General features: G+C 38.2%; 2 protein-coding genes and 1 long non-coding RNA gene across 3 annotated transcripts; all 3 read left to right on the top strand.

Moving 5' to 3' along the window:
• The first annotated feature begins 21,155 nt into the window (after positions 1-21,155).
• On the top strand, positions 21,156-28,154 carry LOC126811882 (uncharacterized). The gene is made up of 5 exons (XR_007675770.2): positions 21,156-21,231; positions 21,947-22,306; positions 23,403-23,510; positions 23,699-23,836; positions 28,033-28,154. It is a non-coding gene; the product is annotated as an uncharacterized LOC126811882 (long non-coding RNA).
• Positions 28,155-28,934: 780 nt separating this feature from the next.
• On the top strand, positions 28,935-35,092 carry LOC126812509 (very low-density lipoprotein receptor). The gene is made up of 7 exons (XM_050538932.2): positions 28,935-29,044; positions 29,514-29,624; positions 30,847-30,963; positions 31,170-31,280; positions 31,855-31,968; positions 33,227-33,465; positions 34,637-35,092. Exons 2-7 carry the CDS (start codon positions 29,603-29,605, stop codon positions 34,700-34,702), a joined length of 669 nt encoding a protein of 222 aa, XP_050394889.2. The 5' UTR covers positions 28,935-29,044; positions 29,514-29,602; the 3' UTR covers positions 34,703-35,092.
• Positions 35,093-41,059: 5,967 nt separating this feature from the next.
• LOC126811871 (deleted in malignant brain tumors 1 protein) lies at positions 41,060-59,317 on the top strand. The gene is made up of 15 exons (XM_050537893.2): positions 41,060-41,182; positions 42,151-42,513; positions 44,438-44,779; positions 46,243-46,305; positions 49,115-49,259; positions 50,025-50,182; positions 51,055-51,199; positions 51,596-51,765; positions 53,276-53,420; positions 54,632-54,789; positions 55,509-55,653; positions 56,377-56,546; positions 56,998-57,306; positions 58,070-58,374; positions 59,211-59,317. Exons 1-15 carry the CDS (start codon positions 41,131-41,133, stop codon positions 59,223-59,225), a joined length of 2,685 nt encoding a protein of 894 aa, XP_050393850.2. The 5' UTR covers positions 41,060-41,130; the 3' UTR covers positions 59,226-59,317.
• The last annotated feature ends 12,772 nt before the right edge of the window (positions 59,318-72,089 follow it).

A 72,089-nucleotide genomic window follows, 5' to 3' on the forward strand; every position in this document is an offset into this window, starting at 1 on the left:
AACTGTCATAAAGTGAATGCTTTCTTAAACCAAAAGGTTTTAAGTCAGGATCTAAACGCAGCAATATCTGGGGAGTTCTTTATTTCCAATGGCAGACCATTCCACACTGTTGGGGCTGAGAAGGAAAAAGTCCTTTCTTATCTTCATGTTATAAAATCATAAATATTTATCATCATCATTACTGGACCAGGAACTTGTCGCTAACCGCTATTCTTCTTGTTCTTGTAGCTAGCTGTGTCCCTCTTCGAAAAAGCCTAAGGCTCCGTCAATTAGAATCTGATCCACTTGAAAATTGGCATGATTTGGTGAATTACATTTTTTGAATTTTATCCACCTACATGGTCAGTTCCTGGTCCATAGTACGATCGTACTTGCTATTGCCAGAGGGTTTAATATACTGAGCGCCATGGAAAACGCATCACTTAGTTTTTCGTATAACAAAATGATCCTGTAAACATATCTTATTTATTTTGTTTCTTATTGTGAACAATATTCAAAAGGGAACACATCAATAACAACACATTTGTACACTTATGGATGTTTAATCTGTAATCAACGGTACAAAGTTTGAGGGGTCAAAACCAAAAGTACGACACAGATGTCAGTAGCGCGTGTGTCCTCCACGGGCTCTTACGCACGCTGTGCAGCGACGTCGCATGGAATTAACCAATGTTTGAAAGAAGGCATGGGGCAAATTGGTCCATTCTTGGACAAGAGCAGCTTCTAAAGCAGCAATGGTGTGCATCTGCGGTCTCCGATACAGACGGCGTCCAATCTCATCCCAGACATGTTCTATCGGTGCCATGTCCGGATAAAGATGAAAGCGACTCTCATCACTGAAGAGCACACTTTGCCAGTCTACTCTTCTCCATGTCTGGTGTCTTTGAGCCCATATCAAACGCCGATGATCCTGAGGATAGGTCCAACATAAGGTCGTCGTGCACGGAGTCCTACTTCTCTTAGACGACGTCTTACGGTGTTAGCACTTACTGGTCCTTGTCTTCCGACGACTGCTGCACCTGTTCGAGTCGCTGGGCCGAATCTGGCACGCAGATGACTTACCCGGATGTAGCGGTCTTGAGCCTGGGTTGTAACGCGTTGTGGACCAGGACGTTCACGGGTTGATCCAGTAACTCGAACAGGTTCCACCAACCTTACAATAGTGGACTGATGACAATTGAAGTTGAAGTGTCTGGTAATAGCACGTGTAGACATGCCAGCCCTGGACATTCCCATGGCTTCATTCCCTTGATTTTCAGTAAGTCTCGGCATCTCTAACTCGATTCCTTCACACGTCCAACAACAAATTACGACAGATTGACGTTTCACAGTTCATGTACTGCACATTAAGTTGAAAACATGCTTTTAAAGGGCTCACATGGCGCTCAGTATATAATCTACCAATACATGCCCCAGTAATATTCTTGAAGAACGTATTTGGTAAATATGTACCATCATGCCAAAAGAAATGTTGCGGAAAACTATTCCTGATTTTATTTATTTAGTTAATTCGTGTATCGTACAGGCATGAGAAAGAGGGTGTTGTTTAGTTGCGATATAAAAACAAGTCGCCCTCGTGTCTACATTACTTTCCGTACCATTACGCACATGACCACATAGTAAACCGAAAGAAGACAGATTAATTGGAAGGAAGGTGGGAGTATTGAGAAATGGGATATACAGGTAGTCCAGGCAAGAGCTGGGGTAAGGCCGTATCTAACTTATGTGACACGTTGGCTCATTTTACATATTTCAAACACACTCGGAATGAAGACGCATAAGAATCTCTATATGATCTCTGACACTGTACACAAATATGGCGCCATTTTGTCCAGACTCCCGTTTGGTGTAGTTGAAGAAGAGACAATCTGGGGAGGAGTGATGACTATTTCTTTTCTAGTTTCGGTCCACCAATTCATGAAAATGGTCGTTTGGGCTTGCTACGTTTGTCTATTATTTAATTTGTCTCCAGCAAGAACAACTATAGACGTTTCTATTCATTGTAGATGTTTCTATGTTATAATTCATATACTTACATGTATGTATATTATAATGTAACCATTACAGGGTAGCTGTTTCTATATTATAATTTATAAACGAGAATACTATATAAAAGAGGCTATTCATTGCATTAATTAACATAAGTGATGTGCACATAAAATACCCAGCTAACACAATTTAGTTTTCCGAACGTTTTCAAAACGTTAGTATTTCGTTATTTAACGGTCGTTGAGAATGTTTGTGTCACGTAACCCAGGAAAGTTTTTTTTGTCGTAAGGCACATTGTTGTAAGAAATGAAATGTAATGGGGTTAACGTCCTACTGTTCTGCTCCTAACCTGAGCTGATGAAGACGGGCATACGCCATACAGTGTGCTATGAGGGAAATTTTCCCCGGGCAGCGGCGCTACGGCCTACTCTTATATCGATGTCCAACTGCCAAGGGGTCTTTTATGTGCACGCCAATGTGTACACGGGACCTCGGTTTTCCGTCCCATCCGAACGACTAAACAGCTGTCCTTGTAAGGCCCTCATCCTGCATCACTGACAAGGGAAAACCACGCCGGAAAATCTGAGTGAACTTTCTCGGCCAATGCAGGGATCGAACACCCGACCTCCACATTGTCATAAGATGTAAGATTTAGATAAAGGGCTAACCAAGGAAACACCTGAAATAGACAGATTTAGCTCTTGCATGATGTATGTTTAAATTAAATGTTCTCAGTTACGATATAGAGTAATATTTAAACAAATCATTACTATTATTTTTATTAAACTCACACAGAAACTAGGGCGAAGGTGATTATCCAGTTACTAATTTCGCTAGCCAGAATAAGGCAAGACTTTAGAATCTGCCAAGCAGTTAGTCTAAACGTACAAAACATACCGGAGTTACCTCATATGAGGTATATGTAATTACCTCGAAAAACATTTATTCATGTTTCTTTTGTATCTTGAACCCAGATCCTTTGGCTTGAACAGTTTATTATCTGCCCTGTCCCACCCCGTATGTTAGTCCAGCAATGACCTAGTTTGTGTTGAATGAACGTTAAATCCTATTTCTCTCTCTCTTATTACCTGCCAGGGTTAGATGTTAGTGGGTTATTTATCAGTGGTACTTTATTCGCTGAAACATACCGTTATTTTTGCAGAGGTGGGAACTCGAGTTGTTCCGCTACTCGGACTCGTGTCCGACTTAAAGGAGCTAAGTCTATAACTCAATATCATCCCAAATCTTCAACATTGAAAACACGATTTATTTGACAAATTAAATCAACATTCATGTTGTGATCTTACCGGAAAAAGATGGGCTTTTGATATCCAATATTTAAGACAAAATAAACATTTTACCATTGGTACACGAATCGTGTACCATAATGCGCTTCAGCCCCAGTTGTATCAAGAGACTCGAGGGACGAGGCTAGACACATTGCACCAAATCAAACGGCGTATGTAGACTGGAATAACCAGACGCTAGAAATTTGCACTCGCTTGAGACTGCTGGCTTATTTCGCCGAACATAACTGATTTGAAATTGGAGTAAAAACGGAAACCATTGAATGTAAATCAGGTTATATACATTAATATTACAGTATTATATGCGTTGCGACCCACTTTTGTCAATTTCTAGGTCTCAAATGTTAGCGATTTAGCTCCTTTAAAGGACAATATTGGTGTCAGTCATTATAAAATATGTGATAGAGCTCGTTAAATACATCCCAAATATAATTTTAACACAGAGATCATTGCTACGGGAGATGTGTAACAAGCACGTGAAGAAACGAGAAGTGACGTCAAACATGACAAACGCGAGTTGTCCTTCTATATAACAGACTGAAGTAACGAGCGGTAACAGACAAACGATCGAATTTCATTTCACTGATAATTCAGTTGAAGATGAAAAGTTTTTATATGATACGATGAGAGGATATTTGACAATTCAAAAAAAGACCCGACTTGCGACTCGACGTGAAATATGTATTACGACTTGAGACTCGACTCAGACGTCATGTAAAATCGCGATTTGAAAGAGCCCAGGACTGAGTCTGGGTGAGGGGGGCATAGCCTCGCTGACTCATTTGATGAACTGGCGACATGAACGTGACTCGACTCAGTATTAAAGTCGGCGACTTGGGACTCGACTCGGACTCGAGGTGGGTCAACTCGATTCGGACTCGGGGCCTCGCGACGTTTTCCCACCTGGGTTATTTTGACAGAATTTATATTTGTAATTTGAGTTAACCATAACCACGTTTAGTAACATTAAACAACGCCATGTACCAATGTCAGATATTTAAAGAGAATATTGTCAGATTACAACATCATCATATTTTTTTTTGTATTAACGTTTGAATAAAGAACACTTATATTCATCTTTACATCTTTATTTAACTGATTTTCAGCGCCTCTGTCGTGCATCGTCTCCAGTGACAGTTTACAACCTACAAATACATCTGCAGAAATGACAATAACATGGAATTATTGATCCGACCATTCCCTTTAGTATCCATACAACCAAATCTGCTAATTATATATGGTAACATCAATGTTTTTTCACTATTGATTGACAAAAATCACACTATCTTTTTAAACAGTTAAAAATATTGATTGCAATGTCTTAAATCAACCAGATCATTTTCTACAGCAGAATCGATTCTTAAGAATAATTTTCTAATGTTTTGATTTCGGTCATTGATCGCGCTATTCGGGAGCATATCTCAGAAACAGCTCAAGAAATGTATGTAAAACTTTATAAACGCACCCACCACCTATTGAACCTCATAGAAAACTATATGGTGTATGATAGTCTAGAGGCGTTTTTGTGAACCGATTAGATTAGACCGATTAGCTATTATACGCATTTGTGAACCAAGTTGATTATGCTAATCGTTACATTTGTGAGACGATTTAACTCAACTGATTAGGCAAATCGACCTAATCGTCCCAGGAGGTGTTTAGGCGATTAGATTTGACTTTTTCAAAATGGCGGAATGTTCGACGTCGTAAGTAATTTTTAATGCTTATTGTTGTTTTTCTCCATAAAAAATGTTTTTTTAAAACGCATTTGACGTGTTTAATGTTAACTTTATAGTCCACAAGAATGTTAGATCACCTCTAAGCAATTTTGTTCATTTCCAGTTTTTTCAATATATTCCTCGATCCTAGGTTTTCTCAGTAAACTTTTAACATGTTTTGTCACTTCAGTTTTCAAAAAAAATACTTGAACTTGTTGGACATAGGAGATTGTTTCTAACGGCAACCATTTTTCCTTTTTTGCGTAGATAACCTTCATTTGTCTTTAACAAGTCATCAATAAATAGCAGAGACAATTTTTTTTTCTGATCGGTGTCCGTACCAAATCGTAATTATCAAATTTCACATTTGTGAACCATAGCTAATCAAATCGAAATCATACCAAATCGTACTAGTAAATCAAAACCTAATCTAATCGACTCACAAAAACGCCATTAATAAGCCAATCTGAGCGGAACAGTAAAATGTTAAAACCTCATTTCGTTTCCTAATATAAACTCTTGATTTCTCATATCACACTTCACATACAAAACCAAATTCTTCTATGGTCTGGTTCCAAGAGAGAGAGAGAGGGGGGGGGGGTAACCTCCAATCGCCACAAACTAGGTCATTTCGGGACTAGGTCATTTCAGGTCTTTAGCAGATTGAGAAAACCCACGAGGTTGGATAGGCGACCCTACTCCTTGTCACGTACAACCGGGAAATCGAAACCACACCAGTTGACTAATAACAGGCCTTATGATACAGCGCGCTCGTGCTAACCATTCGGCCATCCACCCCCGCCCGGGATCGAAGAGGCTGCACAATAATTCCAAAGGCTAACACGAAACTTGAGCACGGGCAATATCATCTTGAAAGATGAAACGTCGACCTGCACGTTGAGCAAAGGGCAGAACTATCGGTGCCACTATGTGGTCACGGTAGTACACACCAGTAAACCAGTCATGGTGATTCCTCCCACACCATAACAGACCCACGCCCGAATATTTCATGCTGGCTGACGTTAACATGACGCTCATTTGCATGCGTCCAAACGCGAACACGCCTATCGGTGAAATCCAGGGTAAATCTGGACTCATCTGAGAACATTACAAGCTCATGCAAATGGGCTGCATGTAGCCGATTTCTAATTTATAGAAAGCCGTTTGTCCTCGATTTCGCAGGACCTGTGTACGAATGTATCGATCCTGGGCTTGTGTCATAGCTCTATATGGACGACCTTGACGAGGTCTATCATCAATATTGTGTGTTTGTTGGTACTGGTTTCAAAGACTGTGACACATTAAGCATGTTGGCTACTGCTCGATGTATAGAACCCATTTCAAGCATGCCAATAGCACGTAGACGTTCATCATGTTGAAGACGTCTCATTGCAAATTAAACGTAACACACTAAGGCAAAAATACGCGAACCAGTAAATCTTACGCAAGAACCGATTGGAAAGCAAACATGGATAGGATAAACCAGCACACGTTTTGAAGTGTCAAATTTGACAATGAACCCCTCCCACGTGTATGATGCTATAGCGTGTCGCACGTGCAGCTCAGTGGTTCTGTTGTGGCGATAAGTTCTTCATCTGCGTACATACTCTCAAAGCATGTCAAGTGTCTATGATTATTTATCATACCACAATATTCGCATTTCAATATCCACTACTTTTTTTGAAGCGTATATTATACTATTCAAAAAAAGTAGGGGATATTTGTTTTGGGGGCATAATACTAAAATATGCAAATGACTACGAAAAAAGTCACTATAGAACCTAATAGAAGAAACATTTCCAGTTACATGTGACGCCCAAACGCACCAATAGCTACCGTATGGAATGCAACCTAGATATACCATATTTTTACGCTATTTGAGAACGAAGGGCGGCCATTTTGTCTCAGTTTTGGGTCGATTTTCACGAACGGTGATATAATACGTTTTTTTTAAATCGGATAAAAATTATGACCTCTATAGGGTCCACAAGCTAAAAACGCGATTTTTCGTACAATCAGGGGCCATGATTCAGGAAGTTACGTTCCCATACGCGCGAATAGTGAAAGGACATGAGATCGTTCGGTTATAAACTTACATATCAAGTTTCATCAAAATAGGATTAAAATTGTGACCTTCACAACCTTGATATACTATATATTTTTACGCTAGTTGAGAACGAAGTGCGGTCATTTTGTCTGTCAGTTTTGGGCCGATTTTCACGAAATTCGAACTCAGCCTTCCTTAGGGTTTAACGGTGATATAATATACTATTCAAAAAAAGTAGGGGATATTTGATTTTGGGGGCATAATACTAAAATATGCAAATGACTACGAAAAAAGTCACTATAGAACCTAACAGAAGAAACATTTCCAGTTACATGTGACGCCCAAACGCACCAATAGCTACCGCATGGAATGCAGGTGATGCTTGGGATCATCATGGGGGTCCAACCCAAGATTTGCACGACTCTGACTTTGAATGTTACAGTCATTGTGGCATTGAATTCCAGGGTGGAAACATCAGTTTAATTGTTTTAGTGACCAGAAAACAAATTTTGATATGCGTCGGCTTACCCAAAATGAAAGGTTACGTGCCCTTGGCATGCTACAGATCGGGGAGGCATCACTGTTGCTGGAAGAACGGCTTTACATGTTGTTGCAGGGCGTGTTACAGGCCAGTACTACCGGGACAACATCTTGGCAGTCCATGTTGTGCCGTTCGCACGACGTCATGGCCGCCGTTTCATCTTCCAGGATGACAACGCAAGATGTCACAGGGCCAGGATCGTTACAGGTTACCTCCAACAACAGAACATCACCTTGGCCAGCACTGAGTCCCGACCTCTCCCCCATCGAGCATGTCTGGGACATGCTTGGACAGAGGTTACGTCAACGTCAACAACGTCCTGCCAATGTCCAAGAACTTGCTGCTGCGTTGCAACAGGAATGGGACAATCTGGACCAAAATGACCTTAGACGTCTCATTAGGAGTATGCCACGTCGGATCAATGCTTGTTTGGCAAACAGAGGAGGATTTACCCGTTACTGACTTGGTTGTGATGCTGTGGTAACTTTGCTGTTTGACCCTGGGTATCATTTTACCCTTATAATGGTCAGTCTGTGCCTTACTTAGTCTAACGATCATTTGGAATAAATCGATGAATGTGAACTTCATTTCATTTTGTCATTTGTTTCTTCGTCAGTTTCATTAGGTGACTTTAATAACACTTAAAAATCAAATATCCCCTACTTTTTTTGACCCCCATGATAATCCCAAGCATCACCTGCATTCCATGCGGTAGCTATTGGTGCGTTTGGGCGTCACATGTAACTGGAAATGTTTCTTCTGTTAGGTTCTATAGTGACTTTTTTCGTAGTCATTTGCATATTTTAGTATTATGCCCCCAAAATCAAATATCCCCTACTTTTTTTGAATAGTATATATATATATATATATAAATATTGTGGTGTAATTGTCGAGATATTTGGAGATATTTATTTGTGGTGGGGCACCCTATAGATGGATTAGTCTTGTATTTTGGTTATTCTTTATAGATTCTGATCAGCCTTGGGGTATGTTTGTCCAGTGTTCTAGGCTGATATTTTGTTGGCAGGCCTTTTTAGGTCTAACCCTATTCCTTTCTGGGGTTATTTAAAACTGGGAGGTGTGTTGTGTTCTGTGATATTGTTTGGATAATAACAAACCTAATTTATATATATTCAGTCACAGTAACACTTTTCTACTATTAGAGTTGGTTTGGCTCACCCAAAATCAACTGTATTCAGAGAACGCCTAAACTTATCAACACTTATAGGTAGCCCAAATGCAGACTCGATTTGGTTTGCACGTGCATGGGGTGTAAATAAGATCATAGACGTCTTTATCGCGTTCGATTACTTGCTCCGGGCTTACTCCACCAGGATCCTCGAATACTTTTCGACATGTGCAGTGGCGGCGCGGCGCTTTCGTTAGGTATCAAAATGGAAGTAAAACGCCGCCAAACAATTATGTTCGATGTTCTGATAAATAACGACGAGCAGACAACAATCCACCAATAAACCAATAAACTTTAATTGATACAGACGTTTTCATTGGCATCTTCTTATTGGAAGGATTAAATCCGAAGAAGCGAAATAAAGCCCCAGGGATAGAATATTATGCAGAACATAATAGAAGACTTTAAATCACACTTCCGTTTAACCAATGCAATGTAGCGTTTGATAACTTAATTAACGAGCTCCATGACTTACAAGAATTGCAGTGAGGAGGGCAAGGTTATGGTCGCACACCAGATACAATTCCAAAACAAGCAGTGGTGTTTATGTGGCATATTGCTACCCTACACCCATTTCGCTCACTATCCGATAGATTTGGAATGTCTTTAACGCACTGTATGTGTTTCTAATGGAAACAACTATTCAATGTCCATTACCCCACAAACGTCGATAAATTTATAACTGTTTTGCTGAATATTGTAAATTTGATGGAACAGTCGGAGCTATCATATCCCAATTATGGCGCCCAAGATGAAGGACAATCGAATATCATACATCAATCGCAAAATATTTCACTATTTGTTCACTAGAACATAACACTAACTTAAGAACGCGAAATCCCCTTCTATCTCGGATAAGAACGAGAAAACGGGGGGGGGGGGCAAGGGAGAGATGGCCAAAACTGACGATTTAAGTCAACTTCAGCCTACAAATATCATCCTTCCAATTGTGTAAACTTACATCAGATTGCATTAAAAACTCTGCTTTAGTAGATACCCGATCCATTCTTCACCGCTATAAGAACGCCTCCTTTACCCTATCAGAGATAAGTTAACTTAAGTTCCCTGTACAACATTAATTTTTGGTGTTATCCATCTTTCTGAACCAGAAAATAGGTTGAAAAGGAGCGGTTAGAGTGCATTCTTCTGTTGACATCATGTAAATTTCGGAATCAGCGGGGATAAAGGACTTCCCATCGGTAAATCATGGATCTGTCCATAATAGTTTTTCCCCATGTGAAATATGTGGATTCCAGACATTGCTTGATCAAGGAATAATGTTATGAACTTGTAGTGATGTATCCAGTGGTGTAGAAAGTTGTCGAATACGGGTTTCAAGAACTCTGAAACCAAGGCTTCTTAAATTGGGTTTGGTCGATTCACAGATGAATACTGATTTTGAATTAGATGAAGATGAATTCGCATTTAATGAATATGTCAAATATGCCTAATTTAAAGGTAGAAATTGACAACATACCTCATAAAGTTGACAAAGTTGATTTAAAAATCAAATATATATATATAATATTCAAAAAAAGTAGGGGATATCCCCTACTTTTTTTGAATAGTATATATATATATAGTATATATATACTATACAAAAAAAGTAGGGGATATTTGATTTTTAAGTGTTATTAAAGTCACCTAATGAAACTGACGAAGAAACAAATGACAAAATGAAATGAAGTTCACATACATCGATTTATTCCAAATGATCGTTAGACTAAGTAAGGCACAGACTGACCATTATAAGGGTAAAATGATACCCGGGGTCAAACAGCAAAGTTACCACAGCATCACAACCAAGTCAGTAACGGGTAAATCCTCCTCTGTTTGCCAAACAAGCATTGGTCCGACGTGGCATACTCCTAATGAGACGTCTAAGGTCATTTTGGTCCAGATTGTCCCATTCCTGTTGCAACGCAGCAGCAAGTTCTTGGACATTGGCAGGACGTTGACGTAACCTCTGTCCAAGCATGTCCCAGACATGCTCGATGGGGGAGAGGTCGGGACTCAGTGCTGGCCAAGGTAATGTGGTGATGTTCTGTTGTTGGAGGTAACGATCCTGGCCCTGTGACATCTTGCGTTGTCATCCTGGAAGATGAAACGGCGGCCATGACGTCGTGCGAACGGCACAACATGGACTGCCAAGATGTTGTCCCGGTAGTACTGGCCTGTAACACGCCCTGCAACAACATGTAAAGCCGTTCTTCCAGCAACAGTGATGCCTCCCCACACCATAACAGAACCACCCCCAAATCGATCATGTCTGATGACGTTAACGTCTTGGAAGCGCTCGTTTCGACGACGCCACACCCTCCTACGTCTGTCCAAAAAATCAACAGTGAACCTTGACTCATCTGAAAACATCACATTGCTCCAGCGTCGATTATCCCAGTGTTGACGATCCCTACACCAACGACGTCTTGCCTGAATGTGATGATCTCTCAAACAAGGGATCACGCGAGGACGTCGGGCGCGAAGGTGACCTCTATGCAGTCGATTCCGAATCGTCTGGCCACTCACTCTCACACCAGTGTCTGTTTGAAGACGAGCGCTGATCTGATTTGCTGTGATGACACGATTTCTCAAGGCCAAGGTACGGATAAATCGATCCTAGGCTTGAGTTGTCGCCCTTGGTCGACCTGAGCGTGGTCTGTCCTGTACAGATTGTGTATCACGGTATCTGGACCATAGCCTGCTTATGACAGACTGAGAAACATTCATCGTCCGCGCCACAACCGCCTGTGTTGTGCCGATCTGTAGCATGCCAAGGGCACGTAACCTTTAATTTTGGGTAAGCCGACGCATATCAAAATTTGTTTTCTGGTCACTAAAACAATTAAACTGATGTTTCCACCCTGGAATTCAATGCCACAATGACTGTAACGTTCAAAGTCAGAGTCGTGCAAATCTTGGGTTGGACCCCCATGATGATCCCAAGCATCACCTGCATTCCATGCGGTAGCTATTGGTGCGTTTGGGCGTCACATGTAACTGGAAATGTTTCTTCTGTTAGGTTCTATAGTGACTTTTTTCGTAGTCATTTGCATATTTTAGTATTATGCCCCCAAAATCAAATATCCCCTACTTTTTTTGAATAGTATATTATATCACCGTTAAACCCTAAGGAAGGCTGAGTTCGAATTTCGTGAAAATCGGCCCAAAACTGACAGACAAAATGACCGCACTTCGTTCTCAACTAGCGTAAAAATATATAGTATATCAAGGTTGTGAAGGTCACAATTTTAATCCTATTTTGATGAAACTTGATATGTAAGTTTATAACCGAACGATCTCATGTCCTTTCACTATTCGCGCGTATGGGAACGTAACTTCCTGAATCATGGCCCCTGATTGTACGAAAAATCGCGTTTTTAGCTTGTGGACCCTATAGAGGTCATAATTTTTATCCGATTTAAAAAAAACGTATTATATCACCGTTCGTGAAAATCGACCCAAAACTGAGACAAAATGGCCGCCCTTCGTTCTCAAATAGCGTAAAAATATGGTATATCTAGGTTGTGGACCCTATTTTTATCCGATTTTGTTGAAACTTGAAATGTAAGTTTATAACCCAAAGATCTCAGTTCCATTCCATATTCGCGCATATCGAATTGTAATTTCCCGAATTTTGGCCCTTGATTGTAGGAAAAATCACTTTCCTTTTAGCTTGTTCTCTATCCATCTCTCTCGAAAATGTGGGCGTATCATGCCTGGCAGCCGCTGGTTTACGAAACACAACAGAAAGCTGGAACAATAAATTGAATTTAGAAACACGCACGTTGGGCAACTCAACAATTGTTTTAAGAACCCTGTAAAAGTAAAATGAAACTACCGCTAGTATCATGTTCTTGCCTAATGCAAGTATTTCAGAGATATTATTTGTACTAAACCAAAAGATACAGCTCCTAATGGTACAATTAATGATAAAGCAATTTAAAAAATAAAACGAACGTAATTTCTAAAGCTTCTGTAATAACTAATAAGCTAAATATTACTGCTATTCAGAATCGTCAACAATAGATTTTTTTACGGCTGTAATAGTTGATAGATGTGTAGAGAATTGCACGTGCGATGGCTATTTATAGTATCATAGACTGTAGCTCTGACTGTTATAGTGCGTAGTGTATGCGAGAAATCACTTCAAGATAAGCCACTGAAGCTTGTACATTCGCCGTGTCGAGACCAACTTTCTGCACGGTGCACCCTACCATCTATGTAACTCAATAAGAATACTGGGTGAGATCCGAAACCTGGCCATAGAGATCTGTCAGGACTTAGATATTTTTAAACCATTTACGATCTTCGGGTAATAATATATTGATGGCTATCACCAAGATCAACCAATGAAGAAAACCAGCAAAACTATTTAAGGGACATAATGTAAAGCGAAATGGGATTGGACAACGAAACAATCTACATGCTCGCTCCATCTCATGAATAGCCCCCGGAGCAAGATAACTATATTCAGTGATAACCCTTGACCATAGATTAGTTAATGATCCTACGGTCTCGGTCCCCATGCTTGCCAAAATCTTTACCTATTCTAATTTCCCACACAACTCTTCATCTGTGGTACAACCCAAACCGAAAATGGCTGGCAAATGAATGCATATTGTTGAGTGATTTAGTATAACTACTAATTTGATACAGACGTTATGACGTAATGTTGAAAGAGACTATAGTGAGTCTGCACGTGTGGTGGTCAGTTAGGGACAGTAGAGTTCTGGGTCTCATGAGAGTAGGTCGTCTGTCATTATGCTACGTTGATATGCTTACCTAGTTTTGTATATTTGGTTATTTCCTATAATACAAGTAGTATTATCCTGATCCTGACTTTGTTATATATATATTGGGTCTATAATTATGAAGTATGAAATGGGGCCAGTCTGTCATGCCAAGCAACCAGCAGCACGCATTATATATGAATGCAACATGGTGTCAGAAGTAAACAGGTTTACCTTAAAGTTGTGTTAGGACATTAAATTCGTTCACCAACTGAGAAGAGGATCGTAGCACAGTTGTGTTGGGACATTAAATTCGTTCATCAACTCTGTTCATAAAGCTGACAAAATACAATGGCGAAATTGAGACAACCAGAAAAGTTCCAGTTTGACAAGCCCAATGAATGGCCAGTTTGGAAGCAGTCATTTTGTCGTTATCGCAAAGGATGCAAATTACACGAAGAAGACGGAGATATTCAGGTCTGTGCTCTTATCTTCTGTATGGGTGAAACTGCTGAGAAAATTTTTAATATGTTCACATTCGACGAGGATGAAGACAAGGAAAATTATGATAAAGTGTTAAAGAAATTTGACAATTATTTTGTGCCGAAGAGAAACGTCATATTTGACAGAAGTGTTTTTAATACAATGACCCAAAAAGACGATGAAAGCGTAGAATTATTTATCAGGAGATTATATGAAGCCAGTGAACATTGTGATTTTGATGACGTTGACAGGAGAATTTTGGATAGACTTGTCGTTGGATTAAAGGATAAATCAGTGTCATTAAAACTACAAATTGAATCAAATACTTTAACTTTGGATAGAGCTATAGAAATCGCGCGAAATACAGAACTGGTGAAAACGCAAAATAAATTTGAAACGGAAGATTCTAGACTAGACATTAATTCGATGAGTAGACAAGGTCACAGAAATCGAGACAGTTTCAAACGCTATAGCCCTCAGAACGCGTCGTCACCATGGGTACCGCGTAAATACTTGTCTCCGCAAAAGACATCAAATCCACAACATCTCTTTAATAAAGGATACAATAATAAACAATGTTTATATAAATTTAACAGTAATCGTGTACAATATGAACATCAAAGGAATCGGTATAGACATAACAACTGTTCATCGTGTAATCGACGTCATAGTTATAATAATTGCCCAGCTTCACGTGAACATTGTAGAAAGTGTGGAAACTTAGGACATTTTGCTGTCAGATGTCATTCAAAAAGAATAAGTGAAGTTAATAGTTCTCATAATAAGCGGTATTATAATCAAGATAGAGAATTCGGACAAATGTGTCAAGAATTTGAAAATGCCTCAATTCAGAATGTATCTTTAGAACAGAAAGTAGTGCCTTCGAATAATTCGTGTCAAAATTCGTCCTCATTTCTTGGAAGTTTTTATAGTGACGTAAACAAATGTAATGATAAATCAGAACCACCGTGGCATGTGAGTTTGCCAATTTTTGGAAAGCTTATTGACCTTAAAATTGATTCAGGTGCGGATACCACAGTATTTTGTGAAGAAACATATAGTCAATTAAATCCGAAACCGAAATTAAAACCGTGTGATATTGTTTTAAGTAGTCCAGGAGGAAAATTAATGTGTTTAGGATGCTTTAGCGTAGAAACTTTGTATAAAAATCAGTGGTATAGTTTTGATGTTTACGTAATTAAATGACAAAGTTCTCATAATTTATTAGGTCGTGCAACTGCTGTTAAAATGGGATTAATAAAACGAATCGAAACGGTGAATGATGAAGTTTTTGGACCAGTAGGATTATTAAATTGTCAACCCGTTCATATTACGTTAAAGGACGATGCTGTTCCTTATGCTGTTTACACGGCAAGACGAGTCGCGATACCGTTACAAGAGAAAACAAACGACGAAATCAAGAGATTAGTTGAGAATGACATTATCGAATCTGTAACAGAACCATCAGATTGGTGTGCGCCCATAACACCTATTTTGAAACCTTCGGGTCAAGTGCGACTGTGCGTCGATTTAAGACAGTTAAATAAAGCTGTTAAACTTGAAAGATACGTCTTACCAACGTTTGAAGACATTTTACATAAGTTAGCAAATGCGCGTTACATAAGTCGGTTAGACGCTTCAGGTGGATTTAACCAGGTACCTCTCGACGAGGAGAGTCGGAAATTGACAACGTTTATAACATCATCGGGACGATATAGGTTTAAGAGACTACCGTTTGGTATTTCAAGCGCTCCCGAAATTTTTATGCGTATAATGCATCAGATTTTAGTGAATTTACAAGGAACCGCCACTTACATGGATGATATTTATATTTTTGGATCAAACCTCGAGGAACATGACAGAAATCTTCAAGCTGTGTTAATAAGGTTAAACGAAAGTGGTTTAAAACTCAATAGAGAAAAGTGTATATTTCGGAAAACGGAGATTGATTTTCTGGGACATAAAATTACGCCGAATGGGGTAATTCCCCATCCTAATAAAGTATCTGCTATCAATAACATTGAAGTGCCGAAAAACGTTCCAGAATTGCGCCGTATTATCGGTATGATCAACTATTTAGGATGTTATATACCAAACCTTTCGAGTGTTATGCAACCGTTAAACGAGTTATTACACAAAGATGTTGCTTGGAGATGGGATAAAGCCCAAGACTTAGCTTTCAATAAAATTAAGGATATTTTAACTTCGAAACCTGTGCTAGCTGTATTTGACATTCATAAACCAACAATGGTTAGTGGGGACGCAAGTTCCTATGGATTAGGAGGCTGTATCATGCAAGAGCATGATGGTATTTGGAAACCCGTAGCATTTTGCTCACGAACTTTGACTGACGCAGAAAAACGTTACGCCCAAATCGAAAAGGAGTGCTTATCGCTAGTGTGGGCATGTGAAAAATTTGACAAATACCTTTGGGGATTAAATTCTTATCGACTAGTTACGGATCATAAACCTTTAATTCCTCTAATAAATAGGAAAGATATTGACCAAATTCCTATTCGCTGTCAAAGAATGATAATGCGCCTTATGCGTTACAATCCAATCGCCGAATACTCACCGGGAAAAACAATGCTTATCAGCGATACATTGTCAAGAAGTCCACAACGGGAAAATTTCATAAATGAACTTGAAAGTGAAGTAAATATGTACATGAGCCCAATTGTGAGTTCATGGCCAGCTTCTGATAAACAGTTAAATAATATTCGTCAAGCTACTTTAAACGATGAAACGTCACAAGATGTTTTACGTTTTGTACGCGATGGTTGGCCACAATATAAACGCGATGTTAATCCGAGATTATATGATTATTATTCTGTTCGCGAGAGACTTACAGAAGTTAACGGATTATTAGTATACTGTAGTAGAATTGTCATTCCTGTGTCTATGCGTGAAGAGATTATAGAGCGAATTCATGCAGGACATCTAGGCATCAACAAGTGTCGAGAACGAGTAAATATGAGCATTTGGTGGCCTAGAATTGTTAAAGATATTGATCATCGTGTTCAATCGTGTGAATTTTGTCAAAGTCAAAGACCGAATCAACATAAAGAACCTTTATTACCAACACCACTACCAGATCGTCCTTGGAAACATTTAGGTGCAGATTTATTGACTTTCAAGGGCAAGGAATATATGGTAATTGTGGATTATTTTTCGCGATACATTGAAATTGTTTATTTAAGTACTACCACAAGCCGAAATGTTATTCATAAATTTAAAGATAGTTTCGCGAGATTCGGAATACCAGAGTTACTAACTACTGACAACGGACCTCAGTTTGCGTCTAGGGAATTTTCTAATTTTTGTTGTGACTTTGGAATTAATCATGTCACAACAAGCCCTTACTTTGCGTCCGCGAATGGTGAAGCAGAGAGAGCTGTACAAACCGCGAAAAAGATATTAAATCAACAGATCAACCCCGTTACAAGTTACAGGTGTGAGTCCTACTCAATTACTGATGGGACGACAAATTCGTACAACTCTACCAACTTTACCAAGTACTTTAAAACCGAAATGACCTAATTTTAAAAATGTGAGGAGAAGAGATGACAATAGAAAGTTTCAAACGCGTAGAAATTTTAATAGACATCACAACACACGCGAATTAGAAGAACTGAAACCGGGTGATAAAGTTATTTCCAAACTCGATGGAGAAAAGTCGGATACACCCAGTGTTGTTATTAAGAAATGTATTCAACCTAGATCATACATAATTGAAAATAAGTTTGGTTTATATAGACGTAATCGTCTCCACTTACACATTGCTAACAAAGTACGATTTTCTGCTAATGCTTTTGATAAGCCTAATGATGTTGAAATTGATTTCAATTTGCCAAATGAAAACGATGATTATCGTCAGAATGTGAATCCACCGGATCCGCCTGATATTCAACCTCGTCGTTCAGGTCGTAATATTGTACCACCTGCACGATTCAAAGACTTTGTAAGATATTAAAAATTTAGATTAGTAAAGCAGTAAATTGGTATTTGAACAAAGTTTATTAGGTTATTAAGTAAATAGCATTAATATTTAGTTCATTATTATAATAGTAGGCCTACATCTATATTGTATTCAAACATGTCAAATTAGTGTCTTACAGTTTTAAGAAATTCAATTTTGAATGTTAATTATATAAAAGGGGGAGATGTTGAGTGATTTAGTATAACCACTAATTTGATACAGACGTTATGACGTAATGTTGAAAGAGACTATAGTGAGTCTGCACGTGTGGTGGTCAGTTAGGGACAGTAGAGTTCTGGGTCTCATGAGAGTAGGTCGTCTGTCATTATGCTACGTTGATATGCTTACCTAGTTTTGTATATTTAGTTATTTCCTATAATACAAGTAGTATTATCCTGATCCTGACTTTGTTATATATATATTGGGTCTATAATTATGAAGTATGAAATGGGGCCAGTCTGTCATGCCAAGCAACCAGCAGCACGCATTATATATGAATGCAACACATATGACCTCTCTCTTGATTGTTTTAGAGACAAACCAACAACCCTTAACCGGGCAGAACTGAGCTCGCCCAACCTGCGATTTGTTGCGCCTTTTTTTTAATTTTCCCTTCCAGTGAAACCAGAGGATGAACAATTGATGTCTCCCCTAGACATGGTTATATCCCTAATAAAGACACCTCCCCCAATTAAAATCTTTAGAGTAATTCATTTTCTGGGATTCCCATTTCTACCACCGACTCCTCTACCCGCACAGCCAACAAACCAGTACTATTAATTGGAGTTGCTCTCACGTCAATGATCAACGACTCTGTTGTCATCCCCTCCGTCAATGCCAAAGTTCCTACTGTTATACACCACGTGCAAAACAAATCGAGTCTGCATTTGGGCGACCCCTAAGTGTTGAGAGTTTAGGCGTTCTCTGAATACAGTTGAGTTTGGGCGAGCCAAACCAACTCTAACAGTAGAAAAGTGTTACTGTGGCTGAATATAGATACATTAGGTTTGTTATTATCGAAACAATATCACAGAACACAGCAGTATGGCGCTAACTGGCGTACAGTATACACAAAATCGAAAAATATCGATAGATTACGAAATCTACTGGATCTTACCAGCCATGCGATCGCATGGGACTATTCATAAATAATGTCATTGTATAAAGATGGATTGTATAGTATATTTATACATATTTACGTAGTAACACTGTGGTTTTAATTGGCGATAGTTGCCATTGTCTATGGTTACATAGTATATCGTTAACTAATAGAAAACATGTACACACATGTGTTAATCTGTAGTAGATGGGTTCAATTTAAGAACAATGAGTGGAAGATAATCATGGGATAGATTTAAGAAAATTAATGAAGCTAATGGCCAATTGTTACTTATTGACTTAAATCGAGGAAGGTATTTTTTTAATAAAATGGGTTTCCATTAATTTCGTTTTCGTGGTGTCATCGACATTCATTTTTTAAAAAGGGAAAATTTGGAATTTTACTTGTAGGTGTTGTGCATATTTAAAGATATGCCTATTCTCAAATAAGGGCCTATTTTCAATATTACAATTCCGTCGATGGTTGCGTGTATCAGTTTATCACCCAATAATACATTCTACTGCAGATATCGCTTGTGTGATGAATTTCATTAGGAGATATCGCTTTACATGAATTTGATTGGTCAGTTAAAAAGAAACTACTTTTTTGTATTTTCAAAGAACAGGTCATTTTTTATTAATAGTAACTTCTTTTTTTTTAATTAAAAATAAATTATTTTTATTTAATTGACTGACGGAAACACTGGGTCAATATAAAGAGAGAGAGAGAAATGGGGTTTAACGTCCACTCGACACAAACTAGGTCATTTCGGGACTAACATACGGTTTATTTTTTCTATTTCAATTATTCGCTTGCGCGTAGGGGTCTTTAGCAGTGGGAGGAATATAAAGAGTCAATATAAAGAACTTTGCAATGGTTGAATTGCTGTCAAAAATGATGTATCACTGCGCCGTAATGTAATCAGGTTCAGTAAAAGTGAAGTCTATAACAAAGAATTAAATTTATTTACTTGTGCGCGTAAGAAAGGATTGGGTGATATATAAAATCTCCTACTCGTCTTTTTTAATAGCAGAGCCTCGTCTTTTGTTATTTTATCAACTATTTATATACATTCATATTACATTAGTATATGCGTTGCGGCACATTTATGTTGTTTGCTTGGTGTCAAAAAATCTTGATTTAGCTCCTCTCAAACTAAAGGAGTGCACTCAATTATCATTTTGACCTATTGTTTCCATTTTGAAACCGATGGCAAGCGGTGTCACTTGTATTTCTTCGCCTTCCGGTTATCAATTTCGTCCATTAGCCCGGTCGGTATAAAAAAGTAGGATTTTAAACCCCATTTCATTCCATTTCGTCATATGGAATTTGTGATATATTACTCTAGAATTGCTGATAACGCATATCACTGTGAACGAGCTGTAAATCGTTTATGTCGCAATAATTCTTATCAAACGAATAGCTGATATCGCAATCACAAGCGACATCGTTATAATAGTTTTACGTAGCTTCTTATAAAAAATGTAATGTGTCCTATTGTTCTGAACCGGCTGGGCAGGATATACTATTTTTACTCTGTTTCTTTTAATAAAGGAAATGGAGTTTAACATCCTGCTTTTCTGCAGCGACCGGGGCAGTATGAGACGGGCACACGCAATACAGTGTGCTAGGATGGAAAAGCCATCTCTTATTCATAATTCCAGGGGTTATTTATGTGCACTCCAATGTGTACATGGGACTTTAATTTTTCGTCCCATCCGAACGGCTAGACAGTGTTCCTTGTGCGGCTTTCCGTCCTGTGCCCCTGGCAAGGGTAAACCACGCCAGAAAATCCCGAGCATTCATTTCATTTCAGTTCTCTCATTTAGATAAGGTGCAAAGCGGTTATTTCGTACAACAGTGATTACCGAACCGGTATTATCTTTTTAATATTGTTAAATTTGTAACACACAGCGATGACATGTCAAATCTGTATCACACAACTATGACACGTTAGATCGTAAAATCCAGTCACGTGACAAAGATACGCCTACCTGTATTGCCCAATACTTATAGATATATGTTTATATTGAACTGAGTATTGTTGCTTGTTTGTGTTGAATTATCAAAATGGCAGGACTATTTATATCTAGTATCGTGGTTATACTTTGTGTAATAGGTGTTCCTGGTGGAAAGTGTATACCCCTTGGTTTGTTCGTTTAATGTTTGTAACGGCCAGGGTAATAATTAGTGTTAGGCGTTTACCAGATATCCAAGTTTAAATTCACATATTATAGGAATTAGATTTTGATCTACGTTAACCTGACAACAAAAAATGGAGCATTATCAGCACCGACTGTGTCAATGAAGACAGGCATACGCCATACAGTGTGCTATTGGGGAGCTACGGGGTTTAACGTCCATGCGACACAAACTAGGTCATTTCGGGACTGACCTTATGGTTCTATTTTATTTCAATAATTCGCTTGCGCGTAGGGATCTTCAGCAGTGGGAGAAAACCGGAGGACCCGGAGAAAACCCATGCGGATAGACAGGCGACGCTACTCCTTGTCACGTACCACGCCAGTTGACTCAGTGACAGACCTTATGATGCAACGCGCACACGCTAACCTTTAATTAAGAATTCCAATGGTTATTTTGAAAACAAGAATTGGGGCATCATTGAAACCAATAACTAACACAATTACATTCGGTTATAACAAATAATAATATTTATTGACCAGTTCAGTTATATATTGAATAGTTTAGAGACGTTTTACGAGGTTTACCTATTTATTATTATTATTATTTTATTGATTTATATATTTATTTATTTATTTATTTATTTATTTATATATTTATTTATTTATTTAGTTAGTTAGTTCAGAGGCGTTTTACGATGTTTATTTATTTATTTATTTTAGAAACCTTTGACAGAGCTTGTGGGACAGAGCTAAACGTTTATGATTCTATCCGTCTATTTGGTACAGAATTTACTCGGAACTGCAGCGTGATCATAAACACGGAAGCAAATACAACACTTCGTATATCATATGATAATTTTTTTGGATACGGAAAATTTGATCTCAATTGCACAGAGGCGTCTGTAAACCTTTACTTGAATGGTTCAGCAACAGGGGATGTTACAGAACTGTGTGGTGAAAAACAATCTCCTCTTGACGAATATCTTACGATTGGTAATACAGCTGTTATAGAAATTCAACTTAATGGCAACGAAAACGTAACCGGATATGTTCGGCTGAGAATCACAAAAATACGAGAAAGTAAGTCTTTTTAAAATAAATTTTGCTTGGGCCTGGGAGTGCTGAAGCTAGAGTTTAAATATAAATAGTAGATGTTTTAAGTGTTGTACTTTTTTATCCAAATATTATGACTGCTGAAATGAAATTAGTTTTAACGCCCTACTGTTCTAACCCGACTGGGCAAATATGGCTGCTAGTACTGGCCCTGCACGTCACCAGTGCGGTTCTTAGTATTGGCCCTACACGGGATATCTGAACGCATGGTTCTTCGTATTCGATGTACATGAGATATATTTGTTATTCTAGATGTATTATGTAGCTGAGTGGATGAGGAGTATTTGATAGGTTAGATGTATCATGTTTGATAGTTTAGATGTATTATGTAGCCTAGTGAATGGGGAGTGTTTGATAATTTAGATATATCACTTAGCTGAGGGAAAGGAGAATGTTTGATATTTTAGATGTATTATATAGGTTGGGGAATGTTTGATAGTTTAGGTGTATCATGTAGCTAAGTGAATGGGGAGTGTTTGATAGTTGGGATGTGTCATGTAGCTGAGTATAGATGTATTATGTAGCTGAGTGAATGGGGAGTGTTTGATAGTTGGGATGTGTCATGTAGCTGAGTATCATGTTTGATAGATTAGATGTATTATGTAGCTGAGTGAATGGGGAATTGTTTGATAGTTTAGATGTATCACGTAGCTGAGTGAATGGGGGGTGTTTGATAGTTTAGATGTATCACGTAGCTGAGTGAATGGGGGGTGTTTGGTAGTTTAGATGTATCACGAAGCTGAGTGGGTGGGTCGTGTTTGATAGTTTAGATGTATCACGTAGCTGAGTGAATGGGGAGTGTTTGATAGTTTAGATGTATCACATAGCTGAGTGAATGGGGAGTGTTTGATAGTTTAGATGTATCACGTAGCTGAGTGAATGGGGGGTGTTTGGTAGTTTAGATGTATCACGTAGCTGAGTGAATGGGGAGTGTTTGATAGTTTAGATGTATCACGTAGCTGAGTGAATGGGGAGTGTTTGATATTTAAGGTCTAATATCTTACTCCTGAAATGGGTAGTATTTGACATTTAAAACTCTACATGTAAATGTTTGATATTTTAGATTCTACATGTGAAACTGGGGAACTTAAATGCGGCAACGGTCGATGCATCAACACCACTTTATTATGCAATCACTATGATGACTGTGGGGATTGGACAGACGAACATTGTAAGTATTGTATATATATATTGTATAAATTGTATAAATCCAAATAGCATGCACGTAAAAAATACCCTTGACAGTTTGAATTCGATATCGCTTTTACCACACTGTATGACCGTCTTCATTAGCTCAGTCGTTGCAGAACTGAGGAGGTTTACCATTGTATAAGAGGATTTTTTTATATTTTTTATCAGGTGGTGGTAGTGCCCCCTATAGTTCCTGCAATGGTTCGACAGAATTCACATGTAATAACAAACTATGTGTAAGCAAAAATTTAACATGTAATGGCCACGATGACTGCTATGATAATTCAGATGAGAACGATTATAAATGTAAGTATAATTATTAAGTCCTCTCTAGTTCCCTTAGTAATCCGCGTCTGTACTCACTCTTTGTCTGTCCATTTACTAAACGCCGTCTGTACTCACTCTTTTCTAGTTCATTTACTAAGCATCGTCTGTACTACCTCTTTACTAGTTCATTCACTGAACACCGTCTGTACTCACGCTTTCCTAGTTCTTTTATTAAGCAGGGTCTTTATTCACTCGACCTAGTTCCTTTAATAAACGATGTCTGTACTCACTCTTTTCTAGTTCATTTTAAAAGCACGGTCTGTACTCATGTTTTCCTAGTTCATTTACTAAGCACTGTCTGTGCTCACCCTTTCCTAGTTCATTTACTTTACTAAACACTGTCTGTGCTAAGCAAGGTATGTACTCACTCTTTCCTAGTTCATTTAATAAGCACGGTCTGTACTCCTAGTTCATTTAATAAGCACGGTCTGTACTCCTAGTTCATTTACTAAGCACCATCTGTACTCACTCTTTCCTAGTCCATTTACTAAGCACCGTGTTCAGAAAGCAGTATGCTTATCCGTTAGAATTAGAGTAAGTATTTGTGATGTAATGTAACACTAATATAACAATGTACCTAAAAGACTACCTCGGACAAAAAGTGGTCAACGAAAAGGGAGACAACTATATTCTGTCTACACTGTTGACAAAATTACAGGACAGTTTCCAGACAACACTGATATCAGGCAAAAAAACCCAACAATATTTTCTGAAAATAACATAACATTTTGCCACACTTTTGACCTCGATAAAGAGTTAAGCCCTAGGCGTAGAGTTGTCTGGCTCTCGGAGGCCGTGTTTTAAAAATTGGAAAATTTCCCTGTGTCGAGATTAGAGATCGTGATACCAGTGCTCTAGGTTCGCGTAAACATACATTTTGCAAGAGCTAAATCTACCTATTGCGGGGCTTTCTTTAGGCCTGAAATGTTATCTAAATTATAATCATAATCAACCCTCGATGCCATCGCTGGATTTGAATCCGGGTTGCTGCTCATCGCTCATTGATGATATAATCCAAAAATGGATAATCGAGATCATGTTTGTTATCGTACCGACTATAGGAATGATGATCAAGGCTAGGCCTAAAATTCAAAAGCTAAAATCTCGGTTCAGAGTGGATCAATTAGAATGAAATTTTCTGCAAACTCCCTTTACATTATCTAATTTTTAACTTTTATAGTGAGAACTGCCAGCTCTGCATCTAATCTCTCATAACGACCCTTTAATTGTTCTTATTAAAGGCAAAGAGAATGTTATAAATCTGGTCGATGTTACAACAGTGAGTTAGTGTTCATTTTTAAATATAAAGATTTACCGTGGCATGACGACAGACAATTATGTGCCCAATGAGTGTCCTGGTAGACAAATATGACAGTAGATATTATGAAATTGAATAGGTCATTTATTATCAATAAATGTCAGGAAAATATAATATAATTTTAACGTAATAACAATAATGCAATAAAAATAGACTAGAACACACAAATACCACACTGTGAATGATTAGGATGAATTTAAATACTGATTAGCTAGCTATATAAATATTTTGCTGATAAAGATTGGGTCCAATATACACCGCCAAAGATTGTGAAACTTACTAGACTTTCCGAAACAGAAACAACCATGTTTTAAGTGCTTGTCTCGTCGACATTATATAATTATCCACGAATAATGCACTAATATGTAAATATAATTATTGAAAATGGCAATGACCTGAGTTTCAGTTTTTAAAATTAAATTTATTAAATTTTGTTTTGACCTCTCTCACTGTTTACATTCAATAATCTTATGTGGGAGTTTTTCTTATCTTATAACTAAACACTCCCTAAGACCTCTAATATTACCAGTTTATCTGTTATTCTATATAGTGTCTCTCAGATAACAGTTTTGTAATTCAATACATATATATATCCTAGCTACGAGCTATTTGGCCACAGATCACTTAAGATTTCCCAAATGACTCCAATGTTAATTCTCGTATCTTAGATGGAGCAACATGTGGCAACCTCTTGCCCAAAAGCACGTATGAGGTTCTTCATGAAAAACTTGAGATACACAAGCTGGAAGTAGAGAAAAGTAAACATGCAATTTTAGGCCCTACGTTTCAACCTAACCAACCTCTCAACTCTTGTATCCTTCCGCATCAAAATTATGAATATTCACCAAAACCGGATAGAAAATGTATTTTCAAACTCTTTTCGTCGATTCTACACCAAAAAAGTCCACAAAAATCGCCATGCAAAAGGGGGGAATAGAAAAGGGAGGGGAAGACTAAAAATAGCTTTGGCCCTAGGGGTGACGGCGTAGGAATATTTTGTGATCTGTGTCCATTTACCAACCGTAATATCAGTAACACTATTCTTGTAGCTGGGACACTAATTTGACACGAGGAAAAACTCAACAATTCTGCTTCACATAGTTGTAAATCAGATATAAATGTAATTTACACCAATGAAAAGTCACACAATTAAAATAAAATTTGCATATACAAAAGCAAACATTTATACAATAAAAAAGTAAATTATTGGTTTTTACTTGTGAGAAATCATAATGAATGATCTTAAAAAATTTAATGAGTCTTAAATAAAATATTTTCGTAAAAACGGTAGTGAACACGGTCGTGGCTAGCCTAAAATTGAATCGCTAATATCTATGTTTAGAGTGAAGCAATTTGACTAAAATTTTCCGCATATTCTGCTGTCATTTTTTAACTATTATAGCGAGAGCTGTCGGGTCCTATGGTCTAATCTTGCCTAATTCCCCCTTAAAGAGGTCACCGACCCTTCCACGCCGATAGAGTAACAACATTTAATTTATCATTTTTTATCCGCTGTGTCGTTCATAACATTCCTTCGAGGTCACCAATGTCCAAGGGTTAGGGTTTTGAAGCAATTAATGTTGAAATTTTGCAACAGACCCTTATTTTCCTCACTAACTATTGGCCACGGACCTTCTCTTCCATCTTCAATAGAAGGTTTGATGTTGTTTTAACTCCATACATCTTATCAAGCCATTCACGTAATGCTCTACATATTTCGGTACTAATTTCGAATCGCAACTTGTTTTTAGTTAAAATATCTACCTGTGTTAATTGAGTTGCATAGGTCGATGTTCGTTCAATGTCAAAGTTTCCGTGGAAATCGCCATGTTTGATTTGAGTGTGTTTAAGTCACAGCCTCTGATTGGACGCTATCGTTCAAGTGTCTGCGTTAAAGGGGGATAACGTAGCTATAAGTTCGGGAATGGCAGACCACTCTATGTTGTAAAACTCGCGGTCGTTGCTTCAGGAACATGAGGTTATAATGGGATAATCTATCAATACCAAATGATTTAATTATAAAACTTAGAAAGTGACTGTAGTCTAGATTTGATGGTGTTTTGGAATATATAGAGAGCGGTTCTCACAAGCTCTAGTAGCAATACGACCAGTTGGATACAGAGCCAAAGGACCGTAAGGTATAATTGAAGCGGACGTGATGTAGGACGCTGGTCTTATGACTAAAGTCTAATATGTATAGTACATATGGATAATAGATATTATGTTCCTGTGTGTATATAAAATAAGACATGTTATGTTCCTGTGTGTGTATAGAATAATAGATATTATGTCCCAGTGTGTATAGTGTAAGATATAATTATGTTCCCGTGTGTCTCTATAGAATAAGAGATGTTATGTTCCTGTGTGTATAGTATAAGATATAATTATGTTCCCGTGTGTCTCTATAGAATAAGAGTTGTTATGTTCCTGTGTGTGTGTATAGTATAAGAGATAATATGTTCCCGTGTGTATAGAATAAGAGATGCTATGTTTCTGTGTGTGTGTTTATATAAAGAATAAGAGCTATTATGTTCCTGTTTATGTATAGAATAAGAAATGTTATGTTCCTGTGTGTATGTATAGTTTTTAGAATGACAGATGTATCACCTGTAACATTTGTTCACTGGCTGTTATATTAAATACGTGATAATAACAACCAGTTTTATTCTTAGATTCGCCGGTGCTATATCAAATCCACTTCGCAAAATTAGAAAAAACACCTTGTTTTAACCGATGTTTAAAACTAAGTTGTTTCAGAAAACATAAATTAAACCAATGATCGAGAGGTTTTCAATGTGTAGGAAGAAATTGCCGACGCTGATGTATATGAAAACTTTTTTTTATTATTATTTATTAGGCTGCACTGGTGATTGGTTCCAGTGCAAAAATTCGCCATATTTTGGAAGACACCATGATTGTATTCCGATCGTTGAAAGATGTAATGGTCAGAATGATTGCTCTGATAACTCAGACGAACACGGGTGTAAGTATGATCTTTGATATTGTGATAATTATTTTAGTAATAAATGTGGTCGATTGGAATAATGTTTGGTTTGTTTGTTGTTAGATATGAATTTGTTGTTCGTTGAGAGAGAGAGAGGGAGAGAGAGAGATGTTGACGCCCACTCGACACAACCTAGGTATTTTTTGGACTAACATATAGTTTAATTTTATTTCAATAAATCACTTGCGTTTATAGGTCTTAGTAGTGGGAGGAAACCGGAGAATAACCACGAGGTTGGTCAGGCGACTCCATTCCTTGTCACGTACAAGCGGTAAATCGAAACCACACTACTAGACTCGACCTGATAATTGAAAGCACACGCTACTGAAATATGCATTGTGTATTTTGGATTATTAGTATTATAGATCTTTAGCATCATTCGACAGGAGGCCAGCATATATCTGCTTCCGGATTTATCAAGTTCAAATTTCATTAGTTCATATCCAATCCAGCGGCTCATTTATTTTCAGATGTGTCAAGTCCTTTAGATGAGTCGAATAACCGAGGCAGTACATTTAACAGATTGCAGTTGGAACTACGGTCCGCCCAAATTTCCCCACCCCGCTCATATTACTTATGTAACCATGAAAATGACATTTGTTACGTAGTCAAATCCTTTTGATTAAGTTTACAGAAAACACCCACTTTTTACAGACATCAATAAAAACCGAAGTATTTATTTCAGATGTTTGTCAGACTAAACCAAATGCTTGATTTATTTTTTTGTTTCTTTTTATTTCAGGTTCAAACTGCACCGAAAATGCTTTTCACTGCAACAACAGTAGATGTGTTTCTTTGAGTTCCGGGTGCAATGGACTGAATGATTGTGGTGATAATTCGGATGAAGAATCGTGTGTAAATACAGGTAACTCCGTCGTTTTAAACTTGTATCCGATCCCACAAAATATATGTTAGATTTTTATTCTTCGATAGTAAGAATGGATAATTGAAGTTGACATACAGATGATTACAAAGAATTTCTATCGCAGTGGAGCGAAAATTGAATTGTTTGTTTTCGGTAACAAAACTAATTACAGTACTTATGATAAATTCATGGGTCGTATTTCCCCCGTGCAGGACAGGGGATCTGAACACATTGGCGGGCATGTAAAAGAACCCGAGCACATTTTCCCTCAAGAAACACTGCATGACATATAAACGTCTTCATTATCAGAGTAGGGGCAAAATAGTAGGACGTTAACCCTAATTTCATTTCATTTTATTTCTATTAGTGGCAGATCAAATTTATATGTTTAAATGTCCTTGTTGTCACAGTCCACACGTGTTCCTTGTAAGTTTGTAATAAGAAGGTTGGTGGTTGATCATATTTACAGGACCATGTTCTGGTGACCAGTTTAAGTGCTTCAATGGTAAATGTATCCCCAAGTCATACAGATGTGATAGCCAGGATGACTGTGGTGATATGTCTGATGAAAAGGGCTGTGGTGAGTACAATAAACTGCGTAAGCCGATAACGTAATCGCTCATACCCACGAGTGTTGTCTGAAAAGTTCTAAGTCCTTAAAGGATAGATCAATTTGACTGAAACAATCGTAATGAATCATAGACAATAAGAATTGCAACTTAAGTGATATTATTGTCTTCGTATCAGGCCACCATCTTGTGAACTTACTCGACAGAAACTAGCCCATTTCTTGCCACTTAACTCAATGACAGACCCTGTGGTCTGAAGTGCACGCGTTGAATCCTCTCCTTTCGTGTATAATATTGCGGTAATATTTAGCTCTCGAGCTAATCACATTTAGTCAGGCGTAGAACCCAGAGATATTTTCATAGTTACTTTAATTAAAGATACATTATGGGAGATTCGATAACGAGTTGGAAGTTCTCACTATAATAGTTAAAAACTAGATAATGTACAGGGTATTTGCTGAAAATTTCAGTCAAATTAATCCACTATGAACCGAGAACTAAGCGTTTGAGAGAGAGAGAGCGCGAGAGAGAAATTGGATTTAACGTCCACTCGAGACAAACTAGGTCATTTCGAGACTAACATATGGTTTGATTTTATTTCAATAATTCGCTTCGCGTAGGGGTGTTTAGCAGTGGGGGGAAACCGGAGGACACGGAGAAAACCCACAAGGTTGGACAGGCGACCCTTTTCAATGTAGTTGACTCAATGACAGACCGTATGATACAGCGCGCGCTAACCATTCGGCCATCCAACCCCCCCCCCCTAAGCGTTTGAAATTCCCGCCTAGCCTCTATCATCATTACTAAAGTCAGTACGATAAACATCACAGTCTTGATTATCTATTTAATCGTTAAATCGTGAAGGAAAGTTATGCAGTAAATCGGCTCATAATCCACTTAAGATGACAGGCTAGCGATGTCATCTAGAGTTGATTATGGTTTGGATAGGTTAATTAATGTCTAATTAATGATTTAGTTAACATTTCAGGCCTAACGACAGATTTAGCTCTTGCATAATGTATGTTTAAGTTACGTTTCCTTCAAGGGCGTCTCTGGTAGGTCATCATTAACCAAGTGTTGTTGTTTTACATGTTTTATTTCATCATTGTTTGATAATGACAAGAGAAGTTGTAATTTTATTCCATAGACTTGTGACCTGTATATTCCAGTTCAATTACTAAATTCCAATGAAACAATTTAATTATGGTTTACGTTAACCCTGCTTTTATATAGTTACAGACACATGTTCTTTAAACCAGTATAAGTGTCTCAATGGCAAATGTATCCCAATGACGTATAAGTGTGATAACCAAGATGACTGTGGTGACAACTCTGATGAAATAGGCTGTGGTGAGTACAATTAAATCTGCCAAATATTATTTAAAAAATCCATCGTAAATAGGAATACTACTTTCATGAATTGATGTTTAAGATTAAATAAGAAATATGTTGACAAAATTTCAGAATAGAAATGTGACCTGTATAGTATATTCCAGTTCAGTTATTAAATTCCATTGAAACAATTTATTTATGTTTTTTTATATATATATTTACAGATACATGTGCTGATGTCCAATTTAAGTGTCTCAATGGCAAATGTATCCCAAGTGCGTATAAATGTGATAACCAAGATGACTGTGGTGACAACTCTGATGAAATAGGCTGTTGTGAGTACAATCAAAACTGTCAAAAGCGATAAAACAATCCATTGCAAATATGAATTCTACTTCATAAATTGGTGTTTAAGATTAAATATGTATGTTGACAAAGTTAAGTTTCAGAATAGCTATAATATCTTAACGCAAACCAGTTGATCCTATTTTACGATCAGTTTAAAGTGCCATTATGGAAGATTTGATAAAGAGCTAACAGTTATCACTATAATATTTACAAACTAGATAATGTAAAGGAAGTATGCTGAAAATATCAGTCAAATTCCTCTACTCTGTACCGAGATATTAGCGATTGAATTTTAGGCCTAGACTCGATCATCATTACTCAAGTCGATATTATAAAAAAACATAATCATCAATGAGCGTTGAGGAGCAGATCGGATTCAAATCCAGTGATAATCCAACATATAAGATGGCATCGAGCGTTGATTATGGTATTTTGATGTTAATAAATGTCTAATTAATAGTTTATATTTCAGACTCAAAGAAAGACCTACAATAGGCAGATTTACCTCTTGCATAATGTATGTTTAAATGTTTGTTATAATTTTGTATTTGTTTTATATAGTTACAGATTGTTCTTCTAACCAGTTTCAGTGCCTCAATGGCAAATGCATCCCAAGTTGGTATAAATGTGATAACGCGGATGACTGTGGTGACGATTCTGATGAAATAGGCTGTGGTGAGTACAATCAAATCTGACATAAATGAGAATGCAATCCTCCACAATTACCAATTCTATGTTCTTAAATATATGTCTAAACATTCTTTGTCCGATATTCTTAAACATCCTCTGTTCGATGTTCTTAAACATGCTTTGTCCGATATTCTTATTTTCTGGTACATTGATGAGGTATCGAAGAACTTGTAGATGTTACTGCTCACATTTGAAATCTCTTTAAATAAAGAGATTGAGGACTCACAGAAAGACGGTGTGTCTTTGAATGTTTTCTCGAAAAGCTTAGTTAGAGTTATTGCATCTGCCTCATATAAACATACATCATCGCACTGAAACGTCCCCTGCAAGGTTTTAACTCTTAAAAATTATTGTTAACATTGACCTAAAAGACCTCGTGTCGATGTTTCTGGTTTTCACAGAAATGTCACGTCTGCTTCATGCTTGTTGATTAAAGACACTATCGTCCCATACCCAAGCTGTAGAACGGCGGTGCTATATCTCCTTCTTATGTCGAATTCAAAAGACCAGGGGATCCTTTACATGCACCCCACCGTGTCCAAGGGAACGTCTATAGTTTCCACTTACGAGCGAGAACAACGCCAGAAAATCCCGGCCAACGCAGGGATCGAACACTGAACATCCAGGTTAACGAGCCAACGTCTTACTTATCTGCCTTACATTACTGACGAAGGAGGACAAGGCCAGAAAATCCCAATGAACTTTCTCGGTCAACGCAGGGATCGAACACTGAACATTTAGGTTAACGAGCCAACGTCTTACTTTGTGTCGACGTAACACTTAGCATACTCGTTCGTTGAATAATTGTTCGGGAGTCAAGTAGGACGTTGGCTCGTTAACCTGGAGATTCCTGCTTTGGCTGAGAAAATTCATAAGGATTTTCCGGCGTCGTCCCTCCTTGTTAGTGCTGCAGGACAGCTTATCGTCGTTCGGATGGGATGGAAAACCGAGGTCCCGCGTACATATTGGCGTACACATAAGAGATCCCTTGGCAGTTGAAATTCGAGCCGTAGCGTCGCTGCCCGGGCACAATTTCCCGCACAGCACACTCTTTGGTGTATTCCAATCCTAACCCAATCGGAGCAGAACCCTAGTCTCCGTCAATGCGTAGGATCATTGCTCGTTCGTTGGAATGCGACGATGACGACATGCTCTGTTCCGTGTCCATATCGTTCTTTTTTCAGTATAAAAAACCTTATAAATTATATTTTGTATGTTATTGTTTTGTTGGTGTTTTTTTCAGTAAAGACATGTGCTCTGTTTGAGTTTAAATGTGACAATGATAACTGTGTACCGGATAGTGATGAATGCGACAATTATGATGACTGTGGTGATAATTCAGATGAGAGGAATTGTTATTACTCCTCTTATTATTTATCAACTGGAACTTATAGTGGTATTGGTGTATCAGTTACATTTGTAATATTTTTCGTAATAGCAGCTGCTAGTTACAGACGGAGACGATACGGAGGTGTCTTTCAAGTAAGTGCCATAGTATTCAGAATCCAGTCTGATTAAAATACAGGCCTGACCGGTTGTAGCGATAGGTCGTGTCAGAGGTCATAAGAGCGGGTTTTGACCCTATGACGTCACACATTTGGTTAACCAATCACCATAGATATTACTAGTTGGTTACCCTCAGTTCCGTGCAAAACACGCCTAAAGATCGCCGTAACTGACCGTTTAATTGGCAAATTCCTCACACCTTTCCGAACACTTCAATAATAACAACTCTTCCAGATCCTAGTGTAGTAATGATAAGTAAAACGAAATATTAAACTATAAAAACTCAACGAAATAGGATCTGTGTTTTAATCGATTGTTCAGAAGCTAGCAACACGGTTGTTTAAAGAAGCAATTTGTAAGAGCTGATTGAAGAAGGTTTTTAGTTTTGCTTCATATGTTATACAAACTATTATTGAGAAATTTATTGACATGGAAAGTCTATAATCGACTCTCTAGACCATCGGATGGCGGAGATTTAAACGGATTAAAACAAGGTTCGGCATTTAATGATTTAATTTTAAAATGCCGAAGTCTCGAATAACAAGTACCGTTGTTACGATAAAAGCAATTTATGCCACATCTTGAAAAAATTTTCAAACGGTGATAACTTAGCCCAGAATAAAGTAATTCGAAAATATTTTAAATATTATTTTGCATTATCTGACCAGCCCTTTATCTGAATCTTATATAATGCCTCTTCAGGCTTTGTGTAACAAAATGAGTGATATTTATTTTCTCAATAGGTCAAGAGAAAACTCAGACGGGTGTTGAAAGTATTTATTGTTATTTGATTTTAAAGTATTTGCATTTTACATCTTCCTTTATTGGGGGGGGGGGGGGGGGGTGGATGGCTTAGTGGTTAGCACGTGCGCGCTGTATCATTAAGTCTGTCATTGAGTCAACTAGCGTGGTTTCGAATCCCCGGTTGTACGTGACAAGGAGTAGGGTCGCCTGTCCAACCTCGTGGGTTTTCTCCGGGTCCTCCGGTTTCCTCCCACTGCTAAAGACCCCTACGCGCAAGCGAATTATGGAAATAAAATGAACCATATGTTAGTCCCGAAATGACCTAGTTTGTGTCGAGTGGACGTTAAACCCCATTTCTCTCTCTCTCTCTCTTCCTTTATTGACGTTAATCTTCTAATTTCAGAGCGCTCCAGTTCCGTACACGACAAGCTTTCAACCAAAGACTTATGGAAACGGTCCAAAAGTTTAGACTACAAGATGGAATATACAGGTCACAATCCTATGGAATACAATTACTGCTTATTTCGACGTTTCGACTAGGATTCTCTAGTCATTATTAAGCAATGATAAAATATGAAAATATAACAAGACAATATATACATGTACATAACAATACTTAGTTAATGCTGACCAACCAGAGATACCCCTAAATTGCGTGTACCTAAAGGCAATGTAATTTAATTAAGAAATATAAAGTTTAATGCTAATAACAACATTCAATAAGGTCAATTTACCTGAAACCCCGTGTAAACGGACCTAACCTTTTTGTTTAGTATTATTTTTAATTTTGATTTTGACATTTATAATAGAAAACCGGTGTTACAGACTAATCGTTACTTGAAAAATATATTTTTTTTAAATTTCCCAATTGGTAAATAAAATACATTAATTATACTCATTGTTGTTATTTTTATTTGTTCAATTGTGTACACTACTTAAATGTGTGCCTCCTTAGTACCAGGTATCGAAATCAAATGCAATGGGGTTTTTAGTGTCCTGAAATTAAATGAAATAAAATGAAATAGGTTTAACGTCCTACTGTTCTGTTTTAACTGCCTACTTTTAGGTACTGATATGCGTAATAAAGAAATGAAATGAAATGGGGTTTAACGTCCTCCTGTTTTGCCCCGAACTGGACTAATGAACACGGGCATACGCCATACAGTGTGTTATGGGGGAAATTCTTCCCTGACAGCGGCGCTACGGCCTACTCTTATATCGACTTCCAACTGTCAAGGGATCTTTTATGTGCACGCCAATGTGTACACGGGACCTCGGTTTTTCGTCCCATGAGAACAGCTAGACAGCTGTCCTTACTGACAAGTGGGGGGGCAACACGGAAAATCTGGATGAACTTTCTCGGCCAATACAGGGATCGAACACCCGACCCCCAGACTAGCGATCCAGCGTCTTACCCACGCCACACAGTGTGCTATAAGAGATATTTACCTACGACCTGCGCCTACTGTCGAGGGTTCTGCTTATGATATAAGTGGGACCTCGGTTTTTCATCCCACCCTGCATCCAGCATCAATGACAAAATAAAAACAGGCACAAGACGGAAAATCCCAAGGAGCCTTCTCGGCTAAGCAACTAGTTAGCGAACTACTGTCACGGTGACTCCTTTCCACGTCACACATTATTGACGTCTCTGTAAATCTGTAACGGAAAGGGGACAATTTATATACCTATATAAAATGAGACAATATTTAATATTGCTGGCTGTAGGGATGGTAGTGTGTTTGGGGCGTTTTGATGTATGGGCTCAGTTGTGGTAACCGACAAGAAAAATAGGTCGGGATTGGAATTCAGTTGTAGCCTACTTAAAAGGGGAATTTCTGTAAAGATTAGATAACGAGTTGACAGTTCTCGTTGTAATAGATAATAAAAGAAAATATGCTGAAAATTTTGGTCAAATTGCTTCACTCTGAACCTAGTTATTAGCATTCAATTTATTTTAGGCTTTCCTCGGTCGTCATTACTACCGTTGTTACGATAATAAATATTTTTACGGTTATTCCACCCACCACAAAACGTGTTTAAATCCACTAAACATCGCAGCCATCCCATGGCATCGAGAGTTGATTATGGTCTTGGTAAGTTAATTAATGTCTAATTAATAATTAAGATAACACTGTACCCAGTGATTTAACATAGGAACACTACGTCATTAAACATTATAGCACCTATTTGTTTAACATAATAATACTACATTTAACAAATGAAATGAAGTGAAATGTGGCTTAACGTCCTACTGATCTGCTTCGACTGGGCGCTACGGCCTACTCTTATATCGAATTCCAACTACCAAGGGATCTTTTACGCATTTATTTAACATAACATTACTTCAAAAACATTAGCAAAGCCCAGCTTAATCGGAGTCGAATCGCGGGACCCCTAACGTGACGAAAAGATTATTTCATATCCTTTTGAATTGCATGCATGCGTAACACACAATTACACGGTCTGTAATACAAGAATAATTACATCTGATCACATACGAAATCTATTCAGTTCCTATAATAGCATACAATGCGCGGAAATGACATATAAAGACGGGGAACTGGTATAATAAGTGAAATCAACTGAGCTCATCGATTATCATCTCATCATCCAGTGTTCGGAGAAGTTCATTCTCAATAGCTAGTAGAGCTTAAGCTAGGAGTTTTCTCTTGAGTGAGGGTTGATCTTTTCTCACTTTTCAAATTCGCAAGTACACCAAGAGATCTCTCATCACCGGTTTCGACCAATCACAGAAAAGGTTGAGAGATTGCAGACTCACCCAGTCCCCACCCATCGCGCCACTAGAAGCCTAGACCGATCACCGAGTGCAACTTCACAGAGAAGGTTGAGGGATAGCTAATTCTCCGCCATTGCGCCGCAAGATCTATTACCGCGAAACTTTCATCTGGAATTTGAATTTTTTTCTTTTTTTGCCATTCAACCGCGGGGCGCCTAAACGCGGGGCCCTGGGCCTGGGTCCCCCATGCCTAAGCTGGGTTTTGAACAATAGTACCTTTTTTTATTTAAAATAAGGATATTACATAGTGACAGGTAGTGCCTATTGATTTAACGTAGAAATACTATATCAAAACATAGTACATATTGAATTAGAATAGGAATTCTGAATCAAAACATAGTGCCTATTGAATTTCAATAGCAAATGAAATGAAATGAAATGGGGTTTAACGTCCTACTGTTCTGCTCCGAACTGGGCTACTGAAGACGGGCATACGCCATACAGTATGCTACGAGGGAAATTTTGCCCGCCAGTGGCACTATAACCTACTCTTATATCGAATTCCAACTGTCAAGGGATCTTTTACGTGTACACGGGACCTCGGTTTTTGTCCCACCCGAACGACTAGACAGCTGTCCTTGTCAGGCCCTCCGTCCTGCATCACTGACAAGCGAGCACCACGACGGCAAATCTGGATGAGCTTTCTCGGTCAATGCAGGGATCGAACACCCGACCTCCAGCTAGCGAGCCAACGTATTACCCACTTAGCCACCGTGTTCCCCGAATTTCAGTAGCAATGCTAGATCAAAACATAATAAAACACAACGACTACTGAATTAAAATAGATATACAACATCACAACATAGTACAATATTGATTTGACATAACAATATTACACCAAATTAAAGTACCTTTTGATTTAACATAGACAGTAGGACGTTAAACCCCATTTCATTTCATTTCGATTTAACATAGATATTCTACATCACAACATAACACATCACAGCATAACATTGATTTAACATAGCATCAGTCCATAGTAAATACTGATTTAACATAGGAATGAATGCTACATAAGAGCATAATAATTATTGATTTAACATAGGAATGAATGCTACATTACAACATAGCACCTGTTGATTTAACATACTACGTCGCAACATAGCATCTGTTGATTTAACATAGGAATCAGACCATAGTCAATATGTATTTAACATAGGAACATTACATTACACAACATAGCACCTGTTGATTTAACATAGGAAGACTACATCGCAACATAACATCTGTTGATTTAACATAGGAATACTACATTAACCATAGTAAACATTCATTTACCATAAAATAAAAGTGAAGAAACCATATAAGATTATTCAGATAATGAAACATAGTACCAAGTGTTTTGGAAATAGCTTGAAAATCTTGGTTCACACAGGATAAATTCACAAGGACCCCGGCCGCTGTCGTTGTATTTGAAATTGATACTAAACATATTTGCAATCTGGGCGGACAAAGAAAGACAAGATACAGCGGTCAACGATATCCTGATGACGATCATACGACTTTTGAGCTTTGGTTTTCAGATTGAAAGAGTCAATAACATGAATAAACATACAAGTAAGTGTTCTGTGCCCTGTATATGTTAGAAAGTTAGTATCCGTAGAAACCTTGTGATATTCAATGTTTCGTCCTATCCCATTATAGGCAATCTATGAATAAACAGGTTGACGATGTTTGTTCAAAATGTGTGTTCCATCTCCACAATATTGGTTTCATCGGCAATCTAATTCCTCCTCCCGCAACGGCAACGCTAGCCCGTCCTCTTGTAATTTCCCGTTTGGACTACTGCAATAGTTTACTTGCCGGAATCAATAAAGCATCAATATATAAACTACAGCCCATACAAAACAAGGCAGCGTGGATCGTGAGCGACAGTATCTCCCCGGTACTTAGGTCGCTTTGCTAGCATCCAGTGCAAGCGAGAATTGACAGCAAATTGATGTCTCTTAAATATCAATGCGTGTCCCAAATTATTAACTCAACCCCTTTGGAACTTGCTCATTTGGTGTTGTTGCTGACTGTTAAGTTAAAAAATTTCAGACATAGATAACCAAGACTATTTCTTGATACGTATGTTCTACGTCACAGCTTTTTTGTTTAAGAATAATTTTTTCTGTCATGCGGGTCTCTTTTAAATAGTACAAGCCGCTCTTTGGTACTCTCTGATTATAAACTTGTTTTGGAACCTTGGTAGTAGACAACTTGGTATGTACATTATAATTGTTTTATAAGAAGATGTCATATAGTTAATGCTAAGAAATATTGTTTTGCCTGTCATTTACAAGTGATTGTGCTCGGTGCTGTTATGTCTCTAGTGCACTGATTGGGATCTTTGTATTAATTATTTCTTGCATATTTTGTATGAAAGGTTTTTGATATTTCTATGTGCTACTATTAGGTGCTAATCTAAGAATAATATGTTGTCTTTGTTTCTTCAAATTTGAATTATTTAGTGAAAATTTTAATATAAAACTTGGTACCATTCATTTACATTGCGTCTGCAAGCTGGTAATTTGGAAGAGTCCATTTTAGTACATATATGTACTATATAGACCACCCTTACAGAATCTTACTGTCAACTTAGGTCAAAGGTGATGAAAATTAATGTAGTGTTCCCAGAACTGATAAGGATGTATAGAAAACATAAATTGAAGATAGGGTGTGTGTGTACTTATTCTGGTACTAGTTACGTGGCCTAATAATGAACAATATATTTTGTAATATTTTATTAGCAATATATTTTATTTTATTTTCAGTTAATCGTCTCCAATATACTCCGTCTATATCTAAAATTACGTCTCCTAGATAGGTGTACCTTCCAGTATTGATGTCAATAAACTGTATTTTCCTCTAAATGTATTGTCACTGTTTTGGGGGAAAAGAAGATTATTGGTGTGTGTAGGGAAGCGTTGGGACGCATTGAGCAAACGCCTACACTGACAATTTGTGGAACTCGCCATCTGAGAATCTTCGATCCAGTCCATCATTAGACTCCTTTAAATCCAGATTTAAAACACGACCATGTGGAATAAGCGCGATATAAATGGACTGATTATTATTATTATAGACAGCAAGACATCCATTACAATTACAATATATATATCTGGATGAGCGTTTTAGTATAATTATGCTTATACTAAACTATAATTATATTTATTGAGTAGATATTTGAAAACAAAATTCTCTAGGTTTTGAGTTCGCTTTGTGTGCTGTATTCCTCAAAACAGCACAAGGGAGCTCACGGGGTCTGCCTCAACTAATTGACCTTGTTGTGCAGATCCGATGAACTTTCTCGCCCAACAACTAGAACGAATGCAATATCTCCAGGCTAGGTGGCCAGTATACTCACTCGGCCACCGCAGCGGCTCCCCATTTCGATTTACGCTTTGTCTGGAATAGCAATAGAAAAAATATATGAGCTCAGATTCCTCCATAGAATAACCGAACCAACGTCTTTTAACGAAATTGAGAAGTGCCAATCTCAGCAAATATATACATTGTATTTACCGCTTACATACGGTCATATTAGGTGGCGGCATAGATGAAGACAAGCCGAAGGATAAACAATTGTAGGCCTTGTCAAGTGACAGCTGCTCATGGTAAAACAGATTTCATATTCAAAAAGTACAAAGCTTAATATTCGTTAACGAGCATTAGAGCCCGGACAATCACAAATAAACGCCTAAATTTAGCGGAAGTCACGAACCAAAACAGTACATGATAATAGGACACAAGTTATACACATTTAATATAAGGGGCTGGGACATACATGATTTGTAAGTCAAGGTATTAAAGATTACTGCACAAGTGGAATGTGACATACGTTCCAACCGACGCTATGGTTACTGGGTTAAAGGTCAAGACTGGTTGTCACTGACGTGACCTTTATGTTAGACATTGTTATAACATAGTAGGCTGTCTAATATATTTTTTTATGCCATTTCTAAACAGTTAAAGTTGTCACAGTGGATATACCAAGATTAATTATCCAGCCAAACTTAGGCCTCCAAATAAAACAGGCTATATAAAACTATTGCAAGTTTTACAAACTAGGTGTGCTTGAGGAAGCAGTTAATATAGTTTCCATCTACTGAAGTATGGCAGTAAAGTCTAGAATATTCATCGGTATTATTTTATGGCTAGTTTCAGGTAGATTTTTATTTTCATTTGACAAAGCATTTAAGAAATGGCATGGCTAGGTTTTACATATATTTCAATCTCATGGTAAGATTGTACATGCGTTTAGGAGATCGCATGGCTAGGTTGTACATAAATTTACATCTGATGGCTAGATTGTACATGCGTTTAGGAGATCGCACGGCTAGGTTGTACATAAATTTACATCTGATGGCTAGATTGTACATGCGTTTAGGAGATCGCACGGCTAGGTTGCGCATATATTTACATCTGATGGCTAGATTGTACATGCGTTTAGGAGATCGCACGGCTAGGTATATGCATTTATGATACCGCATGGCTAGGTTGTGCATGCATTTAGGAGATTGTATGACTAGGTTGTACATGGCTAGATTATGATACAATTATATGAATCATTCTAGTGCTTTAAACATCGGAAATAACTGAAAAATATCTCCGTTCGTTTCTATACGCTCCATGGAATTGGCAAAGCTCAACGTTGGCTAGATTATGGTACAATCATGGGAATCGTTCTAGTGCTTTAAACACCGGAGATAACTGAAAAAATACCACCTTTGGTTTCCATACGCTCAGTGGAATTGGCATAGCTCAACGTTGATGTTTCAACTAGAAAATGATATATTTGCCAATTTTGAATTTTAGGATTAATAGCATTATTCCTTAACACGATAGCACTGTGTACAGATTCCATATGTTTTAGGGACATATTTTAACATATTCTAAACATAATATGCCTTAAAAATGCAACTATCCCTTTAATTTGGACACGCTTGACTGTTTTATAGCGTTTATTCTATTTTATAGAGGTTCAATTTCCACATCGTGGTGCTGATGATAGAGGTGGCATTTACATTTTCTCATGTACATCTTCCATTAAACAACATTTCATCAAATGTAACCCATTCCTGGAAATGAGTTCATGTGCTATCATCTTCATAGTATTGTTTCAATTATTTCAGCAAACGTTATAGATTGCGAAACAGCGTACGGCTGTTATGGACCACCCGGATCACCATGTACCCAGCATACTTTAAGCTGTGCCGAGGGTCAAGTTCTCGCTTTTTATAAAATATCTTATGGCAAAAAGAGGGACCAAGCCAGTTGTTCAGCTGTACAAGACGACCAATGTAGCAGTAGCGCGTGTTGTCAATATGAAAACTCTATTAAAGATATGGAGCCATTTGTAGATGCGAGTCTAGAGGATCGTAAGATGGTTAATGGGAAATGTGCTAATCAACAATCGTGTGTCTTTTCTTCACCGTACACACCAGGAAACCTCACAAACTATAATTATGTTCATTATTGGTACGCCTGTATACCAAGTAAGTTTTATTTAATGCTATCTTAAACCAAATAGGGGTCACGGAGGCTAAGTGGGTAAGACGCTGGAGGTCGGGTGTTCGATCCCTGCATTGGCCTAGAAAGTTCATCCCGATTTTCCGGCGTGATACCCCCTTGTCAGTGATGCAGAACGGAGGAACTGACAAGGACAGCTGTCTAGTCATTCGCGTGGTGCGAAAAACCGAGGTCCCGTGTACACATTAGCGTGCACGTAAAAGATCCCTTGACAGTTGGAATTCGATATAAGAGTAGGCCGTAGTGCCGCTGTCCGGGCAAAATTTACCTCATAGCACATTGTATGACGTATGCCCGTCTTCATTAGCCCAGTTCGAAGCAAAACAGTAGGACGTTAAACCCCATTTCATTTCATTTAAACCAAATAGTGAATGGAAGAGGGAAGGGGCGTTGGGAGAGGGGGCGGGTGAATCACAGACATCACAGGCATCAAGAAAAAAGATATACGCACGAGACCCTTAACATATTGTCCTAGTCCTCCAAAGGTTAGATCTATTTTTTAAGGCCACCCCGAGGTTTGGAAATGAAATGAATGGGGTTTAACGTCCTACTGTTCTGCTCCGACTCGTCAACAATCACGTGCCCTAACCCTACTTTCATGTAAGTGGCCTTAAGAAATAGATCTAGCCGTCCCCCAATAGAATGGTGAGTGTGGGGCGAATCACACACATCGACACGCGAGAGAGAGAAATGGGGTTGAACGTCCACCCGAAACAAACTAGGTCATATCGGGACTAACACATCGTTCAATTTTACTTTAATAATTCGCTTGCGCGTAGGGGTTTTTAGCACTGGGTGGGAGGAAACCGGAGGACCCGGAGAAAACTCACAAGGTTGGACTACTCTTGTCACGTACAACCGAGGATTCGAAATCACGCCAGTTGACTCAATGACAGACGTTATGATACAGCGCGCACGTACTAACTATTGCCCCCCCCCCCCCCCCGCGGGAATAGTAATGGGGTGGATGGAGAAAGTGTTGATCGGTGAAGCACGCAAACCAAACTAATTAGACACACAACAATCCAGTGAGAAAAAAAGGCACGGACTGTCTTTAAGTCTTTTTATGGGTGGGTGTCGTACTACTAAGTTACAACCGGAATGGTCGTTTCAGGTAATTTCCAATTTTCAAAACAATCCTGCTAATTCGTTGTAGTTCTAACTATTGAACAAATATATACTGCTGAACCGTATGAGCCAACCCGTGACTTTGAATCGCCTGTTAATTGCAACTTAAATATTTGCCGTAAATGCAACAATCGGTTTTAAACCTTTGAACACGAGTGGCCGGATATCCAGCCGTGACGTGCGTATTAGTGTCCCCAATACCAGCGGTAGACATCGTCACATGTTTACATCCAGATTTCATACGTCAGACATCGAGAACAAATATGTTGTTACGACTGGTCTTATTTGTTATCCGGAACTGGACTCCAGGTGCTGCTTACCCTGCTGTTCATCTGGTTATTATTCCTAGGGGCGGGGGGGGGGGGGCGGGTGACACTCTTCGAAAAAAGTCTAAGACTACGCCATTTCAAGTCCGATCAACAAGAAACTTGCCAAGCATATTACTTGGAAAATTGCTCATCGATAGACGGGGGGGCTGAATGGTTAGCGTGCTCGCGCTGTATCATAAAGTCTGTCATTGAGTCGACTGGCGTGGTTCCAACCTCGTGGGTTTTCTCCGGGTCCTCCGGTTTCCTCCCACTGCTAAAGACCCCTACGCACAAGCGAATTATTGAAATAAAATTTAACCATATGTTAGTCCCGAAATGACCTAGTTTGTGTCGAGTGGACGTTAAACCCCATCTCTCTCTCTCTCTCTCTCTCATCGATAGACAATTCCATGTTTTTAATCCTATTGGTGCATTTCTTTTTCTTTTTTTGTAGCTCTGAGAAATTTTAACCTCTTGAACATATCTCAGATGACAACATCTAAAGAGTTTTTGTTGTATTTTAATGGAATCAGTCGACGAGACCGGGGATTAAAGTGCACGTGTGATATAACCAGTAATGATCTAATCCGTATTGCCAGTTTATACATCAACCTTAGCCCAGAATCCTGTTCAAAAATCAAAATATCTTCACTGAATCAGACTTTATTCAACTGTTCAAATGATGGTGTGGTTGTTTTCTTTCAATATCTGGATGTAACAGGTCAACAAATTAAGCTAGAGATTGACGTCTCGTCTGTTAATGTGGAAGATGTTCTATGGATGTACTTTCATTCTAGTAAGATACATTAAACTATTATAAGATACATTAAACTTTTATAGTTTGTCTTTGATTCATTCTATTAAGACGTTTTAAACTAGTATATAGTGTGTCTTTCATCTCATCTAGTTAGATGCTTTAATCTAGTATAGTGTGTCTTTCATCTCATCTAGTTAGATGCTTTAATCTAGTATAGTGTGTCTTTCATCTCATCTAGTTAGATGCTTTAATCTAGTATAGTGTGTCTTTCATCTCATCTAGTTAGATGCTTTAATCTAGTATAGTGTGTCTTTCATCTCATCTAGTTAGATGCTTTAATCTAGTATAGTGTGTCTTTCGTCCCTTTTAGTTAGATGTGTTAAACTAGTATAGCTTGTCTTTCATTAATCCTCGTAAGATGCTTAACACTATTATAGCTTGTCTTTCATCCATTATAGTGAAATGCTTTACGCTATTATACCTTGTCTTTCGTCCATTATAGTGAAATCTTTACGCTATTATACCTTGTCTTTCGTCCATTATAGTGAAATGCTTTACGCTATTATACCTTGTCTTTCGTCCATTATAGTGAAATGCTTAACACTATTATACCTTGTCTTTCGTCCATTATAGTGAAATGCTTTACGCTATTATAGCTTGTCTTTCATCCATTATAGTGAAATGCTTTACGCTATTATAGCTTGTCTTTCATCCATTATAGTGAAATGCTTTACGCTATTATAGCTTGACTTTCACCCATTCTAGTAAGATGTTTTACACTATTATCTTTCACTCATTATAGTGAAATACTTTAAACTATTATAGCACGCATTTCATCCATTCTAGTAAGATTTTTAAAACTTTTATAGCTTGTCTTTTATTCATTCTAGTGAAATACTTTCAACTTTCTTAGCTTGACTTTCATTCATTGTGTTTGTATTTGAAGATTCAATAATCATTTGACATCTGCGGTTGTTGCCTTGGAAATCAGTATTAATCAAGCCCTTCACGCACTATCCTGGATATTTCGGCACTAATTTCGATCGGCTACTGACCCAGGTGGGGTCTATCAGATTCCCCGATCATCGCGAATACTATTTCTCTCACTTTCTGATGCAAAGTTCAAGGTTCGTTCAAGGTCTCCGTGGAGGTCGCCATGTTTGTATTTGAGTGTGTTTGTGTCACAACCTCTGATTGGACGCTATTGATCACGTTTCTACGTTAAAGGGAGATAAAATAGCTAAGTTCGGGTTCACGAGGTTGACCAGGCTACCCTACTCGTTTTCACATACAAGCGAAGAATCGAAAGCACGCCACTTTTCTCAATGACAGACCTTATGGTTTCGCGCGCACGCGTTGGCCCACTAGTTCACCACCCCCAAGTGTTACAACAAAGTCTCATTTCACTTTATTTTGACGGTCATCAGAATTATTTTTTTATTTTATATTCTGAATAAGTGATAAAGCATAATGGATATAAACTTTTTAATTGTTTATTACAGATCTAGGGGATATTGATGTATCGTGTACAAATTGTGAAGGCAGAATTCAACAAAACGATTCAGGTATATATGGTGTTCCTATTATATATTTGTATCTTTCATTTTCCATTTGATGGCTCAGTGAAAATTGTTAAACACCGTTTCATTTACTTATTATGCATATTATATGATTTAAGCAGCCCATAAACGTTCAATTCTTTCGTTAATTATTGACGAAACTGACCTTGCCCATAAACGATCAATCAGTTTTAGCATCAATTTTCATTCTGACCGAAAACTTCGAAATGAAAGCATCCCTGTCACTGGACATGGTTATTGACCTCAAGGACATTCTAAATGGAAAAAAAGTTGAGTAAGAGGGCCAAAAATGCCCGATTTCCCAAGGAGTTAAGGGACGATGGCCCGGATGCTGTATCATATGACGAACGGTCAATTTAATTCACGAGCCGTCAATAAATATCAAAGGAACTTTGATCGGCCAATTAATTGATTCAGTTAAATTGTTTCAATTAATTCGACGCCAATTTAATTGAATAAATTAAATATACCGTGTGTTACTTTCATCTCATAGTTTTCGATCAGAATGAAAATTGAGGCTAAAACATTTATCGTGTGTGGGCAAGGTCAATTTCGCCATTTAATTTATATTAATTAATTGCCATCATTAATTGATTGACGAAAAAGATTGAACGTGTATGGGCCGCTTAATTTTGTATTATTTTTGCACGTTGTACTTTACTCATAATATTTAGATATGTTTATTTGACAGACAACTACTATTGTCATTCTTCCGTGACAGACGTGACAGAATAATAATGTCTCTTACTTTAGAAAAAGACATAAACCTTGCGTGATTATCATATATGAATTTTTTTCTATATGTATGGGTGATACACATCAAAGAATAATTGTCGTCTAATAATACAGGGGCGAGAATTAGAATTTAAATTAGGAACAACCGGAAGAGTTTATTGTCATTTCTAATTTTACTATTGTTTAGAAGATTATCCGTCGAGTTTTAGTTACATAATGATTAAAATATTCAATATGTACATTTCAATAATTGCAGGTGAAAATGTACAATATTATATACACAACAATGCATCGATAGTATGCTTACCCCCCCCCCCCTTGCCCGAACACCACCACACCCACTCTCCAATACCATCCCTCTTCCACCATGACAAATAATAGTTGGTGTGAACTAAAAATGTATAGCCTGACATTTCCGAGCCATACAACTTCCGTCATTATATTTGACTATTATTGTAGTTACATTTTGCGATGTAAGGTTATTTTTGACACGAAATAGATGTAAATGACAACACTGATGTATTATTAAATAAACTTTGTAAAACCATTTCATACAAGATGAATTGATGTCTATGTTTAAATGGCGTGTTGGTTTTAAAACACAATAATGAAAGACAAAAGATATAAACTTACATAGATAAAGCTTGTAACTACACAAAATTTACACTCTATGTCTACACTTTAAGCCATTTTAAGATAGCTCACACCCAGTCGTACGTGTTTTGACACGAATGGGTTGTATAGGGGTTGGTAGCTCGCAAACCAGTCGCAAGAGACCGGGTGAGAAATTTATACGGCTGGTCCAGCTCATAACTTGCCGTACCTGCTACTACGGGCAGTATACGGAGGAAATTTTAGCAAAGCCTAGCTCACAATCCGCCGTACGTGTTTTGAGACGTAGGATTTGGTAGCTCGCAGATCAGCCGCAAAAAACCGTGTGAAAATTTTGTATGTACAGGACCAAAAGTCTGTACGGACATTCTGCGACCTTCTACGGTTTCCGAACACACGTAGACTGCCAGTAATTTTGAACTAGGTTTTAGCAGATTACTTAACCCTTTCCAAAGATAATATAAATAACAAACAAAGCATCAATGACTTTTTTCCGTCTATTATCCGACCTACGGTTGTTCAATAAGCAAACCTATTCCTCTCTCCTGTGCAATCATTGAGATCCACCAACTCATCATCGAATCAGTGAGAGATCTATGATTTGCGTCTTTTGCATCTTGTAATATGGTCAGTCAACTACTGGCTTGATCATCCTAAAAATATAAATTGTTTTTGCCCCGTACGAACACACTACTAAATGGCTATTGTTTAAAAACTTACATAAAATCCCTTCATTGTACGAACAAACTACTACGTAAATGGTGGTTATATCTTTCAAATCACCCCTAGTTAAATAGAATCCATTCACATAGATTGACGTGGAAGCTTTCATATTGGTATATTTTCCAATTTAAACGTTTACGTGCATTTTGATGCTGCAAGAGAGAACTTTTTAATTTGTTAGAATATTTTATTTAACCGGGTCAGATTTCAAACACACAGGTAGCTTTTTGAATGATCTTTGATGTACCACAATGCCTATATTGATACATCACACATAGTTTATTTGTGTATTTAGGGAGCTAGGGTGGCTCAGTGAGTAAGACTGAGAACAAAAAAAAGGTTGGCTCGCTATCCTGGGGTCCTGTGCTCGATCCCTGTGATCCAGAATGCCCATCGGGATTTTAAGGGGTTGTTCCCCGTTGCTCAGGGCCGAGGAGCTGACAAGAGACACGGTATAGTCGTTATGGTGGGACAAAAAACGGAGGTCCCGCATACACACTGGCGTGCACATAAAAGAACCACTGAAAGTTGGAATTCGGTATAAGAGTAGGCCGTACTGCCGCCGTCCGGGCAACAACATTTCCGTCATAGCACACTGTATAACGTATGACCGCCTTCATTAGTCCATGGCAGTCAGCGCAGAACAGTAGGACGTTAAACCCAATTTCATTTCATTACATTTGTGTATTGGTAGGTGACAGATGTTATTTTTATATTTTAATAGCTTTAACATATCGCCTTGTTGGTGGACGAAGCCAACTTGAAGGAAGGGTAGAGGTTTTATACAATAATACCTGGGGTACGATTTGTGATGACTACTGGGGACCGGAAGAAGAAATGGTTGTGTGTCGACATCTTGGATATAACCCGTATGTAATGTATACCTATCTAACTCATGCCTATAATCTACCAAGCCGAAATACCAAATAAATTAAATAAAAGATGCATTATGTAAGGGAAAAATCTGCACATTGTATGTCTTTCTTTTGACGTCAAATGTTATAAAAATTATTAATTAGATATTTATTCGCATGACAAGCTCATAATAAAAGGTTATATAAATTATTAATTAGACATGTATTCCCATGACAAGCCCATAATAAACATTGTAGACCATCGGATGATTGTGATTTTGAACGGATTGAAACACTATCACAATTTAATAATTTAATTTAAAATTGGATAATCGAGACTTTGTTTATTATCGTAACATGGATATCAATGACTCCTATTTAAATAATCTGAAAGATATATCTGTTAGAGGAATATCAGTCCAAAATGGTTCAATTCCGTTTGGTATTTATGTGTGGTTAAATGGTCAAGAGCGAGACATTAAACAATTTAAAATACAGACACTCGCATGTGCTTTACAATGGAATACCTCACTCGGGTCCAAATTTCAACTAGTGTAAATAATGTACGCTTGGTTCATTGGCCGTACCATTAGTTGACAAGAAAGGGCATACCTGGGGTTAATAATCTCTTGACAGTTGAAATTGAAAATAAGAGTAGACCTTAGCATGTATGTACGGGCACGATTGTCCTCATTGCACAGACGTATATGCGCGCGATTGTCCTCACAGCGCGCTATATGGACTATGTCATCACTACTGGTAATATGTATTAATTTATAGGACAGGTATTAAAGAGTTTTACGGTCCAGGTGCTGGGCCTATCTGGTTGGATGATGTTCTCTGTACCGGCTTGGAGGCTTCTTTAGCGGATTGTAAACATTCTGGGTGGCAGAGACATAACTGTGATCACCGAGAGGACATTTCAGTCGTATGTAAAGGTTGGTCTCTTTGCTTTATTCTCTTTCGTTTTCAAAGTAAGGTGGATTGCGTGGCCGTAGGTCTGTCATTGAATTGCCGAAGTGCTGTATTCTGGGGGTTATAGCTTATTCCAACACAAACGACAATGATAGCCTTAGAACCGAGATGGGGGGAAAGCCTTATTTTCATATTAGTTATCTCTAGGATCAGCCAGTAACGGATAGAGGCCAATAAGAATTCGTTACTAGAGTAACTAATACTTTTCCACATATTGCTACATAGTTTTTGTTGAAAATGTGTAACATAGTTCATCTATTCATAAGGATGTGTAACATAGTTCATCTATTCATAAGGATGTGTAACATAGTTAGTTCATTTATTCACAGCGATGCATAGTAGACGTCAGGTATAATTGGTTTATTATCACGAACATAATTAATACACATAATAATGTTTTACATGTGCGTAGCTACCATGCTAGACCTTAAACAGCCGTCTGCTACTACTCAATTCCGATAACTGAACTCTCATAATCTCAGCTTTCCTATATTTGGTTCTTCAGGTGGCATGTCGTATTAACGAATCTGTATGCCCTTTTTAGTCCAAATAATTTAGGTATGGTATATCACAAACGGTTTCTGCACTGGGATTAAACAGTATATCTCTATTATGTGATATTTATATTTGCAAATAGAGTTTATCATTCAATATAAATATCTTGCTTTGTTACACATGATCTTCACTATTCCGTCGTTTCTAACTGTTCCAAAGAGACTGTGTGCAATATAGTAATTATTATTATTACTATTAATTTATTATTATCATTATGATTTATTATTATCAATTTATTATTATTATCAATTTATTATTATTATTATTATTATTATTATAGACGTGGAGTATCGTCTTGTAGAAGGTTCTGGGTCACATGAAGGGAGGGTTGAGGTGTTTTTCAACAACCAGTGGGGGACAGTTTGTGATCACGGTTGGGGAGAATCCCAAGCCAGGGTGGTCTGTAAACAACTAGGTTTTGAAACGTAAGTGAGGCCTTACATACATTTTGCTATCAGATTAGTTTGCTCGAATTAGTTTGGTGGACTTGGTAAGCAGGCTGAGAATGCTACATTAGTATATGGATACACACTGATTAAGATTAGCAATACACACACTCTCTCTCTCTCTCTCTCTCTCTCTCTCTCTCCGGGTCCAGCAGCCCCCACCCGTTGAAAAAAAGATGTAACACTCCTCTCCTCCTCCTCTCTATCTATTTTGCTTTTTCGTTAAGGCTGTTATATAAGCTGCCTAGAACGCTTAAGAATATCCTTTTTCACATACGACGCCAGTGCAAATTACGCTTATTCAGTACTTTTCAATCAGCTAAACCTATTGTCGATTCATCTTCTAATGTGTTGGGATTGACTGTAAAATTTCAGTACCCAGGCTAAAGCCTTTCCGCTAGCCCATTTCGGCGAAGGATTTGGACCGATATGGTTGGATGAAGTGATGTGTACTGGTAGCGAGTCGTCCCTGGCGACATGTAGACACCGTGGATGGGGAGTTAATAACTGCAGCCACAGCGAGGATGCATCAGTTGTATGTAAACGTAAGTACTACAGTTGAAAAACACTTTTTTGTATTTATATGGCTTAGTGGTTATTTTTTAAACAATATTTTATCTAGAAATTGTAAGGGAACAGACATAGCCTAAATACGGGAATAAATATGGATATATAAAAGAAACAGGTGAATAAACACCAAAACAATATAATAAATACTTAAAGACACTTTATAGAAGATTATATCAAGTTCTAACTAGTCAAACTGCTTCACCCTAAGACGAGAAAACCCTATATTAAAATCTATGTAGCCTCGATTGTCATTGTTACCGTTGTCACAATAATTAACAAAGTCTCGATTATCAAGTTTTAGGTTTAATCATCAACGGAAGTTGAACAGCAGATCGGATTCAAATCCAATGAAAATCGGACATAAGATGGCATCGAGAGTTGATTATGGTCTTTTCATGTTAATAATTGTCTAATTAATAATTTAGATAACATTTCAGGCCTAAAAAAACATTTGCATTATATATATTTACGCATTGGCTACGCAGTTGTTCATGTCCGCATTGTGATTATGATATTACACAGAACTTCTGTTCGTTCTGCATGCCGTACTGCTGGTAATCGCAAGTATCCGACCTGATTTAGTGGGCTGGGTGAATCCCGGATTCCTTGCTGGACGACAAGTCTGGTAAGAAGAGTCTCTAATCGTTGAAATGGAGCGAGAAACCTTGTATACCATTGGCGACAAGAATATGACACAAAACGTGAAACCTTATTTCATTTCTTTTCTTCACAAGATCGTTCGTGGTGACGATAGTTATAGTTATCAGTGGTGACACTCGCAGTGAACTGTTTTTGTCATGGGTGTATGACTATATATATATCAAGTGAGGCGCTCAGGGGTAGGAATTGGACAAAAACGTATGAAAGATTACATTAATATGAAAATTAACAGCTTCTATGAAGTCCTAGAATCCTTTCGGGGAGGGCGGTGCCTGGTCGTTCGACAGGAACGTAAAATCGAGATTTACACATCGTCTGGCACGAAAGAACTCCTGGTAGTGAGAAACATGGAAAGAGTAGGCGGAAGTGCCACTGTTTGGATAAAAGTATCCAACCTCGCACTGAACGAATAACTACAGAAACAAAAGTTCAAATTACCACTTGTTGATTTTAGTAATCACTCGAACAACAAGGCAACACGAATATCGAATATAAAAGGATACAGTGAGTAGTAAAAGCAACTATCGTGAATACCGGAAGTTGTCGGTACAACCAGGTGAGCCGAGAGTCGAGTTTTATAAACTTAGATAGCGACAGCCGCTTATAAAAAAAATACCGACTTCATTAGCCCAGTCGAAGTAGAACAGTGGGATGTTAAACTCCATTTCATTTCATTTTACTAAACAATGTATACGCTGCGGAACTAGAGTGTAGAGACCCAGTTGTTTTATATTATAAGCCAGTGATCTGATTGGTGGGTACCCGACACACATACGACGTATTATTAAATCGTAGATAACTATGTTGTTTTGTATATTATGACAGGTGTTAGCTACAGGTTGGTGGCTGGTGGTGTACCATATGCTGGTCGAGTTGAAGTCTTCCATAATAATCAGTGGGGCACGATTTGCGATGATGGCTGGGGAGAAGAAGAATCTGCGGTCGTCTGTAGCCAACTTGGATTTAATCCGTAAGTTAAGATTGATTACATTATTTTCATTTGTATATGAGTCATGGGTGTGCTAATATTACCCCAGAATGAGGCATAGCATATGAACCATGGGTCATGGTATGTGAGTCATGAGTGTGTGTATATTACCCCAGAATGAGTCATGGTATATGAGCCATGTGTCTGTGTGTGTGTATATATATATATATTACCCCAAAAATAAGTCATGGCAAATGAGGCATATGTGTGTGTGTATTACCTCAAAATGGGTCATGGTATGTGAGTCATGAGTGTGTGTATATTAGCCCGGAACTAGTCATGGTATATTATTCTTTGATTGTATGACCTTGAAGTCAAATAGCTGAGACATAATATATTTATGTACGGGTGGAGGTCTTGCAAGGAACATCTAGTCGTTCGGATCTAACGTCCAGTGTACCAGTTGACGTGTACGTAAAATAACCCTTGACGGTTGGGATTCGAAATAAAAGTAGTTCGTAGCGCTTTCGTCCTGGCAAACCACCCCTCATAACACACTACACTGGCCCAGTTGGACCAGAAAAGTAAAAGCTCCAACTGCATTTCATTTCATGTAATTATGTCCGTAGGATATGGAATGTTTGCATTATTCACTATGTAAGTAATGTGTTATTGCTATACACAATGAAATAAAATGGGGTTTAACGTCCGACTGAGCTAATAAGATTGGCATACGCCATACAGTGTGCTATGAGGGAAATTTTGACCCAGCAGCGGCACTATGTCCTACTATTATATCGCATTCCAACTGTCAAGGGATCTTTTACGTGCACGCCAATGTATACACGGGACCCTGGTTTTTCGTCCCATCCGAACGATTAGTCCTGCATTACTGACAAGGGGGGGGGGGGGCACGCAGGAAAATCTGGATGAACTTTCTCGGCCAATGCAGAGATCGAACACCCGACCTCCAGGCTAGCGAGCCAGCGTATTACCCACTTAGCCACAATGACCCCCACCCCCACACACAAACACACACCCACACACACACCAAATCTGATATGACAAATGTCTGCTTTGTGAAACAAATATTGATTTTAATATACAAATATTAATTTTAGTGTGCAAATGTCGAAATACGACAATAAAGAGCTGTTTGGTCTTCCATACTTGGGAGATCTTGTTCAGAAACTCTATTAATTCAACATTACTTTACATATAGACCCGCTATCAAATTTGTGTTTATATTCCAGTGGTGTAAGTAAGGCGTATTTTGGGCCGGGCAGTGGACCCATCTGGTTAGATGATGTAGCTTGTTCTGGAACCGAAACATCGATAACCGATTGTAAACACACTGATTGGAGTGTTCATAACTGCGATCACAGAGAAGACGTTTCAGTTGCATGTAAACGTAAGTGTCGACATACAATTCTGAAATACACAATTGCAGTCCATTATATCAAGTTTGTGTTGGCATATAGAAATATAGTCATTTATATCTACAGAGAGACAGACCATAGATTTAATGTTCACTCGACATAAACTAGGTCATTTCGGAACAAAAATATGGTTCAGTTTTATTCCAATACTTCGCTTGCGTTTAGGGATTTTTAGCAGTACTGGGGAAACCAGAGTGCTCGGAGAAGCTTCACGAGAGTGGACAGGCGACCCTACTCTTTGTCAAGCACAAACGGGGAATCGAAACCACGCCATGTGACTCAATGATAGACCTCGTGAGCTAATACGCAAGCGTTAAACCACTAAACCAAGCGACAGAGAAAGTTCATGGGATATTTTCCGGCGTGGCTCCCCCTTGTCAGTGGTGCAAGACAGGGTGCATGGCAAAGCACAGGGTATGGTCGTTTGGGTTGGACACCAAACCGAGGTCCCGTGTGTACATTGACGAGTTGGAATTCGATATAAGAGTAGATTGTACTGCCGTTGTCCGGGCACAATTTCCCTGATAGCACTATGTATAGCGTATGTCTATCTTCATTAGTCCAGTCAGAGCAGAACATTAGGATTTTCGGCCTCATTTTAATTTTTTTTTTTCACAGCAGTCTCTTAATTTCAGCAATTATCTGCCATTTACAATATGTTTATCGTTTATAACCTGATTATTTTCTTCAGCTGTCACCTACCGTCTGGTCAACGGTACAGGAAGACACGAAGGACGAGTTGAAGTGTTTTTTAACAATGCTTGGGGAACAATTTGTGGTTATGGTTGGGGAGATGAAGATGCAGCAGTAGTTTGTAAAGAACGTGGATTCAGCTCGTAAATATACAATTACGTACATGAAATGACAGGAAATAGAATAAAATAGGGTTTAACGGCTTACGTTTCTCTGTACAGATGCTGTGTAGTGTCCTGTGACACCAATTGCGCCTGGACTGCGGCGTTTTCATCGCCATACGGGTGGACCTCGTTTGTTAGTCCCACATCAGACGCTTGCCAATCCAAAGAATACTCTAAAGTTCTATGCTTAAGTTATTGTTCACGGGTAGACTGAGAAGTATCCTTTCAGTATGGTAGACTCGAATCCCTAAAGAAGTTAATATCCTCACGTAAACTTGGGACGGGTGGACCTCGTTTGCTCGTCACATATCAGACGCTTGCCAACCCACAGAATACTCTAAAGATACTTGTGTTATTGTTCTCGGGTGGACTGGGAATGATTCCGTGAGTATGGTAGACTCGAGCTGCTGATGAAGTTCATGTACTCACGTACATTGGCGACCATTTTCAGTCTTGAATTTACATCGTTTTTGTCTAATTGATAAGCAGGTCCTTGAGGTTGTGTACGAATGATGTACATTATAAAGCACCATTTGCAGTCAGTTTTTCAAATATTTTCTCGCACCCGGAGGGAGAGAACGCCCAGAGATTGTTCTGTCAGTAAATAGTATGTATATTGCTTTCGTTTATATTGACACCGAGAAGCACATCTGTATTATATTGTAAGTGCAATCATCTACGTAATATTACAATATTTTATAGAGCTGGAGCTGAAGCTAGAACTGGGGCGTATTTTGGAGAAGGCGTTGGATCTATCTGGTTAACAGAAGTAGCTTGTGCTGGTATAGAACCAACTGTTGGAGAATGTAGTCACCCTGACTGGGCTGTTCACAACTGTACGCATGATAATGATGCTTCAGTTATCTGTAAATGTAAGAATTACTTAAATTTTAATAAATACAGTAACCGAGTGAGAGAAGATAGAGAGCGAAATGGGGTTTAACATCCACTCGACACAAACTAGGTTATTTCGGGTCTAACATACAGTTCTATTTTATTTCAGTAATTCGCTTGCGCGTAGGGGTTTGTAGCAGTTGGAGGAAACCGGAGGATCCGGAGAACAACCCACGAGGTTGGACAGGCGAACTTGCTCCTTGTCACATTCAATCAAATCATGGATTCGATCAAATCATGGATTCGATCAAATCATGGATTCGATCAAATCATGGATTCGATCCAATCTTGGATTCGATCCAATCTTGGATTCAATCCAATCTTGGATTCAATCCAATCTTGGATTCAATCAAATCAAGTCAAGGATTTAATTAAATCAAAGGATTGACTGGAATGGAATGAAATTGTTTATGTATTTATCTATTATAGATGGTCCTGGTGAACTCCTTATTAGTTCAGAAACAGAAATAATGCAAGTGGAAGGTCAACTACTGATTAATATGAAGGAAGACGATAATATATCATTAACATGTGCAACTGAATGTGTTCCGGAATGTCTAATAGACTGGTATAAGACCACTGTTGATAATATTTACAGCGACCCATTACCGTCTATCAATGGTAAACTAACTCTAACTGATATCAATAAAAACCAGAGTGGAAGCTATTATTGCGTCGCTGTTAACCCGGATGTACTTGGGATAACTCAAACCAAGGCAATCATCATAAATGTTATCTGTAAGTATATGGCCGTAGTTAGCTCCCTTTGCGATGTCTAACGCGATATAATGGCGGTATGATATCCGCCACGTTTCTATGACTGTAGTTAGCTCGCATCCCGAAGTCCAACGCGATATAATGGCGGTATGATATCCTCCACTTTCTATGGTCGTGACCCTAGCCCCCATTGCGAAGCCTAACGCGATATAATGGCGTTATGATATTCTCCACATTTCTATGGCCATAGTTAGCTCCCATTGGGGAGCCTAACGGGATATAATGGTTGAATGATATCCTCCACGTTTCTATGGCTGTGATTAGCTCCCATTGCGAAACCCAACGCGGTATAATGGTGGCATGATATCCTATTTTTATATGATTGTTAAACCAAGGTAATCATCATTGCTATCTTCTGTGTGTTTAAAGGACGCCATATTCAAAATAAATAGTTGTTAGCATACATTAGTATGAACGAATGTTACTACAGCCTCATTTACGCCCAGATTGTTTTAATAGTCAATGAGAAAAGTATAATATAAATCAAAGTATGAGACTTGCGTGTATTGACAAAACAAGGGAGCTAACTCTGATTTTAAAAGAGGACACCTCAATTTTGCCTTAACGCATACCGAGTAACAACTTAGCGAAATCCTTCAACTCTTTGATTTATTTTTAGGCATTCAATCTGATAAATAAGCTGTAGTTAAGAAATACCCTGCCAGTTTCCATTCAACCAATTTAATTTTTTACGTTATTTTCTACCATTTTATATTTTTATTAGATGGACCGAACGACATCCAGTTAACTTTATTGAGTGATATTTTAGCCATGGAAGGGGAGATAAAGCGGTTGAATATAGTGGCAGGCCAGAACATATCTGTAACATGTTATACTGATTGTTATCCCACATGCCTCATTAATTGGTATAAGAGTACCACGGTTCGAGATCCTCTACCAACTCTTAAAGGGCAGTTGAGTCTTACTAAAGCCAACCGAAATCAGAGTGGTTTTTATTACTGTTCAGCTATCAACCCTGTAATACGAAATCAAGTTAAAACTAAATCTGTAGATGTGGAAGTTATTAATGTAAGAAGTGACATTACAAGTTACCATAGCAACTCAGGTCATACTGGGGATGAAAAGACCTGAATACCTAACCTAGCTAACATTCGTTACAAAATGTTTACTGCTGTTCCCCTGTTTCTATATACAAACCACTGCCATTTTGAGTGAAGCCTATAGACGCTTACGGCAGCCCCCCCCCCCCCCATCTCCTCACCCCACCCCCTCCTCACTCCTAACCCAAACACATACACTCCGATCCATTCATTTGATCTCATATTTTGTTGTTTATTACTTACATTGACTGTGTAACTTGTCCTGTCCGCGGGTTTGTCTTATCGGTTTTCTTTTGTGTGGCGTTAGTCTACCACTTCCGGCTTCGGGGTTATGACCCCCGAGCGAAGCCGGGCATTCTTCTAGTATACTATAATTATGTATGCATCTGCTGATTTGTACCATCTTTCTTTTGAAGAGGGGTTGTCACGGTGGCTAAGTGGGTAACACGCTGGCTCGTTAGCCTGGAGTTCTGGTGTTCGATCCCTGCATTGGCCGAGAAAGTTCACCCAGATTTTCCGACGTGGTTCCTCCTTGTCACTGATACAGGGCGGAGGGCCTGACAAGGACAGCTGTCTAGTCATTCGGGTGAGACGAAAAACCAAGGTCCCGTGTACACATTGGCGTACACGTAAAAGATCCCTTGACAGTTGGAATTCGATATAAGAGTAGGCCGTAGTGCCGCTGTCCGGACAAAATTTCCCTCATAGCACACTGTATGGTGTATGCTCGTCTTCATTAGCCCAGTTCGGAGCAAAACAGTAGGACGTTAAACCCAATTTCATTTCATTTTATTTCTTTTGCAGAGGTCGTTCAACTGATGTCGGTCATGGGTGTATGTGGTAAAACTGTATTTAGTAATCGGGGTTATAATGCCGACATAGTTTGAAGATACCGAGAACTGATTTGTTCGACTACGTATTATGTTTGTTAATTCATAATAATAAAATACAATTATGTAGTTTTAAATTATTTTGATTTTTCAACAATCACACGCATTCCAATATTGATGAATGATGGTGGTATGATGATGATGATGACGATGACGATGATGCTGGTGGTAAATGATGTGGATTTATAGATAGGATATAGCGCTTAATCCATTCGTGCGCGCTGTATCATAAGGCCTGTCATTGAGTCAACTGACGTGGTTTCGAATCCCCGGCTGTACGTGATAAGGAGTAGGGTTGCCAAATCAACCTCGTGGGTTTTCTCCAGGTCCTCCGGTTTCCATATGTTAGTCCTGAAATGACCTAGTCTGTGTCTAGTGGACGTTAAACCCTCTCCCTCTCTCTCGTCTATTGTATTGTCCCAAAAAACAGGAAAAAAACGTTCTTTAACTATTAAAAATATGAAATGAAATGGGGTTTAACGCCCTACTACTCTGCTCCAACTTGGTTAATAAAGACGGGTCATGCTATGCGGCATTTTGGCCGGACAGCCTTTAATTCATCATCGGTATCCCTAGTAGTGGCGTAGAGCGGAACGATGCCACTCGGGGTACCGAGGAGGCCTTTAACTATACAAATCGATACCCAGTAAATTTCACTGTGTTTTGTATACTGATGATCTGCTTGTGTTTACATATGGTGTATAATAATTACAACGGTAAAATATCAGTAGATATCACATGTTACTCATAAGTGTATTGCGTGAGTATATAACGAGCTTATTGCTTAGTTAACAACGAGCTTATTGCTTTAGTTAATAACGAGCGTATTACAGTAGTTAATGATGAGCTTATAGAGTGAGTTAATAACGAATTTAGTGCGTGCGGTAATAACGAGTTTATTACGTTAGGGAATAGCCAGATCCAGGGAGGTAACGCATGAACACTACTCTTGGCGACTTTATTTTTTCCAAAAAAGAATCATATGGTCTAATTATAATCTAATACTATTAATAATAGAAAACACCCATCCGGCCCTTATTTTAATATAGTTTGTAGTTAATTTCTGGAATATTAAATTCTTTTAGCCAATGAATAAATTCCTTCTGCTGTATCAGCGCTATGATCACCATTACCATCAGCACCACGAATAGCGGAATAATCTCCACTATCTTCAACAGAATAATCGACATCGCCATCACTCGGCAGCTCATGTCCATTTCCGTCCGGTACTTCGTCATGCGCTTCTCCAATGTAATTATATGTATCATCCGTCACAACTTGATGTCGATGACTATCTCCGATATGGCGGTAGTCATCCCTTTCCAGACCAGCGTTATTGTCCCCAGCAATATGGTTGTATGTATCATCAGTAATAATTTGAGATTGGCTCCCTCCTATATGGTGGTAGTTATCTTCCTCAGTGGTAAACAAACCAACATGGTTATAATTACAATCTGGGTCAGTGGTTGTCTTGCTGGAGTTAGTTCCCTTTAAAAAGTGGTAATCTCCATCTGACGCCACGACGTCCACTCCAATATGATCATAATTGTCATTCCTTTTAGATGGTTTTGTATGGTCATCTGCCCGTATAACCTCATAGTTATCACTAGAGGTCAGTTGGGCATTAGCTGAGCTCGTGTTGTTGTTCGACTCCAGTTCAAAATATACAGGAGTGGTGGTTGCAGGTAAAGTTACGTCAGTGTTATATGCCGACTCTACATGGGCATTGTTGGGTTGTACGGGATCTGCTCGTTGTCTCCGTGAAGCAATAAATTTTAAAACAACAATATTCAGTTAATTTATGGCAACACTAATTTTTATAGGATTATTTCTAATTTAATTTGATTCAATATATATTTTTATTTAATTCTGCATTCAGTTCCGATGGATTATTAAAAAAAACTTCGGATGTACTTATGTAAGCAACATCCTATTAATAAAAATTCACAACAATAAAGTTTTAATAAAGATTTACTGGTGTACTTACCTTTTAATAAAGGCTATGACAACACCAACTATAACACCAACTAATATAACACCGACAATTCCACCAACAATAGCCCCTATATCTGTGTTAAACAAATCCATACATATACATATACTATTCAAAAAAAGTAGGGGATATTTGATTTTTAAGTGTTATTAAAGTCACCTAATGAAACTGACGAAGAAACAAATGACAAAATGAAATGAAGTTCACATTTTGAATAGTATATTATATCACCGTTAAACCCTAAGGAAGGCTGAGTTCGAATTTCGTGAAAATCGGCCCAAAACTGACAGACAAAATGACCGCACTTCGTTCTCAACTAGCGTAAAAATATATAGTATATCAAGGTTGTGGAGGTCACAATTTTAATCCTATTTTGATGAAACTTGATATGTAAGTTTATAACCGTGAAGCAATAAATTTTAAAACAACAATATTCAGTTAATTTATGGCAACACTAATTTTTATAGGATTATTTCTAATTTAATTTGATTCAATATATATTTTTATTTAATTCTACATTCACTTCCGATGGATTATTAAAAAAAACTTCGGATGTACTTATGTGAGCAACATCCTATTAATAAAAATTCACAACAATAAAGTTTTAATAAAGATTTACTGGTGTACTTACCTTTTAATAAAGGCTATGACAACACCAACTATAACACCAACTAATATAACACCGACAATTCCACCAACAATCTGTGTTAAACAAATACATACATATACATATACTATTCAAAAAAAGTAGGGGATATTTGATTTTTAAGTGTTATTAAAGTCACCTAATGAAACTGACGAAGAAACAAATGACAAAATGAAATGAAGTTCACATTCAACGATTTATTCCAAATGATCGTTAGACTAAGTAAGGCACAGACTGACCATTATAAGGGTAAAATGATACCCGGGGTCAAACAGCAAAGTTACCACAGCATCACAACCAAGTCAGTAACGGGTAAATCCTCCTCTGTTTGCCAAACAAGCATTGATCCGACGTGGCATACTCCTAATGAGACGTCTAAGGTCATTTTGGTCCAGATTGTCCCATTCCTGTTGCAACGCAGCAGCAAGTTCTTGGACATTGGCAGGACGTTGTTGACGTTGACGTAACCTCTGTCCAAGCATGTCCCAGACATGCTCGATGGGGGAGAGGTCGGGACTCAGTGCTGGCCAAGGTAATGTGGTGATGTTCTGTTGTTGGAGGTAACCTGTAACGATCCTGGCCCTGTGACATCTTGCGTTGTCATCCTGGAAGATGAAACGGCGGCCATGACGTCGTGCGAACGGCACAACATGGACTGCCAAGATGTTGTCCCGGTAGTACTGGCCTGTAACACGCCCTGCAACAACATGTAAAGCCGTTCTTCCAGCAACAGTGATGCCTCCCCACACCATAACAGAACCACCCCCAAATCGATCATGTCTGATGACGTTAACGTCTTGGAAGCGCTCGTTTCGACGACGCCACACCCTCCTACGTCTGTCCAAAAAATCAACAGTGAACCTTGACTCATCTGAAAACATCACATTGCTCCAGCGTCGATTATCCCAGTGTTGACGATCCCTACACCAACGACGTCTTGCCTGAATGTGATGATCTCTCAAACAAGGGATCACGCGAGGACGTCGGGCGCGAAGGTGATCCCTATGCAGTCGATTCCGAATCGTCTGGCCACTCACTCTCACACCAGTGTCTGTTTGAAGACGAGCGCTGATCTGATTTGCTGTGATGACACGATTTCTCAAGGCCAAGGTACGGATAAATCGATCCTAGGCTTGAGTTGTCGCCCTTGGTCGACCTGAGCGTGGTCTGTCCTGTACAGATTGTGTATCACGGTATCTGGACCATAGCCTGCTTATGACAGACTGAGAAACATTCATCGTCCGCGCCACAACCGCCTGTGTTGTGCCGATCTGTAGCATGCCAAGGGCACGTAACCTTTCATTTTGGGTAAGCCGACGCATATCAAAATTTGTTTTCTGGTCACTAAAACAATTAAACTGATGTTTCCACCCTGGAATTCTATGCCACAATGACTGTAACATTCAAAGTCAGAGTCGTGCAAATCTTGGGTTGGACCCCCATGATGATCCCAAGCATCACCTGCATTCCATGCGGTAGCTATTGGTGCGTTTGGGCGTCACATGTAACTGGAAATGTTTCTTCTGTTAGGTTCTATAGTGACTTTTTTCGTAGTCATTTGCATATTTTAGTATTATGCCCCCAAAATCAAATATCCCCTACTTTTTTTGAATAGTATATATATCAATTGTTTCTTTTTGAAATAAAGAATTACCACAATCCATGAACATGAACCGTATCTTACCCGACATTTTCCAGATACCGAATTGAAGAATAACTTTAATTAATTGTCTTTATAAAGGACTACTTTTGTTAATCGCTCACATTTGTAAATATACTTTCATCACCCCTGACCGTCGATATACCAATATGTCTGTCCGTTCACAATTCTTGTTCGTTTTTTTCTAAGAAATTCAGAGACGCCCAAACATTTAACGCCCATGACGCGAAACTTTGAAAACTCTCTACACACCATAGTTTCTGGGGTTTCAATATAGCGGGGATTGCTCGGTTAGTCCCACGGAAGGGACAAATATAGGGTTTAACGTCCTACTATTCTGGACCAAACTTAAGGAGTAATCGTATCGGGCCGAGTCTCATCCAAATTTGCTAGGATTGTGGAGCTGGTTTTCATGGGGAACTCCCGTTAATATTAGTTGACCCTAACGAAAGTCATTTTTCATACTTGTATATTTGCTGCCCGGAATTACTATGCTTTTGATTCTTACTGAAACTAACAAAGATTAAACTGACCTGTTTCATCCTTGCTTTGTGCAGCCCCTATAATAAAATAGTTGGTGTGTGAAATTAAGGTAAAGCAAATATAGTCTGTGTCAATGGGTCTAATGACCTCCACATTCCTGAATATTGCCATAAATCTGCGATATGGTGTTAACACCACCTATAAGGGGCGAGGAAGTAGGGTGTTGCAAAGGCATAGACTTAGCCTGATACCCAATCCCGTTCAAATATCCTGAATAAAAATATTGTTTTAAGATTTAGCTCATATAGTCGTGGAAGGCGTTGTTGAAGTAAAGTCAGTAGTACGTGATGTAGTCGTGGAAGGTGTTGTTGAAGTAGAGCCAGTAGAACGTAATCTAGTCGTGGAAGGTGTTGCTGAAGGAGCTGTAAGACAAGTATGTTTACTTAATAAAATAAAATATGGGGTCCGAGCTAGATGTCAACTCGGCACAATTGTCTGTCGCTACACATCAATTTGGTTAAATACCTAATATCTACAGTGTAACGCTTCAAACTTATAACTCAACCAACGCCCATTTTATAAATAGCAAATCGAGTTGATAAACGCGGGTAATAAATTTCATTTAGATATAATTTAAAGAATTGTTGGGTTTATTTTGCTGTTTATATCAACTGAGTATGATTGTGCACAATAGTAAAAATAAAATACAGTATAGCTGTTGCATTAGTTTAAATGAACTGAAAATGAAAACAGTATTATGGTGTGATATGATTTACGCTCTTCGTTATAATTTATTTAATAATTCATTTAAAATTTCTACCAAACTGAATCAGTAAACTTACCAATTGTATCCCATCTGTATGTTATCTTGCTGTGAAAACAAATTATAGCCCTCGCTAAATACTGACACCATGTTTCTGTAGACTTCCGACTCATTTGAATACAATTTGAGTTTCCGTTTTGTATTTTTGACAAAAACGTCTGATTACAACGTGGGAAGCAGTTCTGTCCCCAGCATGTTTTATTACCACAGTTGTATCCATAAACATGAATACATCCTTGTTTATACCAAAATGTTACATTAGTTATTGATAGAACCAGTCCGTGACTGCAGGTAAGCTTTGGTTTAGCACAACCTAATGCTACACCACGATAACATTTTGTACTTTTCTTTGTTTCTGAAATATGAACGAGAATTGTTGATTATTTTTTCAACATTTATATTGTCCATAAGTATAATAAATATAGTGTTAACTGGTAACGAAATCCTGCCCATGAACAATTCTATAAATATTATCACAATTGTATAAACTTATTCGTGCTATTTGAAAGTTATTTTTAAATGCCCGTGTCATTAGGTTAATATTGTAAATCATCCAAGTGAGAGAGAGAGAGAGGGGGGGGGGGTAACGTCCACTAGATATAAACTAGGCCATTTCGGGACCAACATATATTATAAGTCTATAATTCGCTTGCGCATAAGGGTCTTTAGCAGTGGAGGAACCCGGGGGACCTGGAGAAAACCCACGAGGTTGGACAGGCGACTCTACTTCTTGTCACGTACAACCGAAAAATCGAAACTACGACAGATGACACAATGCCACACCATTATGATACAGCGTGCACGCACTAATCATTCGACCCCCCCCCCCTTCCCAAATAAAAAGGAATAAACGCTCTCGAAAATTATGTTTTACTTATGAAAGCTTGTACAGTTTAATGGGGTAATTAAACTGTAGATCGAAATTCACCGAATCCTTTTATAATTTCAACAAATAATTACATGTTTTAAATATGCAATTTTAAACGCACCCGAATTATTGACGGGCGTTAATTGACAACTTATGTTTGTGTATGCCAGTCAGTCTGTCAAGTCTTTGAACATGGATGACACACAGGCATTCTTTGTTGAAATATAGTCTTAAAGTGTAATACATGTAGCCTACATAGAGACCTTCATCTTCATTCGCAGGCCAAGTCAAAACATGAAATCTGGAAGACTGTTATCAAAAACAAATCGCCATTGTATGCAACAATACTTTATAGATTACCTGCTGCTTTCACGTGCATCAGGTACCAACAAACCAATAACCCTGTAGTTTTTCCAGTTAGCATGTTGATAATCTATTTATACACACAATACAAGGTTCATTATCCAGGCAAACTCCTCTAAAGACAACACAAAGACAACACGTATTAGATAAAATATTATGATGTTAATTTATAGTTTTCTGAATCTGGTAGTGTCTATTCATGATAGGTTGATAAAGTAGGGCTTCCAAGGGGCTGAATTGGGGGTATATGGGTAACCTGAGCAGAAGTGTGACATAGACCTGGTGGCGTTGCGCTGTCACTTCCGGTTTCGAAGTTTACGACCGACCGATCCTCCACCCCACCCCGAATAAGGAAGCGTCGCAGCGCATGGAAAATAAATACTTACTGTCATTTTTATTACTCTAATTTTGAATTCCAGTTGTCATGGGCTCTTCTACATGCACGACAAATATTTATTTCAATATTCGCGTGTTCACAGGTGTTTTATCAGTATGAGGATACCGGGGTCAGCAACGACGTTAGTCAGGCTTTCCCAATCGGTCTCATTGTCACACAAAAACGGAATTCATGAACGAAAATCCATCCATCCCCAACAACGTGCAAGATACGAAACCTATTATCTAAAACATTTAAATGTTACTGTAAATATTTCTAGTCTTACCTTGACAAAGAATATCACCAGCATATACGTCATAGACATTAGTTTACGAGAAGAAAGACAAGTTACACATACTGACAAGGAATATCACAAGATTATATGTCATAGACACTAGTTTACAAGTAGAAAGACATGGAACATATTCTGCAAATTTTAGTAGTAATCATATGCACAAGTAATGGGTAGTGATAAATCCTGACTAAAAGCAAAGACAGGACATCAGGGAAAAGGAAAAAAACAATCGTACGGTGGCCTATGTGTGCCATTCGTTAATTGATACCCATTTCTAGTAATGTACCTCATATGCGAATGATTCAGTCTGCTATACGTCCAACCTCGTGGGTTTTCTCCGGGTCCTCTGGTTTCCTCCCACTGCTATAGACCCCTACGCGCAAGCGAATTATTGAAATAAAATTAAACCATATGTTAGTCCCGAAATAACCTAGTTTGTGTCGAGTGGACGTTAAACCCCATTTCTCTCTCTCTCTCTCTCTCTCTCTCTCTGCAATACAATGAACGAATGTTTCACAATGAAAACTATTGTAAAAAAAAGCAAACACATGAAAAACGTATTCTCATTGGGGTAAACCTTTTCTCCACGATGGAAATCTTGTCTCCGCTGTGTAACCCTTAAATCCACGTGGAAATCTTTTCCTGCCGTGACAACCTTTTCTCCGCGAAAACAATTATCAGAAAAAGGTGTAAATTAACGAATGGCTCCAATTGGTTACCGTACAATCTATAGTGGACTTCCTCAAGTATTCAAATATCATCAGGTGTTCAACTTTCCTGTCCTATTATAATACAATTAGATATTATTATCAGACTTGGTTACAAGTTAAAGGGACAAGAAAGGCACTGGGTGGAAAAATGCTCTATTGCTCTATCTCCATAGATTTATAAATAACTATCGAAAAAATATAAGGGCTTTACTTTGTACTGAAAAAAATTCGTAATATCGAAACAATCCGAAAAAAAATCGAAATTACGGAAAAAAACCTCTGAAAAATACCTAAATACTTTTTTGGTAATTATAATTACAGAAAAATAATCCCCAAAACCCTAAATAAAACGCAAATAACCAAACAAAACCTAGGCCACACATAAAAATCGTAAGGTAGGTCAAGGGTCAGGCTAGACCACTTATAAAGATTGTGGGGAACTCTATGTCCGGCATGAAGATGGTGGACACTCTAGGCTGGTAATGTGTCACGCTAGACCACTCATAAATGTAGTGGGATATTCTGGATTGTTCGTTGATCACAATATAGTCACCGCGTTAGGCTTGTAGGTCACTGTAGATGGACCATGGACCAGGATTGGCCACATATAAAAATTGTGGTGCATTCTTTATGACCTAGTTATAAAACATTCCAATGCCATTTGTAAGCATACGACTTTTGATCCTTTAGTTTTTGGTGTTGTGGCATTCAACCGACCATCGAAATAACACATTTAAAAGTAACAAAGAAAAGGAGAGGAAAATCCTAGCAGCATAAAAGTTAATCAAATAAGTCTCAGTCTCCTCCTGGTAAAAGGCCATGACGTACATGCAGAAAAAAATTGTACAAGTCTTATGCGGAACCTATTGTGACCCATGTCTAACTAAGAGTGTTTCACTATAATTAATGAGTGGCATAGCGTGACCCATTACCAACCTAGATTATTCATAATTTCCATACGCGACCTTGAAAGAGAGAGAGAAATGGGGTTTAACGTCCACTCGACGTTCGAGACTAACACATTTTTGAATTTTATTTCAATAATTCGCTTGCGCGTAGGGGTCTTTAGCGTGGGATGACACCATGCGTAACCTACAGTTCGCCACAGTGTTGTGTCGCCCAACCTAACAATCTTTATGTGTGGCTTAGGGTTTTTTCGGCGATTAGTGTTGTTTTTTTGTGTATTTAGTGATTTTTCGGTATTAAGTATTTTTTCGGCAATTAGTATCAAATAGGTATTTTTAGTATTTTTCCGGGATTTTTTTTTTGGGTAATTTTTGGTATTAAGCACAACCGGAATATAATATTTCAACCGTGGTGTTAAACTATTGCATTTTGGATGCTTACTGTAACTAGGTATAATAGTAGTGCAAGGTATAATTAATGTAGCATTGTTGCATTTTTAGATTTTACTCTACGGATCAAATCGTAAGCTTATTTGTGTTTCAGCCCAGTTATAATCATACTACAAGGAATTGATAAAGACATTAGAACAAGGCAGTACCGTCTGTTATATGAGACCGAGAGGGAAAAATTGTGTTTAACGCCAAGTCGACACAAACTAAGTCATTTTGGGACTAACAATTTAATTTCAATAATTGGCTTACGCAGTGGGTGGGGGGGGGGCAGAGTAAACAGAGAAAATCCACGAGGTTGGCCGGACAACCATACTTCATGTAACGTACTAGCTGGGATTACACGCCACTTGACTCAATGAAAGAATTTGTTATCTAAAGCGCACATATTACATCATTCGGCCACCCATCTCCCCACTAAAAAGAAGAGACACAGAATCCTTAATAACTTCATCATTTCCTTGTTTCGATAGATCGAATTTCTGGGTATCACATTAATTTTAACCACTTTAACCCGTAATTTGAACAAGGAAGGTTTTATATCAGATAGACGGACACACCCATTTTAATAGTTCCCCGCGGCGGACAATAAATATAACAGAGGATAATGCGAAAGTAATTATAAATGGCTGATTCAGAAACGACAGAATATACATTAGTTTTATATTAAAAATGCATTATTTAAGATTTTAATAAAGAGTTCGCCATTTTTAATATGACTCAAACATAAAAAAATTGAAAATTTCAGTCAAATTACTTTATTCTGAACGGAATTATCACTGTTGAAAGTTTGGACTAGAAATAGGCATCAACTGTCTCAGCACTGTCTGACAGACGATAACACCGCCCACATATTCTCGATTATCAAGTAACATTTTCAATCCCTACGTTAACCTCCTTTCATCGGCAGTCTCCGGTAGCTTGGTCAGCCATTTAATTATATAATTATTAAATGGACGACTGTTTAAATTCAAGTTGTATCCAAGCCACCCGAGAGTCTACAGAGTTGATTTTGGACTTGTTGTGTAAATAAAGGTCTAATTAATCATTTCTATAACATTTAAAACATATAGAAAGACTTGCAATAGGCATATTTAGCTCTTAACACAGGTCGTTTTATATTAACAATATGCCTCTTTTAAGCCTAGTCGCTTTAAATTAACTATATGTATCTTTTAACACAGGTCATTTTAAATTAACTATATGCCTATTCTAACTTTAGTCGTTTTAAATTAACTATATGTATTTTTTACAACTACATGTATCTTTTAACACTGGTACTTTTAAAATAACTGTATGTTTCCTTTAAAACTGGTCGTTTAGAATTAACCGTATGCCTCATAATACACTGGTCGTTTTAAATTCACTGTATGTCTCGTTTAACACTGATCGTTTTAAATAAATTTTATGTCTCTTTTAACCATATGCCCGTTAACACTGATCGTATTTGTAATTAACTGTTTGCCTATTTTAACACTGCTCGTCGCTTTAAATCAATTGTATTCCCTCTTAGCCCCTATTTTGAAAAGTGGTGGTTTTATATTAATTGCAGAACATTAGGTTGTTAAAACCCATTTACTTTTAGTATTTAAATTCATTGTATGCCTCTTTAACCAGTAGACAATATTTTGGGCTTATATTAACATTATATGATAAGGCTTACCATAAAAAACGCATACAACAATGGAAGTCTGACCATGTTTGATTTTTAACGATATATCCATTTGGACACGTGTTTTTAAATGGCTCAAAATATGATCACTCCACATTGGCAAGTGGGTAGAAAGTTGGTGGGTGGGATTAAACATCCACTCGATACTATAACCAGGTCACTTCTTGTCTTGACTTTAGGGGATCACGTGGCTAAGTGGGTAAGACGCTGGCTCGCTAGCCTGCAGGTCGGGTGTTCGATCCCTGCAGGGCCTGACAAGTACAGCTGTCTAGTCGTTCGGATGGGATGAAAAACCGAGGTGCCGTCTACAAATTGGCGCGCACGTAAAAGATTGCTTGGCAGGTGGAATTCGATATAAGAGTAGGCCGTAGCGCCGCCGCCCGGGCAAAGTTTCCGTCATAGCACACTGTATGGTGTATGCCCGTCTTCATTAGCCCAGTTTAGGAGCAAAACAGTAGGACGTTAAACCCCATTTCATTTTTTATCATGCCTTAAACAAAATATATATTCTAATTCACATATATTCATTCGTATGCAGTCGTCTTTAGAAGTGAACGAGACCATGCTATCACTGCAACAATATATGCCAACATTCCTGCTTTGTTTCATATATATGGTACTTTTTGAAATAAAGAAAGCTAGGAGTTGGATTTGTTTTGCCAAATATACAGACTAAATTTAACACAGCGTGCTTATGACACGGCCCCTGGGGGTCGGGACATGCACCCAAATAAATAGTTGCTATTCTTACGGCATAAGGAATAAATATGCCAAGTTCCAAGATGATCCGTTCAGATTCAGAATTCCAGTCTGTAGGAAAAAAAAGGAAAACATTGGTCGTGGCCCTGCCCCGGGGGGTTGGAAATGGACCAATATAAATAGGTACAACCTTATGATGGATCATACTGAATTGGATCCAAATATGTTAATAATTGCAACCTGTAGATTATTTACAGAAAAATATTAACAAAAAGTGGGTATGGTACCGCCCAAGGTGGGGCGGATCATGTACCAAAATCAATAGTTGCCGTCCTTGGGGTATAAGGAATAAGTATATACTTAGTTCCAAGATAATCCATTCAGAATTGTGACGCTAAACACAACAAAAATGGTCGTGGCGTCGGAACATGCAACAAAATCAATAGTTGCCGCCCTTAGGCTATAAGGAATATATATGCCAAGTGTGAAGATGATCCATTCAGATTACGGCCAGTGTACGATAAACACAAATATAAGTGGCCTAGCCTGACCCATGACCCACCTACAATGCCCTACAAGTGTTACGCAGGACCTAAAGTGATCACCCAAATGGTGAACACATCTTTAGTAGGCACACAAGTATGTGAAACACTTAAAACGGCCCATGTGACACCCCTCATCAAAAAATCAACCCTTGATCCTGATGAGCTAAAAATATTACCGACCTGTGTCGAATTCATCTTTCATTTCGAAAATTATAGAAACAATTGTTCTTAATCTTTTTAAATAGCATTACGTAATCCTGCTAGAGAGGCTTGAAACTCGATACGTGATATCTGGAGACGCACTG

This window comes from Patella vulgata, chromosome 2 (genome assembly GCF_932274485.2).
Source record: "Patella vulgata chromosome 2, xgPatVulg1.2, whole genome shotgun sequence".
NCBI classification, from domain to species: domain Eukaryota; kingdom Metazoa; phylum Mollusca; class Gastropoda; family Patellidae; genus Patella; species Patella vulgata.

What these genes read in the sequence shown, in the direction of transcription:
- LOC126811871 (XM_050537893.2), top strand. Translation starts at nt 41,131, where the DNA reads ATGGCAGTAAAGTCTAGAATATTCATCGGTATTATTTTATGGCTAGTT. An exon ending in TTGGTACGCCTGTATACCAA is followed by an intron (nt 42,514 to 44,437) that starts GTAAGTTTTATT and finishes CTTTTTTTGTAG; the next exon opens with CTCTGAGAAATTTTAACCTC. An exon ending in TGCTTCAGTTATCTGTAAAT is followed by an intron (nt 56,547 to 56,997) that starts GTAAGAATTACT and finishes TATCTATTATAG; the next exon opens with ATGGTCCTGGTGAACTCCTT.
- LOC126812509 (XM_050538932.2), top strand. Translation starts at nt 29,603, where the DNA reads ATGTCTGATGAAAAGGGCTGTG. An exon ending in TTCTGATGAAATAGGCTGTG is followed by an intron (nt 31,969 to 33,226) that starts GTGAGTACAATC and finishes TGTTTTTTTCAG; the next exon opens with TAAAGACATGTGCTCTGTTT. An exon ending in GATACGGAGGTGTCTTTCAA is followed by an intron (nt 33,466 to 34,636) that starts GTAAGTGCCATA and finishes TTCTAATTTCAG; the next exon opens with AGCGCTCCAGTTCCGTACAC.